General features: G+C 45.8%; 1 long non-coding RNA gene across 2 annotated transcripts; it reads left to right on the forward strand.

The window, feature by feature from the left end:
* The first annotated feature begins 28563 nt into the window (after positions 1-28563).
* LOC112443148 (uncharacterized) lies at positions 28564-55067 on the forward strand. Of its 2 annotated transcripts, none has more exons than XR_009492119.1 (3): positions 28564-30240; positions 30465-31689; positions 51681-55067. It is a non-coding gene; the product is annotated as an uncharacterized lncRNA (long non-coding RNA). The 2 variants fall into 2 exon arrangements; XR_009492118.1 differs by lacking the exon at positions 51681-55067 and adding an exon at positions 33561-41353.
* The last annotated feature ends 17022 nt before the right edge of the window (positions 55068-72089 follow it).

A 72089-nucleotide genomic window follows, 5' to 3' on the forward strand; every position in this document is an offset into this window, starting at 1 on the left:
CATGGACGGTAACCTACCAGGCTGTGCAGTCCATGGGATTTTCCAGGCAAGAATACTGGAGTGGGCTGCCATTTCCTTCTCCAGGGGATCTTCCCAGCCCAGGGATCAAACCTGGGTCTCCTGCATTGCAGACAGACGCTTTACCATCTGAGCCACTAGGCAAGTTTTCCATATTTTACAGAAAACTCCAAATGAACTTTTTGGCCAATCCAATATAAATGGATTTTTTGCTTTTATGTTCATGTTAGCTGCTCAGTCATGTCCAACTCTTTGCCACCCTATGGACTGTAGCCTGCCAGGTTCCTCTGTCTGTGGGATTCATCAGGCAAGAATATTGGAGTGGGTAAACCATTCCCTTCTCCACAGAATCTTCCTGGCCCCGGGATCAGACCCGGGTCTCCCTCATTGCAGGCAGATTCTTTACCGTCTGAGCCACCAGGGAAGTCCATATATAAATGTTTGCCTAATGACCATATCAGTTCAGTTCAGTCGCTCAGTTGCATCTGACTCTGTGACCCCATGGACTACAGCACGCCAGACTTCCCTGTCCATCACCAACTCCTGGAGTTTAGTCAAACTCATGTCCATTGAGTCAGTGATGCCATCCAACCATCTCATCCTCTGTCATCCCCTTCTCCTCCCGCCTTCAATCTTTCCCAGCATCAGAGTCTTTTCCAATGAGTCAGTTCTTCGCATCAGGTGGCCATAGCACATATATAATTTAACTTTTCCCACTTTATAGCATTTCCTAATTTCTTTTAACATAAAATAGCTTGAGTTCAAAATATGAGAAATAGTTGCTTGCCGTTAGCTGAAATGATCAACTTTTGTACAAGACAAGGCAGATGTAGCTGTGGTGACCCCAGTGTGACCTCACTTGCCCCCTCAGAAACTCAGCCTGGTTCTATCTCAGGTCTCAGAGAAGGGAAGAGAAAGAATCTTCCCCACTCATCTTTAGCTTCATTCTTTTTTTTTTCTCTTTTGAACATAATGAAATATTTTTTTCAGTAAATGTGAGTAGTAACTGGGGGCTTCCCAGGTGGCACTGGTGGTAAAGAAGCTGCCTGCCAATGCAGGAGACATAAGAGATGAGGGTTCAGTCCCTGGGTCAGAAAGATCCCCTGAAGGAGGGAACGGCAACCCACTCCAGTATTCTTGCCTGGAGAATCCCATGGACAGAGGAGCCTGGCAGGCTACAGTCCATAGGGTCCCAAAGAGTCGGACACGACAGAAGTGAGTTAGAACGCGCTCCTGGGTAGTAATTACTGTCCTTCTCATTGCATGAAGGTCAAAGTATGCACACTGGACAGGAAGTTGGCTCCTACCCTTGCCTTTCAGACTGCTCTGGGTCCCCAAGAGGGGACTCTGCTCTCCTCTTGCCGATTCTGAACCCAAAATGGGTGGCCCAGATTCATGCGGTGGGAGGTCAAGTCTTGGGGTTTTCACAGTCTGGTGCATGCCCTGGCAAGAAAAGGAGCTCACCTTGTCTTGGTCTCACAGGCTCCTCAGAAAAGTGTATAAAGGATAAGAATGGAAAGTGGTTCACCCTCAAGGAGTTTGAAGATGAAGGAGACCACAAAGCCTCCAAGAACTGGAAGCAGAGTGTGCGCTGTGGGGGATGGCCCCTGAAAATCTTGATTCAGGTATTTTAGCGTCAAAGCGCTGCATCAAGAGTTTTGTGCCATGGGTCACCGGTTTCAAGCTTTAGCAGGACACTTCCAGAAAATCACAATGCCTAGGTCACAATGCATATATTATCCCTAATAGTTCACGTGGGTGCTATCTTCTCTGGCTTTCATTACAACTCAATCCTCTAAGTGTGTAAACTTTTACACTTAAATTTTTAAATTATTTTTTCTTTTTTTATTTTATTTTTTAACTTTACAACATTGTCTTGGTTTTGCCATATATCAACATGAATCCGCCACAGGTATACACGTGTTCCCCATCCTGAATCCTCCTCCCTCCTCCCTCCCTGTACCATCCCTCTGGGTCGTTCCAGTGCACCAGCCCCAAGCATCCAGTATCGTGCATCGAACCTGGACTGGCGACTCGTTTAATATATGATATTATACATGTTTCAATGCCATTCTCCCAAATCATCCCACCCTCTCCCTCTCCCACAGAGTCCAAAAGACTGTTCTATACATCAGTGTCTCTTTTGCTGTCTCATATACAGGGTTATTGTTACCATCTTTCTAAATTCCATATATATGCGTTAGTATACTGTATTGGTGTTTTTCTTTCTGGCTTACTTCACAAGTTACTTTCCACTTACAATTATTACAAAATATTGGCTATATTCCCCATATTGTGCAATGCATCCTTGAGCCTGTCTTATACCCACTAGTTGTATCTCCCACTTCGCTACCTCTATGTCGTTCCCCTCCCCACTTCACTGTTAACCACTGTTTTGTTCTCTATATCTCTGAGTCTGCTTTTTTTATGTTATATTCACTAGTTTGTTATATATATATATTTTAGATTCCACATATAAGTGATACCATGCTTACATTTGTCTTTCTCTGTCTGACATTGGCTTACTTAGCATAATGCCCTTCAAGTTCATCTATGTTGCTGCAAATGGCAAAATTTTGTTCTTTTCTATGTAGTATTCAAACTCTTACAATTTTGGAGGTAAAACAGTAAAAATTGTGACCTTGGCGCTGCCACTAATAATTGCCATTGTGTAATTTGGTCACAAGAAAGTAAATTAAATTTAATGAATTTAATTTGGTAAGGGAAGATCTTAGACTTTGTAGGGGGAATGTTTAAAATAACATAATAGAACTGTGTATCTGAAAATAATGCATCAGAGTGTTTTCTAGATAGATTTATGAAGTTCATTCTTGAAAAAGGATATTTTAAAATAAAATATCTCTTTGATCCTCATATCAGCCCCTGATGTGAACAAAACAGGCCAGATCTCTGTCACAGATGAACTCGTGCCTCCTGGCTCTGTACCACATGCCCCAGATGGTCCTTCCTTGTGCCACTCTAATGATGAGAAGATAGTTATTGAATACGTCTAAAGCCACTGCAAAGTGTGGCCCCCAGCCCCTAACCAGGAAGACAACTACTCATTTATAAGCACAGGTCGGCACAGCTCAAGGGTAGGAGAATGAGATTCGCTGGCAGGAAGAGACACGGTAGCTCAGGGGAGGGAAGGTTGTTTCTGTCTTTGAAGTTGAGGCCAGTTTCACGGAACAGTTTGCACTGAGCTAGGTCTTAAAAGAAGACTAGTTCCAACAAGCATAAAGGTAGGACTGAGAAACTCTGCATAGAAAGGATGGTATGACTCGTCGAGAAGTTGTGGGTGATAAGTCTTCCTACATGAACAGGGCTGATTGTAGAGGCCTTGAGGCCCAAGACAAAAGAGTGAGCCCTTCATTTAATCATGGGGCAATCGTGGGAGGTTTGGGTTTGGGACTGACTGACTAAGTTGAAAGAGTGTTGTAGAGGTAAGAATCTGATCAGGGAATGCAAGATAGATTACAGAGTGGGGAACTTTAACCCATGGAGACGTCAAATGACCTCCATTACCTTCCCACCTGATCAACCCCACTCACCCTACAAGGCCCAGCTCAAACAGCACACTCCGCTGGAATCCTTGGAAATTCCCTGAGCTTGCTTCCTATTGCAGCTGTAACAATTCCCCACAAACTTAGTGCCTTAAGACAACGTATATCTATTATCACACAGTTATGCTGATCAGAAGCATGAAATCCGTTTCACAGGACTCAAGTCAAGGTTCAGCAGGGCTGATTCTTCCTGGAGCCTTCCAGGGAGAATCTGTCCCTTGCTTTTTTCAGCTTTTGGGAGCAGCCTTCATTCCTTGGCTTGTGGCCCCTTCCTCACATCACTCCAGCTCTTGTTCTGTCATCACATCTCCTACTACTGACTCTGGTCCTCCTGTCCCCTCTAATAGGGACCAAAGTCCCTTTTACTGTATAAGTTAGCACATTCATGGGTCTGGGGACTGGGATGTGAACATCTTGGTGGGGGTGGGGGAGTGTGGGGAACAACGGACATTATTTAGCCTACTACACTTACCCGTCTCTGGATCCTGAAATATTCTGAGAGCACGGTTTAAACTTTATCATTCTTACTGATTCTGTGCCAGCTTTTCCCACTTGTCTCCCCAAAGAGAGTGTGTGTTCAAGGCCACTGATAAGGCCTGTCACTTGTCAATCACTCACTAGATATGTACCAATGGAGTAGCTATAGTACTCGAGGTACAAATACACAAGTTAGAGGGATACTGGGGGATGGAAAGGAAGTGACAGATGCAGAAGTGGTTGTAAAGGAAATTCTGGCAGGACTTTATAAGGAGAGCAAGACTGAGGATGCAGTTTTTAAAGCCGACTTTAAATCTGAGGCTGGGTAAAAGAGAGCAGCGCGTTACGGACTTGGAGAGGGAGATTATTTCCCATGAAGATCCCTCGAACTTGTGTTGAGAGTGGAACATGAATGAAAGGCAGTTGGAATTACTGAGCTCACAAAGCAGAAACAAGGACCCATCACAGCATGAATCTCATTTTTCTTTCAGAAAGGATTCCTACCAAACCCATCAAGAAAAAGGAAAAAGGTAACTATTATCTTCTGTCTCACCTACCATATTGTTGATTTTCCATCTCTCTGGCTTTATTTCATAGTTTCTAAATTAACCATTTATAATGAAGCTTGACATTATAGTATGGTGTTTTTGCTACTTCCAAACCTTTATGTATGTGAAACTGGAACGTCTTTGAGTTTTAAAATATTTGAGATAGAGGGTGGAGATAATCCTTAAAAATAGATAACGAGGCAGAACTGACCTTGTACATTTGTTTTAGAAAGATAAATGAGTAAGTCCGCTGTATATGAACGTTAAAGTTGCAAGCTTTCAAAGATGCGAATATGCATTCGCATGGTCAGTCACATAAGTTAGTTCACGTGTCTGGCATGTGTTGTCATGTATGTGAATCCTCCACAGCTGATTCACAGTTGCTTCCAGACATCCTGGATTTGAAATAAAGATACTGTACTTTACTGTACAGTGCAGTATAGAGGAGAGTAGTACAGTATCTTTATTTCAAATCCAGGGTGTCTGGAAGCAACTGTAAAAGCGGCAGTGATGTAGCTGGTACGGCTAAGAAACTCCAGGAATTGGAGGCCCAGAGGAAGGATGAAGAGGGACAAGAGGAAGTAACTGCAGAACTGAAGAGATTCACGAGGCGGGAAATGGCAAGGGGATTTTATTTATCTGAAGAGGCAGCCTTGGTGTCTGAGGCACAGGACTCGGACGTGGAACGGTACATGAAGGTTGTAGCAGCTGTTCAGAATGCGGTCGGGTGCTACCGTGTCATCATGATGAGAAAAAAGAGTCACTACCCAGACATCACTGGACCATTTTTTAAAGAGAGTAGACAGAATTGAATCCAGCAAAGAACTGGAACCGGTGTCATCAATGTCAGGCGTGAGTGAAACTGCAGCTTGCCCTCTGTCTCCTGTTGCTGACAATCCTTCAGCTCTACCGTCGTCCACCTCCTGTCCCTCCGCCAGCCAGTAACCCTTCTTGCCTGTTCACTCGATGCCAGCTGTTGTACTGTACTCCTGCACTTCTCAAGGTACTCTAACTGTACATTAAAAATGTTTACTTTACTCTTTGTGTTTGTTTGCTTTTTCTGTATTATTTGTGTGAAGTGTTACAAGTTTATTACAGTACAGTACCATAGAGTTGATTGTGTTAGCTGGGTACCTAGCCTAACTTTGTTGGACTAACCAACAAATTGGACTTTCAACATGCTCTCGGAGTGGAGCTCATTAGGAGATAGGCGAGTTTCTGTACTGTCTTTCTTAAAAAAGTTTTTATTGGAGTACAGTCGACTTAAATGTTGTATTAGTTTCAGGTATACAGCAAAGTGAGTCAGTTATATATATACATATATACACTGTTTTATTTTTTTAGATTCTTTTCCCATATAGGCCACTGCAGTGGGCATACTGTCTTAAAATTAGACATAAAAGATGGAGCTAGAGGTGGAAAAGCATGATTTGGGAAGGCACAGAAAATGTGTTTAATGATGGTTGCTTTTGCAACATTGACTGTATTTTCATTGGCTTTTCTGGGTTCTGGCTTTAATGAAATAAGGATTGAGCAAAATAGAAACATCTCATTGTCACTCTAGCTGACCTAGTATAGACCTAATGTAAAAATCCCCTCTGGAATGAATATATAGCCATGTGTCACCTGGTAAAGCAAAAACAAAACAAAACCTCTTCTTCACATGCACACAGCCACTCACACTGAGTCCTGCCTCAGGGGGTTTGTTTTCAAGGTAAATGTTATTTCTTTCATGGAGATGACACTTTAAAGAATAGAGTGATTGGGACGCAGGGGTGCCCTTTAGAAGAGGCTGCTAACTTGGAAAATCTTTTCCTTTGTGGAGAGGCCCTTCAACCCCATCAGAGAGGGGCTTTGCAGATCTTAGTGCCGCCTATGAAGGCAAATTCTGTTCTTCAAAGTAACATGTGACATTCATCATATAAGAAACGAATTGCCAGTCCAGGTTCAATGCAGGATACAGGATGCTTGGGGCTGGTGCACTGGGATGACCCAGAGGGATGGTACGGGGAGGGAGGTGGGAGGGGGGTTCAGGATGGGGAGCACGTGTACACCCGTGGTGGATTCATGTTGATGTATGGCAAAACCAATATAATATTGTAAAGTAATTAGCCTCCAATTAAAATAAATAAATTTAAATTTAAAAAACAAAGTAACGTGACATTCACGGACCAGCACTGTCTGTGTTGTGTGGATTCTGGGGAAGGCATCAGATAGTTGATGTCTTCCTCTCCAAGACAGTGTGTGAGAGAGAAGCTAAGAGGTGAAAAAAATGAAATAGAAAAGCTTCCATTTTCCTAACTTCCAGCAGAGGTAACCTTGGCCATCTCTGCCAAACCAGGAAGTCATGATCTTCACAAAGCTGGTTTCTGGGGATACCTGCTCCACTGACTATACGCTAAAGATTCAGTAACTAGGATCTGCATCCACTGGGTTTTCTGGAGAAAGAGATGCTATTTGCACTGTTCATTAAGACCAAGTGTTTCCACCTAGTCCTAGGGAGTGAATGCTAGGCTATGCACGCATGCTCAGTTGTGTCCGACTTTTTGCAACCCCATGGATGACAGCCCACCTGGCTCCCCTGCCCGTGGGATTATCCCAGGCAAGAATACTGGGGTGGGTTGCTATTTCCTCCTCCAGGGGATCTTCCTGATCACGGGATCGAACCCATGTCTCCTTGGCTCCTGCATTGGCCAGCAGATTCTTTACCACTAAGCCACTGGGGAAGCCGTAGTCATAGGGGGTCAAGGATAATTCAGTCTGGGTTAATCAATTAGTTGATCTTCTCCCACCCTTCATCACGGATGCCCTCTCTTGGTTTCCTCTGGGCTTACAGCTCAGAGGGTGTCACCACCTCAATTCTTGAAGGGTCTCTCTAGAGCATCTCTTCCTTCTCTAGCCCCTTGGCTTCTGCTGCTTGTGTCTTCTTAGCACCAAACGGCATAAGAAAGCCTGACCCAGTAGCCTAAAAATAATGGTCAGCATCCATGAGGCTGAGAAGAAGGAAATGTGGTTACATGGCCCCAAGCCAGGACCTCTCAAACACAGGTAGGGATGTCCCCAAGGATGTCCTTAACAGGCCATTCCTCAAGCTCTCCTGTTGACAGGGAGCACATGGGCAAGACATGCCTTGCAGCCTTTCCAATGTGTGAATTTTGTGTCTCTTTTTCTTATATTGAAGTTATACATGCAAAGAATCTACCAGTCAACATGTGCTCCAATTCACCTCAGCTCATTGGGCTCAAGGATAATATTCTGACTGTTATGCTTTGGAAATATCAGGCCATTTTGCTTTGGCTCATAATACTATATTATAAGTAGAGGCTCTGCATTCTTGTAGCAACAGACCTCAAAGAAGCACTGAGAATGAGATGAAGTATTTAAAAATTCAGATTGGCAGGACTGGTAATGGGTTGAATGTCTGGGATGGGGTAAGGGAAGGAATCCATGTCCACTTCCAGTCTCCTGGGTTCTTAATGAGATGAGGGGGCACCAGAAGAGGAGCACATTCAAGACAGAAAGACAAGGACTGTGGTCTGGGGCACAGTGGGTTTTAGACATGATGAAAGACATGTAATTTTATGATTTAAAAAAAAGTAGCATTTGGATACTTGGGTACTCAAAAAAAGACCAGGAGACCAGAGACACAGGTCTTAAAGCCCAGGGATGAATGTGGTAGGTCATGGGAGTAGTTGTGATCATCTAGGAGAGGAATATGCAGATGACACCACCCTTATGGCAGAAAGTGAAGAGGAACTAAAAAGCCTCTTAATGAAAGTTAAAGAGGAGAGTGAAAAAGTTGACTTAAAGCTCAACATTCAGAAAACTAAGATCATGGCATCTGGTCCCATCACTTCATGGGAAATAGATGGGAAAACAGTGGAAACAGTGTCAGACTTTATTTTGGGGGGCTCAAAAATCACTGCAGATGGTGACTGCAGCCATGAAATTAAAAGATGCTTACTCCTTGGAAGGAAAGTTATGACCAACCTAGATAGCGTATTCAAAAGCAGAGACATTTCTTTGCCAACAAAGGTCCATCTAGTCAAGGCTATGGTTTTTCCAGTAGTCAATGTATGGATGTGAGAGTTGGACTGTGAAGAAAGCTGAGTGCCGAAGAATTGATGCTTTTGAACTGTTGTGTTGGAGAAGACTCTTCAGAGTCCCTTAGACTGCAAGGAGATCCAACCAGTCCATCCTAAAGGAGATCAGTCCTGGGTGTTCTTTGGAAGGAATGATGCTGAAGCTGAAACTCCAATACTTTGGCCACCTCATGCGAAGAGTTGACTCATTGGAAAAGACTCTGATGCTGGGAGGGATTGGGGGCAGGAGGAGAAGGGGATGACAGAGGATGAGATGGCTGGATGGCATCACCGACTCGATGGACGTGAGTTTGGGTGAACTCCGGGAGATGGTGATGGACAGGGAGGCCTGGTGTGCTGCGATTCATGGGGTCGCAAAGAGTCGGACACGACTGAGTGACTGAACTGAACCGAACTGAGGAGAGGAAAATGGGCAGGGGACAATAGGACAGAGCCCTGCAGAATTCCAACATTCCAGGTTTGGAAGCTGAAAAGAAAGAAGAAACATGTTAGAAAAATCAAAGAGAGTGGAGTGTCATAGAACAAATCATAAAGAGTGTTTCTAGAAGGAAGAGGTGAATGGCCCTCCCCACCACCTCCCCACTTCCTCAACACCCACCAGAGTCCCAGCTACCCATCACCAGGTGGGCCGGTCCCCAAATCTGTGATTGTTTTGTACCTAGACTGTCATGCAAGCACTGTCGTGTGAATTTCTTCTTCTAGCCCGTGGTGTAGAAAGGGTAGCTTCATCTAGATGAAGAGGTGCTATCCATTAGATGAATTGCTTCCCACCACTAGGGTGGCCCAGGAGAGGGACCAGGTGCCCATTCTCTGGGCATTTCTGCAGAACAGACACATGACCCTCATACATAGAAATCATAGTATATAGAGATTCACATGTTATTGCCACATAGATTATTACCGAAAATTAAAAGGAAGAAATTTAATTCTTCTTGCCCACCAATGGGCTCCTTCCTTGATCATTCTTATTTTGGTCTATAAATTCTATAGGTTTTTTTTTTTTTTAGATTTTTTTTTTTATGTGGACCACTTTTAAAGTCTTTATTGAGTTTGTTACAATATTGGTTCTGTTTTATGTTTTGGTTTTTTGACCGTGAGGCATATGGGATCTTAGTTCCTCAACCAGGGGTTGAACCTGCACCCCCTGCATTGGAAGGGGAAGTCTTAACCACTAGGATGCCAAGGAAGTCCTCATAAATTCTGTAGTTTTAACATGTGCTACTTGTTACTCCACAATACTTAGATGCAAACACTGTCAATTTTTTTCTTTTAAAAAATAAATTTTATTTATTTTTAATTGAAGGGTAATTGCTTTACAATATTGTGTTAGTTTCTGCCATACATCAGCATGAGTCAGTCATAGGTCTATATATGTCAGCCATAGCTATACACATGTCCCCTCCCTCTTGACTCTCCCTCTCACCTCCCACTCCATCCCACCCCTTTAGTATGTCACTGAATGAAATAAAATCTGGCTAAAGGCCCCACATACTGAGCCTGGTGAAAAATCCCACACCAGTTGACTGTGGGCCCTTCCATCTTCCTTACACAGGCAAAGCATCAGGTCTTCCATGGGCTCAAAAAATTAGGGTAAGACCTTGGCCTTCAACTCCAGTGGTTGCCATTACCACAGTTCCCAGCCATTGAGAGATGGCACCTCCACACCTAGATGCCAAGCTAAGGATGGCTTTCCCTAGGCTTCAGAACCAGAGAGGTCTGTCTGCCCTGGCATACACCTGATTACCTGTGCCCATTGTCTTTCCAACCAGAGGCACTGTTGCAGGCTCAGGGGCTCTCCAGCACAAAATCCATAGCCCAGGAATGTCCTTCAATTCACAGAGAACTTAGAGCAAGGAAAGTGGGATGCAGTGATCTCTCAGATGTTTATCCTATCATGTAAAGTCTCAGTTGGGACTTTCCTGGCTTACGACACTGCTACCAGAGCAGGTGGTGCCGGTGCGGCCCCTGGTCAGAGAACTAAGATTCCCAACACGACCAAAAGACAAAAAAAAAAAAAAAAAAAATCTCAGTAAATCACTCTTCAATGAGTCAATGTAAATGATGCAGTGTAGACAACTAGATGAGACACTGTATTCCTGAGACAGATTTTGCCTTCAGAATAATAAATTTCTCAGATTATCTTTAATTTATCCTTTTATGTGGTTGTTGAAAGACTTTTCAGAATATCTGTCTCTATAAAGAAAACTTTGAAAGTTTAACACAGAGCCACTTCCTCCTGAACTTCACTGCAGACCAGACTGTCTTCTCCCTGAACTCTTGTAAACCATTTTGAGAATGGTTTCCAAGTAGCGCCTGGGTACGAGTAAAGGCTGTGTGTCTACAGTGCCAACCACAGGGTTGACTTTCCAGAGTCTTGCTGATCCCAATGATGTCTACATCATTTCCTCTTCTAGCCAGAAGACTCAAATAAATGCGAGGTGTGCAGTAGAGAGAAAGCGCTGTTATCCTGTGATACGTGTCCAAGGTTCTTTCATGGGAACTGCCACATTCCACCTAAACTTGCTACCAAGTGAGTGAGACCTGGCTCCCTCCTGCCCTTCCTTCTTATGTTTCTCCCATCATGCACACTCAGACTGCAAAGTTGTCTCTTGTTGTATGTGTCTTGATTCAGAAGCAGAGTCCTTATGTATCCGGATTCAGAAATAAGATACATAGCTGTTTAACAGTGCTAGTAGCAGTAGATTAACGAGAAGAAAACTCTTCAAGTGGTGATTAGGTATAATAGAGAAAGGAATTACCCTCGCTTCCCTCACTTGATTCCTGGACCCATGCATTTTGATGGGGTGATGACACCCTATATTAGCTGCTGGTTTAAAACATGTACCACTGCTGTGGAAACATCAATCTGAGGCTGAATTTTGCAATAAAGAACTGATGATCTGAGCCACAGTCAGCTCCAGCTCTTGCTTTTGCTGATGATATAATAGGAGCTTCTCCATCTTTGGCTGCAAAGAACATAATCTGATTTCAGTATTGACCATCTGGTGATGTCTGGGTGCAGTCATCTCCTGGGTTGTTGGAAAAGGGTGTTTACTTTGACCAGCATGTTCTCTTGACAAAACTGTTAGGCTCTGCTGTTCTTCATTTTGTACTCCAAGACCAAACTTGCCTGTTATTCTGGGTATCTCTTGACTTCCTAATTTTGCATTCTAATCCAATATAATGAAAAGGATGCCCCTTTTTGGTGTTCATTCTAGATGTTGTAAGTCTTCATAGAACTAATCAGCTTCAGATTCTTTGGCATCAGTGGTTGGGGCATAGACTTGGATTACTATGATATTGAATGGCTTGCTTTGGAAACAAACCAAGAACATTCTGTTGTTTTTGAGATTGAGCCAAATATTGTATTCTGTACCCTTTGATTGACTATGAGTCCTACTCCATTCCTTCTAAGGGAATTTTGCTCACAGTGGTAGATATAATGGTCATCTGAATAAATTTGGGCTTAAATTGAAGAAAGAAGGGAAAACCACTAGACCATTCACGTATGACCTAAATCAAACCCCTTACAAATATACAGTGGAGGTGACAAATTGATTCAAGGGATTAGATCCAGTATGCAGAGTGCCTACTATGGACAAAGAACTATGGACAAAGGTTTGTAACACTGTACAGGAAGCAGTGACCAAAATCATCCCAAAGAAAAAGAAATGCAAAAAGGCAAAATGGTTGTCTGAGGAGGCCTTACAAACAGCTGGGGAAAGAAGAGAAGTGAAAGGCAAAGGAGAAAGGGAAAGATATACCCAACTGAAAGCAGAGTTTCAGAGAATAGCAATGAGGGCTAAGAAGGTCTTCTTCAATGAACAATGCAAAGAAATAGGGGAAAACAATAGAATCAGAAAGACTAGAGATTTCTTCAAATAAATTGGAGATATTAAGGGAACATTTTATGCAAGGATGGGCACAATAAAGGACAGAAATGGTAAGAACCTAACAGAAGAGGAGAAATTAAAAAGAGGTGGCAGGAATACACAGAAGAACTATACAAAAAAGATCTTATGGACCAAATAACTGCCATGGTCTGGTCACTCACCTAGAGCCAAACATCCTAGAGTGTGAAGTCAAGTGACCCTTAGGAAGCATTAATGTGAACAAAGCTAGTGGAGGTGATGGAATTCCAGTTGAGCTATTTCAAATTCTAAAAGACGATGCTGTGAAACTGCTGCACTCAACATGGCCACAAATTTGGAAAATCCAGCAGTGGCCACAGGACTGGAAAATGTCAGTTTTCATTCCAGTACCAAAGAACATTCAAACTACTGTACAATTGTGCTCATTTCATATGCTAGCAAGGTAACGCTCAAAATACTTCAAGCTAGGCTTCAGCAGTACATGAATCAAGAACTTCCACATGTACAAGCTGGATTTAGAAAAGGCAGAGGAAAAAGAAATCAAGTTGCCAACATTCATTGGATCATGGGAAAAGCAAGAGAGTTCCAGGAAAAAGCATTTACTTCTGCTTTATTGATGACACGAAAGCCTTTGACTGTGTGGATCACCAAAAAAAAAACCTGGAAAATTCTCAAAGAGATGGGAATACTGGACCACCTTACCTGTCTCCTGAGAAACCTGTATGCGGGTCAAGAAGCAACAGTTGTAACCGGACATGGAAAAACTGACTGGTCTAAAATTGGGAAAGGATTCCTACCAGGTTGTATATTGTCACTCTTTGTATTTAACTTGTATGCAGAGTACATACGGAAAATGCTGGACTGGCTAAACCACAAGCTGGAATCAAGATTGCTAGGAGAAGTGTCAACAACCTCAGATATGCACATGATACCACTCTAATGGCAGAAATCGAAGAGAAACTAAAGAGCCTCCTGATGAGGGGGGAAGAAGAGAGTGGAAAAGGTGACTTAAAACCCAACATTCCTAAAACTAAGATCATGGCATCTGGTCCCAGTGGAAACAGTGACAGATTTTATTTTCTTGGGCTCCAAAATCACTGCAGATGGTGACTGCAGCCATGAAATTAAAAGATGCTTGCTCCTTGGAAGAAAAGCTATGACAAACCTATACATCATATTAAAAAGCAGAGACATCACTTTGCTGACAAAGGTCCATATAGTCAAAATTATGATTTTGCCTGTAATCATGCACGGATGTGAGAGTTGAACCATAAAGAAAACTGAGCATCAAAGAATTGATCCTTTTGAATTGTGGTGCTGGAGAAGATTCCTGAGAGTTCCTTGGACTGAAAGGAGATCAAACCAGTCAATCCTAAAGGAAATCAGTCCTGAATATTCATTGCAAGGACTGAGGCTGAAGCTGAGGCTCCAATACTTTGGCCACCTGATGCAAAGAGCCAATTCACTGGAAAAGACCCTGATGCTGGGAAAGACTGAAGGCAGGAGGAGAAAGGGATGACAGAGGATGAGATGGTTGGATGGCATCACCAACTCAATGGACATGAGTTTGAGAAAACTCCGGGAGATAGTGATGGACATAGGAGCCTAGCATGCAACAGTCCATGGGGTCGCAAAGAGTTGGACTTGACTGAGCGACTGAACAACAACAAAATGGGAATATCACAAAGCTGACAAAGCTGGGACTGTTCTGAGCCTTCAGAAGATGATCATCGCAGTTTTATCAAGTCAGCTGATCTGGAATCTCAGGGTTCAGGATAAGATGCCTGACTTCTGTGGGTGTGAATCCACTGCTGCATTTCCTTTGTGATAAAGTGTATCTGTGGTCGGAGGTGATGACATGTGAGATAACACATAGAAGGCGAAGGCATTCTAGAAGTAGTAGAATTCCTGTGGCCAAGGAGGAGAATCTCTACCAGGATTATGTCCGTGCCTATGAGGACAGAGCACTTTCCCTCCAAAATGGGAGGAGTCTAATGTAGCTCATCTGCTCCCATGAAGCTTCCAGAGATTGTGCCACCTCAGGAATTCAGCAAAGAGAGGCAATGCCAAAGAATAGTCAAACTACTGCACATTTGCACTCATCTCACATGCTAGTAAAGTAATGCTCCAAATTCTCCAAGCCAGGCTTCAACAATACATGAACCGTGAACTTCCAGATGTACAAGTTGGTTTTAGAAAAGGCAGAGGAAGCAGAGATCAAATTTCCAACATCTGTTGGATCATTGAAAAAGCAAGAGACTTCCAGAAAAATGTCTATTTCTGTTGTATTGATTATGCCAAAGCCTTGACTGTATGGATCACAACAAACTGTGGAAAATTCTTCAAGAGATGGGAATACCAGACCACCTGACCTGCCTCTTGAGAAACCTGTATGCAGGTCAGGAAGCTACAGTTAAAACTGGACATGGAACAACAGACTGGTTCCAAATAGGAAAAGGAATACGTCAAAGCTGTACATTGTCACCCTGCTTATTTAATTTATATGCAGAGTACATCATGTGAAATGCCAGGCTGGATGAAGCACAAGCTGGAATCAAGATTGCCAGGAGAAATATCAATAGCCTCAGATATGCAGATGACACCACACTTATGGCAGAAAGTGAAGGACTAAAGAGCCTCTTGATGAAAGTGAAAGAGAAGAGTGAAAACGTTGGCTTAAAGGTCAACATTCAGAAAACTAAGATCATGGCATCCAGTCCCATCACTTCATAGCAAATAGATGGGGAAACAGTGGCAGACTTTATTTTCTTGGGCTCCAAAATCACTGCAGACAGTGATTGCAGCCATGAAATTAAAAGATGCTTACTCCTTGGAAGGAAAGTTATGACCAACCTAAACAGCATATTCAAAAGCAGGGACATTACTTTGCCAACAAAGGTCCGAGTCAAGGCTATGGTTTTTCCAGTGGTCATGTATGGATGTGAGAGTTGGACTATAAAGAAAGCTGAGCACTGAAGAATTGATGCTTTTGAGCTGTGGTGTTGGAGAAGACTCTTGAGAGTCCCTTGGACTGCAAGAAGACCCAACCAGTCCATCCTAAAGGAAATCAGTCCTGAATTTTCATTGGAAGGACTGATGCTGAAGCTGAAACTCCAATACTTCGGCCACCTGATGTGAGGAACTGACTCATTGGAAAAGACCCTGATGCTGGGAAAGATTGAGGCGGAAGGAGAAGCTCACGACAAAGGATGAGATGGTTGGATGGCATCACCGACTCGATGGACATGAGTTGGTGATGGACACGGAGGCCTGGCTGTGCTGCAGTCAGTCCATGGGGTTGCAAAGAGTCAGACACAATGAGCGACTGAAGTGAACTGAACTGACAGGAATTCAGCATAAATGTCTGCAGCTGGGCATTCTGCAGAGGTAGAAGAATTCACTTTTCTGTGGAGCTCTGTATCGTCAGGCCACCCTTGCACCATGGGCACTGTAACGGCCCCCTTGAGCAACCTCCAGGGTGGCCCAGGAGAGATGCTAAATGACATCTCTAGGTTGGATCACTCTCTCTTCCTCTCAGATTATCAAGAGTGCCCCGGGACAGAGAACCTTGTAGAGGAAAGTAGAGAACAAATCTAGGGGCGCGTGAAAAACATGTGGCCTTCTCTTGGTAGATTTCCCTTCCAAGAAGTTTCCGCAGTGTAGATTCTAGACACAAAGATAGCAATGACTGAAAAAAATGCCTATGGTTTATGCTCTGAGCTTATTCAGCAAAGCTGAGAAGAAGGGCTGATTTAATGATTTTTACTGTGAGTTGATGGATCATCAAGGCCCAAGACTCCAGTGCTTAACATACCAATTTCCAGTTCTTTACTTCTGAAAGGCAGAGTTCATGACCAAACTCACAGTAGCTCAGACAGGAACCCTAAGTTTTGAGGAGAATGAGAGTCCTGACCCACTGTGGTACTGCACTTAGACCATCAGTCTTCTACCACTGCTGATGGGAGAGCTGTTTTTGGCAGTTAAGCCCAAATGGGGCTTCAGCACAGAAGGATGTCAGAGAGAAGTTGTGTCCAAGTGGAAACTACCAATTACTCCTGAACAGAGGACTTTAGCAGCTATGGAGACAATGGTTGAGTCATAGAGAACCTGGCTTTGTTGACCTTATATTTGACTTCTCAGGAACCCATGGAGTTGCATCTTCTGCCAGATAAAGGATCTTAAAAAATGTTGCCCAGAAAGCCAGCCAATTTATCAGGAATCTGAGATCCTGCAGAAGCGGATGCTGCCTAGAGAGCAGTTGGTGAGTTGAAATGTAAACCTAAGCCCCCTCCTTTCTGTTTACACAAGAGAAGGAGCACCATCTTGCAGGGAGCAGGAGGAGGAGTGCCCAAGGCAAACTGCTGTGTCTTGATGTGTTCTGATCACATTACCTGACACCAAAATCCATAAGCCACAGAAAATTCCCATTCTGTGTTTGTTTGGGAGGTCTGCAGGTTTGGGGGTTGTGCATTGATCTGATCATTCTTTCCAAACTGCTCATCACTTAAAAACCTTGTCTATCTTTGGCAGAAATGTGAATTTCTCCTCTTGAAGGTCTATTGCTCTCCAAAAAGCTCCTTTTTTGTCTCAGAACCACATTATGTAAGTAACAGCAAGAAAAACTGCAAACTGGTATTTGTCAAATTTGTGATATGAATCAATGGGCACACATCGCCAATCTCTTTGCCTTGTTGATGGATGTCTTAGTCAGCTCAGTCAGCCCTTAGAAGCTTAGGCTGTTATAACAAACTACCATAGATTGGGTGGCTGGAGGCTGAAAGGTCAAGATCAGGGTGTCAGCATGGTCAGGCCATAGTGAGGGCTTGCTTTCAGGTTGCAGCCAGCCACTTCTCATCTTGTCCTCCTCATATGGTGGAAAGGGAGAGAGAAGTCCCTGGGATCCCTTGTGTAAAGGCACTAATCCTATTTGGAGGGCCCCATCCTCACAATTACCTAATTATCTCCCAGTGGTCCCACCTCCTAAGACCATCCTAAGTAGAGGGTGAGGATTTCAGCATATGAATTTGGGGATACAAGCACTCGGTCCTTAGCAGTGGGAATCGATAGAAGGGAAACTTGGAACCATGCCTACCATTTGGCACTTTTGTCAACAGACTAGAGACGCCTCTCAGGACCTTGAGGAGCCCATGTGGTTAAACAAAATCAAGGACAAGCTGATGATGACCTTGTACTACCAAGTGTGGGAGTTTGTGCGGGACATGCGTCTCATTTTCCAGAACCACAAAATGGTTTACAGGGTAAGTGGCTCTTCCTGCTTCTATTCTTCTTCAGTTAAGTCATTTTGCCTTTCAACTTCTTGTATCAAGTAAATGTTACAATTTCCCTCAAGCTCACCCAAGTAAAAAGTCTGGCAGTATTCTACAAGCCCTGTGGGCAATGGTAGGGAACATAATAACAGATCAGAAGGGATCACTGGAAGCATGACCCTTGGACCTCAGAGTTGACTTCTTCTCCATAGCTCCTTCTTCAGTTTGCCCATAAAGAACACTGGTGCTCTGCTCAATCATGTCTGACTCTTTGTGACCCCATGGACTGCAGTCTGCCAGGCTCCTCTGTCCATGGGATTTTCCAGGCAAGAATACTGGAGTGGGTTGCCATTTCCTACTCCAGGGCATCTTCCCGACCCAGGAATCAAACCCAAGACTCCTGTGTCTCCTGCATCAGCAGACGGATTCTTTACCAAGGTGCCACCTGGGAAGCCCAAGCAAAAGTTGACTGCAGACCCAGTACCTTCCACAGGAAATGGAAGTACTTTTTTTTTTTTTAATTGGACCTGGCAGTACTGTGTGCGCCTCAGAAGTCCCTGTCATCCTCATAGTCCCTTCTATCCTCACTCATCCCAGACTTGGAGACCATCCTGGGGAGTCTCGATGCTGAGGCATCCTAGGACCATGAGCAGTTTGCTGCTGTGCACTTGCCCTCTGGCATCTGGGCCCTCAGAAATGTGTGTATAGGGGCCTCCCCCCAACACCTGGGCATCTCCCTATTTCCAGCATTTCTGGATGGAAAACAGAACTCTCATGGCCTTGGTGCTCATACAGAAGTGGGGTCAGGTCTCTCATCAGCAAGAAGCAAATATTTTTTGATGTTTTTTTACACGGACCATTTTTAAAGTTTTTATTGAATTTCTTACAATATTGTTTCTGTTTTGTGTATTGATTTTTTGGCCTCAAGGCATCTAGGATCTTAGTTCCCCTACCAGGGATCAAACCCACACACCCTGCATTGGAAAGCAAAGTCTTAACCACTGGACCATCAGGAATGTCCCTAGAAGCACGTTTTAAAGGCAACTTGTGCCTCTCTCCTCTAAAGGAAGATAGCAGATCACTTTTCTCAAATTTAAAAATCTTGGATCTTTTTATATTCACATTTCCTACTGCTGTATCTAAAAGTTAATAGGAATTATCTCAAGGGGTGGGAATGAATAATAAAGGAAGACACCATAAACTGACCTTAGACCTTTCTGTACTTTCATACTGTCACGTGGAATATGGGCTATGTTCAAAATCAAATAGCTAGAATTTTTTTAATTAATCAACAAATTTCTGATGAAGAATTAGATTGCAATACAGTGCCGTTTTTGTTCCTACATCTTCCAGATAAAGAGAAACAATCCAGCTATCAGGGAACATAAACTACTCTCAGCGGGATCAATTCTTACTTGACATTTGGGAGTCTAAAATAAAGCTCTGGATTAACCGAAACATCAGGTGTCTAAGCTCATTAGCCGTCTATGACTATTATTATTTCTGTCTTTGCTTTTTCAGGACAGTAAGTTCATCGGTCTGGGACTTCAACTAGAGACCCAATTTGAGAATGATTTCAAAGACATTTTTGGCATCCAGGAAATAAGTACAAACAGCACTTAGTTTGAGCCGTTCTTTTATAATGGAGCCCAATTCTAGTCGTCCCTCCAGAGCCTCCAGCAGCTACACAAGACTGTACCTGTGGCCTCACTGACCATCTGCCTGTTTCCGTGCAAATAACACATTTCTTTTTCAAACTTGTTGTTGTTGACATTCCTGCTCATTTATTTTTCTAAATAAAATTAAAATTTTTCAGATTCTCTTACTGGGTAATAAGGGGTGAAATTCACAAAGGGAAATGTCAAGTCTTTCTATAAAGGATCATATTTTGTGCTTCCATTCACTTAAATCTTTATTAGGTTCTTAAGTAAACTTTTCTCTTCTTTTCTCCTCCCCACACAGGACTTGTTGGTATTGTTTAGTCATTGTGTCCGACTCTTTTGCAGCCCCATAGACTATAGCCCACCAGGCTCCTTCTGTCCATGGAATTTCCCAGCAAGAATACTGGAATGGGTTGCCATTTCCTCCTCCAAGGTTCTTCCTGACCCAGAGATCGGATCTGCATCTTGGGCATTGGCAGGCAGATTCTTTACCAGTGAGCCACCAGGAAAGACCACACAGGACCTAGTCATTTCTTATTTTCAGTTCAGTTCAGTTCAGTTGCTCAGTCGTGTCCAACTCTTCACGACCCCGTGGACTGCAGCACACCAGGCCTCCCTGTCCATCGCCAACTCCCAGAGTTTACTCAAACTCGTGTCCATTGAGTCGGTGGTGATGCCATCCAACCATCTCATCCTCTGCCATCCCCTTCTCCTGCCTTCAATTTTTCCCATAATAAGGGTCTTTTCCAATGAGTCAGTTCTTCACAGCAGGTGGCCAAAGTATTGGAGTTTCAGCTTCAACATCAGTCCTTCCAATGAATATTCAGGACTGATTTCCTTTAGGATGGACTGGTTGGATCTCCTTGCAATCCAAGGGACTCTCAAGAGTCTTCTCCAACACTACAGCTCAAAAGCATCAATTCTTCAGCATTCAGCTTTCTTTATAGTCCAACTCTCACATCCATACATGACTACTGGAAAAACCATAGCCTTGACTAGATGGACCTTTATTGGTAAAATAATGTCTCCGCTTTTTAATATGCTGTCTAGGTTGGTCATAACTTTTCTTCCAAGGAGCAAGTGTCTTTTAATTTCATGGCTGCAGTCACCATCTGCAGTGATTTTGGAACCCCCCAAAATAAAATCTGTCACTGTTTCCACTATTTCCCCATCTATTTGCCATGAAGTTATGGGACTGGATGCCATGATCTTAGTTTTCTGAATGTTGAGTTTTAGGCAACTTTTCCCTCTTCTCTTTCACTTTCATCAAGAGGCTCTTTAGTTCTTCTTCACTTTCTGCCATAAGGGTAGTGTCATCTGCATATCTGAGGTTGTTGATATTTCTCCTGGCAATCTTGATTCCAGTTTGTGCTTCATTGATCATTTAGGAAGGCTTTCTCATCTCTCCTTGTTATTCTTTGGAACTCTGCATTCAGATGGAAGTATCTTTCCTTGTCTCCTTTGCCTTTCACTTCTCTTCTTTTCTCAGCTATTTGTAAGGCCTTCTCAGACAACCATTTTGCCTTTTTGCCTTTTTTTTTTTTTTTAGGGATGGTTTTGATCACAACCTCCTGTACAATGTTGCAAACCTCCATCCATAGTCCTTCAGGCTATGAAGAACTTTTAATTGTCTATCAGATCTAATCCCTTGAATCTATGTGTCACTTTCACTGTATAATCATAAGGGATTTGATTTAGACCATACCTGAATGGCCTAGTGGATTTCTCTACTTTCTTCTATTTAAGTCTGAATTTTGCAATAAGGAGTTCATAATCTGAACCACAATCAGCTCCTGATCTTGTTTTTGCTGACTGTATAGAGCTTCTCCACCTTTGGCTGCAAAGAATGCAATCAGTCTGATTTCGGTGTTGACCATCTGGTGATGTCCGTGGGTAGAGTCATCTCTTGTGTTGTTGGAAGAGAGTGTTTGCTATGAACAGTGAGTTCTCTTGGCAAAACTCTGTAGCCTTTGCCCTGCTTCATTTTGTACTCCAAGGCCAAACGTGCCTTTTACTCCAGGTATCTCTTGACTTCCTTCTTTTGCATTCCAGTCCCCTATAATGAAAAGGACATCTTTTTTTTTTGGTGTTAGTTCTAGGTCTTGTAGGTCACCACAGAACGTTCAGCTTTAGCTTTTTCTTCATTATTGGTTGGGGCATGGACTTGGATTACTGTGATATTGAATGATTTGCCTTGGAAATGAACAGAAATCATTTTGTCATTTTTGAGATTGCACCTAAGTACTGCATTTCAAACTCTTTTGTTGACTATGAAGGCTACTCCATTTCTTTTAAGGGATTCTTGCTCACAGTAGTAGCTATAATGGTCATCTGAATTAAATTTGCCCATTCCAGTCCATTTTAGTTCACTGATTCCTAAAATGTTGATGTTAACTCTTGCCATCTCCTGCTTGACCACTTCCAATTTACCTTGATTCATGGACCTAACATTCCAGGTTCCTATGCAATACTGTTCTTTACAGCATCGGACTTTACCTCCATCACCAGTCACATCCACAACTGGGTGTTGTTTTCGCTTTGACTCTGTCTCTTCATTCTTTCTGGAGCTATTTCTCCACTCTTCTCCAGTAGCATATTGGACATCTACTGACCTGGGGAGTTCATCTTTCAGTGCCCTATCTTTTCGCCTTTTCATACTGTTCATGGGGTTCTCAAGGCAAGAATACTGAAGTGGTTTGTCATTCCCTTCTCCCATGGACCACATTTTGTCAGAACTCTCCACCATGACCTGTCTGTCTTGGGTGGCCCTACATGGCATGGATCATAGTTTCATTGAGTTAGACAAGGCTGTGGTCCATGTGATCAGTTTCATTAGTTTTCTGTGATTGTGGTTTTCCTTCTGTCTGCCCTCTGATGGATAAGAATAAGAGGCTTGTGGAAGCTTCCTGATGGGAGAGACTGATAATAGGGGAATCTGGATCTTGTTCTGATGGGCAGAGCCATGCTCAGTAAGTCTTTAATTCAATTTAACCCAAGCAAAAACTAGAAGAGTTCATCAATACTAAACCTACCCTAAAAGAAATTTTTAAAGGTCTTTTCTAAGTATAAAAAAAAAACAAAAAAAAAAAACTACAAACTTAAGTAAAAATCTAGATGAAAGAAAAAATCCTACTAGCAAAAGCTGTGGATCAACCACTTAAATGAGCTAAATAAAGATGAAAAATCCAAAAATTGTCAAATGAACTATAACTATAATAAACAGTTAAGGGATAAACATGAAAGTGCAATATATAACATGTAAAACATAGATGGGGATAGTAAAAAATATAGACCTTTTAGAATGTACTGCTGTTGTTCAGTTGCTAAATTATGCCTGACTCTTTGCAACCCCACGGACTGCAGCACACCAGGCTTCACTGTCCTTCACTATCTCCTAGAGTTTTCTCAATTTCATGTCCATTGAGTCAGTGATGCCATCCAACCATCTCATTCTCTGCTACCATCTTCTCCTCCTGCCCTCAATCTCTCCCAGCATGAGAGGCTTTTCCATTGAGTCAGCTCTTTGCATCAGGTGTCAAAGTATTGGAGCTTCAGTTTCAGCATCAGTCCTTCTGATGAATATTCAGGGTTGATTTCCTTTAGGATTAACTGGTTTGATCTCCTTGCTGTTCAAAGGACTCTCAAGAGTCTTCTCCAGCACCACAATTTGAAAGCATCAGCCCTCTTTACAGTCCAACTCTCACACCTGTACATGACTACTGGAAAAACCATAGCTTTGACTAGACCGACCTCTGTCAGCAAAGGGATGTCTCTGCTTTCTGATATGCTGTCTAGGTTTGTCATAGCTTTTCTTCCAAGGAGCAAATGTCTTCTAATTTCATGGCCGCTGTACCAGTCTGCAGTGATTTTTGGAGCCTAAGAAAATAAAATCTGTCACTGTTTCCATTGTTTCCCCATCTATTTGCCATGAAGTGATGGGACCGGATATGCCATGATCTTAGTTTTTTGAATGTTGAGTTTTAAGCCAGCTTTTTCACTTCCCTCTTTCACCCTCATCTCAAGGCTCTTTAGTTCCTCTTCACTTTCTGCCTTTAGAGTGGTATCATCAGCATATCTGAGGCTATTGATATTTCTCCTGGCAATCTTGATTCCAGCTTGTGGTTCATCCAGCCCTGCATTTCTCATGATGTAGCCTGCATATAAGTTAAAGAAGCAGGGTGATGATATACAGCCTTGATGTACTCCTTTCCAAATTTGGAACCAGTCCTTTGTTCCATGTTGGGTTCTAACTGTTGATTCTTGTCCTGCATACAGGTTTCTAAGGAGACAGCTAAGGTGGTCTGGTATTTCTGTCTCTTCAAGAATTTTCCACAATGTGTTATGATCCACACAGTCAAAGGATTTAGCATAGTCAATGAAGCAGAAGTAGATTTTTTTGGAATTCCCTTGCTTTTTCTATGATCCAACAGATGTTATGGATTTGACCTCTTTTTCATCTTCCTTTTCTAAATCCAGCTTCTACATCTGGAAGTTCTCAGTTCATGTACTGTTGAAGCCTAGTTTGAAAGACTTTGAGCATTATCTTGCTTTTAGAATGTGTTTGAACTTAAATTACTACCAATTTAAAGCAAATAGATGTAGTTACAGGTCAACATAGATGAACATCACAGTAACCACACAAAAAGCCAACAACAGATACACAAAAAAGAGAGAAATACAAATACACCACTAAACAAGATTATAAAACCCTAAAAGCAGAAACTAAAAGAGAAAAGAACAGAGGGAAACTACAAAAACAACCAGAAAACAACTAAGAAAATGGTAATAAGTACATATCTATTAATTAATTTATGTCAATGGATGTGCCAAATGCTCCAATCAAAAGACAAAGGATATAGATATTTCACCTCTTTGGTTAAGTTTATTCTTAGGCATTTTATTCTTTTTGATTAATTTTAATTAGATTCTTCAAAAAACTGAAAATAGAACTACCATGTGACCCAGAAACTTCACTCCTGGGTATATATCCAAAGAAAATGAAAACACTAATTCAAAAAGATACATGCACCCCCATGTTCAAAGCAGCATTGTTTAAAATAGCCACAATACTGAAGCAATCTAAGTGTCCACCAACAGACGGGTGAATAAAGAAGATGTGGTGTGTATATAATGGAATACTACTCAGCCATAGAAAAGAATTTAATTCTGCCATTTGCAACAACATGGATAGATCTGAAGGGTATTATGGTTAGTGAAATAAGTCAGACAGAGAAAGACGTTTGAGTGTATGTTATCACTTGCATGTTTCAATATAAAAAATAAAACAAATGAATGAGTATAACAAAACAGAAAGAGACTCACAAATAAAGAGAACAAACTAGTGTTCACCAGCGGGGAGAGGAAAGGGGGGAAGCACAAGATAGGAGTAGGGGATTAAGGGATACAAACTACTATGTATAAAATAAATAAGCTACAAGTATATATTATACAGCACAGGGAATACAGCCAATATTTTACAATAACTTAAAGTTGAATATAATCCATAAAAATATTAAATCATTATGCTACTGCTAAGTCACTTCAGTCGTGTCCAACTCTGTGTGACCCCATAGATGGCAGCCCACCACGCTCCCCCATCCCTGGGATTCTTCAGGCAAGAACACTGGAGTGGGTTGCCATTTCCTTCTCCAGTGCATGAGAGTGAAAAATGAAAGTGAAGTCACTCAGTCGTGTCCGACTCCTAGCGACCCCATGGACTGTGTAGCCCACCTGGCTCCTCCATCCATGGGATTTTCCAGGCAAAAGTACTGGAGTGGGGTGCCATTGCCTTCTCCGTTAAATCACTATATTGTAGTTAAAACTAATATAGTACTGTAAGTCAACTATACCTCAATAAAATATTTTATATATTAGATATGTGTGTTAGTCACTCAGTCATGTCCGACTCTTTGCGACCGCATGGACTGTAGCCTGCCAGGCTTCTCTGTCCATGGAATTCTCCAGGCAAGAATACTGGAGTGGATTGCCATTCCCTCCTCCAGAGAAATTTCCCAACCCAGGAATCGAACCCTGGTCTCCTTCTTCACAGGCATATTCTTAACCACTTGAGCTACAGGGAAGTCTATTTTATATATATATATATATATATATATATATATATATATATATTCTCATTTTTAGGCCAGTTTGAGTCAAAATTGTTGTTATTTAGTCAATAAATTGTGTCCAACTCTTTTGTGACCCCAGGAGACTGCCAGGCTCCTCTGTCCGTGGGATTACCCAGGTTAAAATACTGGAAGAGGTTGCCCTTTTCTTCTCCAGAGTATCTTCCTGACTCAGGGATTGAACCCACCTCTCCTGACGGCAGGCAGATTCTTTCCCACTGAGTCCCCTGGGAAGCCCACCTGGCTACAGCAGTTCCTTGATCATGGCTCCCATTATGAGGAACACTACTGTTCTTATATCTAAGCCATGTCCCCCAATCTAGTTTCTTGAGAGTTTTTTATGTCCCCCAATCCAGTTTCTTGAGGGTTGGTTTTTTGGGGGGTTTTTTTGGCCTCAACACATGGAATGTGGGATCTTAGTTCCTGGACCAGGGATGGAACCCCATGACCCCTGCCTTGGAAGCTCAGTCTTAACCACTGAACCATCTGGGAATTCTGCCAATCCAGTTTTGATTAGTACTAAAACTGAGGTTACAATCTCCAAATGCTTGACTCTATATCTCTCCCTTAAGTGGATCTGAACTCAAGCAAGTAAAATGTGTGTTATTGTGAAGCCTCCTCAAATCCCCACTGAAACCAAGAGAGACACATAGCTATAGCCTTTGCTTGGAGAGGTGCCTGTTATAGATGAAGCTACCTTCCTAGACAGGTCCAACACTGATTTATCAGTGGTGTGGCCAGAGCACAGGGCTCAAAGGGCCAGTGAAAATCAAGAGGTTTTAAATATCCGAGGTGGACACCATGGAGGAGAAGGAAACCACTGGAAGCCTTGGAACTGATGATGCTCTCCCTGAAAATTTACAAAGTGTACAAGACAGATGCCATTCGCTAGGGCACTCAGATAAGTAGATTTTCCCCAGCACATAGTGCCACATTTGACCTTCAGATGGAAACTAACCCAGGTTAAAATTAAGTTCCACAATGGACTCTAGACAGTGACCAACAATTTTTCTTTCCTCTGTGGTTTGATCTGTTTGTTGCTCACACCCCAGATAAGAGGAAGTTTTTACTAGTGTATAGCCATTGGTGTCCTGGGATCAGATTATACATTTCTAGGTTGGCTTCAAATTTTCTTGGTTTTTTTTTTTGTTTGTTTGTTTGTTTTGATTTCTTTGTTTAATTCTGTGGGGTGGAACCAGACTTGTGATATTCTTGTTAGTTCTGGTTACCCTCTTGCTCCAGGGACTCAAGAAACACAGGACACATAAGAGACCAAGGCATAGATGACACTGGGTTGGCAGAGCGAAAAGAACCACATCTTCCAAGAGGCATAGCTGCTGCAGCCCGGACACTGAGAATCCAGACTCTACCTGGTCCTCTGCAGCTAGGTCTAAGCGAGCAAGGACATCAGCCTGGGGCACTTTGGGCTACAACCCCTTTGGGAGCTTAACTTACAAAACAGTTCAGTTCAGTTCAGTCGCTCAGTTGTGTCCAACTCTTTGCGACCCCATGAACCACAGCACACCGGGCCTCCCTGTCCATCACCAACTCCCAGAGTCCACCCAAACCCATGTCCATTGAGTCGGTGATGCCATCCAACCATCTCATCCTCTGTCATCCCCTTCTCCTCCTGCCCTCAATCTTTCCCAGCATCAGGGTCTTTTCAAATGAGTCAACTCTTCACATCAGGTGGCCAAAGTATTGGAGTTTCAGCTTCAACATCAGTCCTTCCAATGAACACCCAGGACTGATCTCCTTTAGGATGGACTGGTTGGATCTCCTCACAGTCCAAAGGACTCTCAAGAGTCTTCACCAACACCACAGTTCAAAAGCATCAATTTTTCAGTGCTCAGCTTTCTTTATAGTCCAACTCTCACATCCATACATGACCACTGGAAAAACCATAGCCTTGACTAGATGGACCTTTATTGGCAAAGTAATGTCTCTGCTTTTTATTTTTTTTTATTTTTTTTTTCACTTGGATAATCACTGTTAATATTTATTTTATATCTACCATATTCTTTTCCTCTAGAAATCATAGCTATATTGTATCACATAATATTTGTATTTTATAATTATAAAAATACAATTTTGGAGTCTATTGATTTTTAATTTGCTGTTTCACTAAGAAAATATTTTGATTCTTTTTCCATTGTTAAATATTCTCCTACAAGAGCAAGTAGAACAGAATGTTGAACAGTATTAATTATTTGAATTTGCCATAATTTATTATAATCTTAGCCTTTTTGAGATCTTTCCCCAAAGAAGGTAAAACAATGAGGGCAGGGGCTTAAGTTAAAGCTGCCTGGACTTCAGACAGACATAAAGAAGAGGTTACATGCTAGGACTGCACTAGGGGATAGTCCTGGATGGTTGCAGTGTTCAATATTCTGACAGTAAGAGGCCTAATGAAATGATCTCTTGAGATTCATTTCTCTCCCTCATTTGTTATTTCTGTGATAATTTAATATATATAAAGGAAACTGACACTTGATTAATCATTAATCAATTAATTATTAATTAATTATCATTGCTGCTGATGCTGCTAAGTCGCTTCAGTTGTGTCCGACTCTGTGCGACCCCAGAGACGGCAGCCCAACAGGCTCCCCAGTCCCTGGGATTCTCCAGGCAAGAACACTGGAGTGGGTTGCCATTTCCTTTTCCAATGCGTGAAAGTGAGGTCGCTCAGTCGTGTCTGACTTAGTGACCCGGTGGACTGCAGCCTACCAGGCTCTTCTGTCCATGGGATTTTCCAGGCAAGTGTACTGGAGTGGAGTGCCATTGCCTTCTCCAATGTCTCTGCTTTTTAATATGCTGTCTAGGTTGGTCATAACTTTCCTTCCCAGGAGTAAGCGTCTTTTAATTTCATGGCTGCAATCACCATCTGCAGTGATTTTGGAGCCCAGAAAAATAAAGTCAGCCACTGTTTCCACTGTTTCCCCATCTATTTGCCATGAAGTGATGGGACTGGATGCCATGATCTTAGTTTCATGAATGTTGAGCCTTATGCCAACTTTTTCATTCTCCTCTTTCACTTTCCACAAGAGGCTCTTTAGTTCTTCACTTTCTGCCATAAGGGTGGTGTTATCTTACAAAACAGGGGAGATTTTCTTTGGGTCCTTGGTGACTGCAGGCATGAAATTAAAAGATGCTTGCTCCTTGGAAGAAAAGCTTTGACAAATCTGGACAGTGTATTAAAAAGCAGAGACATCACTTTGCGGACAAAGGTCCATATAGTCAGAGCTATGATTTTTCCAGTAGTGTACGGAGGTGAGAATTGGACCATAAAGAAGGCTGAGCACCAAAGAATTGATGCTTTCGAACTGTGATGCTGGAGAAGACTCTTGAGAGTCCCTTAGACTCCAAGGAGATCAAACCAGTCAATCCTAAAGGAAATCAACCCTGAATATTCATTGGGAGGACTAAGCTAAAGCTTCAATACTTTGACCACCTGATGTGAAAAGCTGACTCACTGGAAAACACCCTGATGCTGAGAAAGACTGAGGGCAGGAAGAGAAGGGGACGACTGAGGATGAGATGGTTGGATGGCATCATTGACTCAATGGACATGAGTTTGAGCAAACTCCAGGGGATAGTGAAGGACAGGGAAGCCTGGCATGCCACAGTCCATGCAGAGTTGGGCACGACTGAGTGACTGAACAACAGCAACAATTTTACTATGGGGCTTAATTATGCGAGGGGGAGTCAGGAAAGATGGCAAAATGTCAAGCTCCAAAGTCTGTCTCTCCACTTAGACAACAGCTGTACTAGCAGAAACTGGCCACAGGGTGGGAGGCACCCAGCAAGGTCTCAGAGAGAGTGAAGAGTGAGATCCTAACAGATCACTCAGGTCTTGACAAATATCAGCAACTTCTCAGAGCTACACCTGAGCTTCCTATTCTGCTGGTTTCAACAAACTCGAAACAAGCTCCGGCAGAAAGCACTGGTCTCCGCTTGAAGGGAGCCTTCCAGGGGGCCCTCCTCCTCTTTTCCCTAAATTTCATCCTGGGGTGAACTAGGTGTGGCCAAGATGGACTTAATGGCAAAGGTGAAGAAGAACTCCTGTCCGCAAAGGAAGTAATCATGATCGGATCCAGACAAGGGACGAGCAACTGAAGCCGCGCTTGGGTAACAGAAGATCAGACAGAAGATCAGGCAGGAGCGGTTTTCGACCAGCAAACACCGGATGTTGGGGACGGGTAGGGACTTCCCCGCCGGCACAAGGTCGCTTACTGGAAGTCAGCTGCTAACGCAAGCTCAACCCCCTGGTAGCCAGCCACGCACTTTCCCAAACCACCCTCCCCCTTGTAGGGCAAAAGTCAGCCAAGACGTTCCTCTAAAGCGATGCACGTTATCAAACGTGGTTTTGACCCAGTGTGTAAGTAGCCGCTGCCCTGAGCCCCTTTAAAGGGCCTCCCTCCACTCCCTGCTGCTCTTGCCACTCATCTTAAACCTAAACAGCCCCCCCCCCCACCCCACCCCAAGACCTCTCCAATTAGCAACCAATCAGTCCGGGATCCTCCAGGAACCTGCTGCAAACTGCGGCCAGCGTCAGTTTTCATCCGGAGCACACAGAGCAAGATGAAAGGAGAAGCATGCTACCGGGGTTACTATTTTAAAATTCTAATTTTAGCAGATGAAACTTCGCTTTAAATCTGCATTTTTCAGGGTGGGATGCGGGGACGTAGGAGGGATGTTCAAGTGGCAGGGGACATGGGTAGACCTATGGCTGATTCATGTTGATGTGTGGCAGAAACCAACACAATACTGTAAAGCAATTATCCTTCAATTAAAAATAAACAAATTTAATTTTTTTTTTCATTTTTTAAGGTTCTTCACCCCGTTCCCGGCTCCAGAACCTTCAGAACGTCTACACTGCCCCCTGGTGGCTGAATGTTGTTATTGGTCAGTTCCCTTTAGAAATGTCTTAAAACTTTTCCTCTCCTAATTCATCCTGTTGTCAGTCCTGAAAAAGTAGAACTCATTTTTTAATCCTCTAAACAAAGATCCCAAAATCAAGGTTAGAAGTGATAGAGTTTGTTTAGTTGCAAAGCCCGTCTGACTCTTTTGCCACCCCATGGGCTCCTCTGTCCATGGGGTTTCCCAGGCAAGAGTACTGGAGTGGGTTGCCATTTCTTTCTCCAGGGGATCTTCCCCACCCAGGGATGGAACCCAGGTCTCCCATGTCTCCTACTTGGCAGGCGGATTCTTTACCAGTGAGCTACCTGGGAAGCCCTAGAAGTGACATTATGAAAGTCGCTCAGTTGTGTCAGACTCTTTGCCACCCCATGGACTACAGTCCATGGAATTCTCCAGGTCAGAATACTGGAGTGGGTAGCCTTTCCCTTCTCCAGGGGATCTTTCCAATCCAGGGATTGAACCCAGGTCTCCCGCACTGCAGGTGGATTCTTTACCAGCTGAGCTACAAGGGAAGCCCAAGAATACTGGAGTGGGTAGCCTATCCCTTCTTCAGCAGATCTTCCTGACCCAGGGGTCTCTCTTCCCCATTCAGGGGTCTCCTGAATTGCAGGTGGATTCTTTACCAACTGAGCTATCAGGGAAGCCCAGAAGTGACATTATTTCCTTCTAAATAAAAGGGAGTGAAATAATATAAGAAATTGGTGCCTGAGATGGTTTTCCTGTTTGGCAGTTTATATGCCCATAATTGGATTCATGACCTAGACAGAGAGGTCTTAGTTCAAATTGTGAGGATCCTATGTCTTTGACTCTTTTCCACTCCCACTTCTGAGCTGTCCCTGAGAATGTCCTTGGGCCTAGAAGTCCTCGAGGACCAGACATTCCTGCCCTCCGGACTTCCCCCTTAGGCTGGGAATGCTATGAGGTGAGCTTCCCTCAGAGGACTCCAGCAGTGAACCAAGGGCTATCTGAAGCTACAGAGCAGCGACATGGTGTCTGCACATTCATCTGGACAGCCTCCACCTCAGCACGGAGCCTGTTGACTTCCACTGGCTTGCCTTACAGATTTTGAATCTGAGAATGCTTCTTAGGAGTCTCAATGGTGGCTTGCACAGAGAAGAAAGATCTGGGTATTAAGGTGAGCATAACTGCAGCTGACAGTTGTCTTTTAAGGGGAGATGAGAAGTGGGTTGCTGTGGGTGGACATTGTCCTGGGGAGGGCTCATCCGTGCACTGTCGTAACTGTTGTCCAGCGCGAGTTCATGTGCAGGATGTGACCTCTGGAGGTGATGTGTGTAGAGAAGTGGCTTCACACCAGAGGTCATGTTCCAGTGGGAACTCCCTCTGTGACGTGTGTGGTTGGCAGACGGAACCAAACTCTTCGTGCATTCATGAGGAGTCCCACACAGAGAACGGGGTGGGTTTTCTCAAACTGACAGTCATAACTAAGATGGCATCATGGCTCCAGCCCCAGGAAATTGTATCCACAAAAAGCATCAGGCAGATTCAAGCAAACACTGAAGCAGGAGCAACGTGCCCGGAGATGCGTGTTTCCCAGTCTCGTGACGAGGAAATCATAAGCAAAAGAACTTCACATCACAAGTCCTGAAAGTTGAAACCAAATAAAAATAAAGTCTGTTCAACAGGATGTGAACTGAGAACTTCCAGATGTACAAGCTGGATTTAGAAAAGGCAGAGGAACCAGAGATCAAATTGCCGACATTCGATGGATCATAGAAAAAGCAAGGGAATTCCAGAAAAACATCTACTTCTGCTTCATTGACTATGCTAAAGCATTTGACTGTGTGGATCACAACACACTGTGGAAAATTCTTCAAGAGATGGGAATACCAGACCACTATACCTGCCTCTGAGAAACCTGTATGCAGGGCAAGAAGCAACAATTAGAACCTTACTTGGAACAAAGTATGGGTTAAATTCAGAAAGGAGTGAGTCAATGCTGTATAGTCACCCTGCTTATTTAACTTATATGCAGAGTACATCATGAGAAATGCCAGGCGGGATGAATCATAAGCTGGAATCAAGATTGCCGGGAGCAATATCAATAACCTCAGATATGCAGATGACACCACCCTAGTAGTAGAAAGTGAAGAGAAACTAAAGAGCCTCATGATGAAGGTGAAAGAGGAGAGTGAAAAGGCTGGCTTAAAACTCAACTTTCAAAAAACTAAAATCATGGCATCCAGTCCCATCACTTCATGACAAATACATGGGGGGAAAATGGAAGCAGTGACAAACTTTATTTTCTTGGGCTCCAAAATCACTGCAGACAGTGGCTGTAGCCATGCAATTAGAAGACATTTGCTTCTTGGTAGAAAAGCTATGACAAACCTAGACAGCATATTATAAAGCAGAGACATTACTTTGCTGACAAAGGTCTGTATATTCAAAGCTATGGCTTTTCCAGTAGTCATGTGTGGATGTGAGAGTTGGACCATAAAGAAGGCTGAACACCGAAGAAGTGATGCTTTTGAATTGTGGTGCTAGAGAAGACTCTTGAGAGTCCCTTGAGCAGTAAGGAGATCAAACCGGTCAATCCTAAAGGAAATCAGTCCTGAATATTCATTGGAAGGACTGATGCTAAAGCTCCAATACTTTGAACACCTGATCCAAAGAGCCGACTTATTGGAAAACACCCTGATGCTGGGAAAGATGGAAGGCAGGAGGAGAAAGGGCAACAGAGAATGTGAAGGTTGGATGGCATCATTGATCCAATGGACATGAGTTTGAGCAAACTCTAGGAGATAGCGAAGGACAGGAAATCCTGGAGTGCTGCAGTCCACAGGGTTGCAAAGAATCAGACATTATTGAGTGACTGAACAACAATGTGTGTATGTCTGTATGTTTGTGTGTGTGTGTGTGTGTGTGCACCCGAGCTTAGTCATATCTGATACTTCGAAACCCCATAGACTGTATCCAACCAGGCTCCTCTGTCCAGGGAATTTTCCAAGCAAGAATACTGGATCTGGTTGCCATTTCCTTCTCCAGGGGATCTTCTGGATCCAGGGATTAAACCCAATCTCTTACATCTCCTGTACTGGCAAGCGGACTTTTTACCACTGCACCATCTGGGAAGCCAGTATGTATGTACATAACAGTTATATGTGTATATAACTGGATCATTTAGCTGTACATCTAATGCACAATATTGTAAATTATTATATTTGTAATTTTATCAGTTATAAAAATGATTATAAATACCTTCCATGATGCTGGCTAACTCTTATAAATAATTCTCCATGTAAATAATTTTTAAAGAAGCAGTCTCAGTGGTTGCTAATCAATGAAATAAGAGTTGTTACAGAGAACAAGGAATAAGACTATGAGGAAAATAGAACAGAATGATTTTATAGACTGGGAGCATAGGTGGCGCAGTGGAAAAGAATCTGCCTGCCAGTGCAGGAGACTCAGGAGACACGGGTTCCATCCCTGGGTCAGGAAGATCCCCTGGCGTAAGAAATGGCAACCCACTCCAGTATTCTTGCCTGGAAAAATCCCATGGACGAAAGATCCTGGCAGGCTAAAGTCCATGGGATCACAAAAGAGTCGGATACAACTAAATACACACAGCCCAGCACTGTAAGGAGGGAACACTTATCCTGTGACCCAAATTTTCATGTACAAAACCATCCAGACACAGTGGAGTCATCCGTGGAGGGAACGGTTCTGATAACCCCTTCAGTCCCTTATTGGCACTCTGTTATAATGTCTACCATGGGGCTGTCATATGTAATACTTTTTTATCTTGCCTACAAAGTTACCATGGATGATTCACTTGTGCCTCAACTAAGGCTACATCCCTCACTGGCACACTGGACCCTGTTTACCTCCTCAAGGGCATCTCTTCTGCAATCCTACCCTCCACCTACTGCATCATCAGGTTTTCCACTAGTTCTGGCTCTTTCCCAGCAGCATAGGAACACACTATTATCAGTTCAGTACAGTTCAGTTCAGTCACTCAGTCACAGGACAGTCACTCACTCTTCGAGACCCTGTGGACTGCAACACACCAGGCTTCCCTGTCTATCACCAACTCCCGGAGCTTGCTCAAACTCATGTCCATCCAGTCGGTGATGCTGTCCAACCATCTCATCCTCTGTCGTCACCTTCTCCTCCTGCCTTCAATCTTTCCCAGCATCAGGGTCTCTTCCAAGGAGTCAGTTCTTCCCATCAGGTGGCCAAAGTATTGGACCTTTAGCTTCAGCAATGAATATTCAGGACTGATTTCCTTTAGGATGGACTGGTTGGATCTCCTTGCAGTCCAAGGGACTCTCACTATTATCTCTTCCTAACATCACCGTTTCCTGTCCCGTTAGCCCCTCCACCCACTGCTGCATTTCTGTCTTTGCCTTTACAGCAAAATGCTCCAGAGAGGTCTCTGTACACTCTCTCCACTTCCCCTTCTCCCTTCTCTCTTGAACCAGTGTAGCAGGGCTCTTAGTCCCACCACTCACCAACATGGCTCATTGTTGGGGTCATGAGCCAACTTTTATGTTGCTGAATCCAATGGTCAACCTTCATCCTTAATCTAACTGAAACTTCTGGCACAACCTGCCACTCCCTCCTTATTACACTTGCTCTTGGCTTCAGAGACTTGACTCTCTCCTGGACTTCCTCCAGGACTGCTTTCTCCCTATCTCTTGCTGGTTTCTCCACATCTCCCTGGCCTCTAAGTGAGGACATGGCCCAGGGTTCGATTCTTGGATTTCATTCCTTTCCTAACTATTCCTCAGAGATCTCACCCAGCCTCACAGCTTTCGATACCATCTCTGAGAGGATGATTCTCAAACACATCACCTAGCCAAATGTCTCACCTGAGCTTATTTGAATATATGTGGGTATGTATGTATGCATGTGTGTGTGTAGTCACTCAGTCATGTCTGACTCTGTGAGACCCCATGGACTGTAGCCCACCAAGCTCCTCTGTCTGAGCTCCAGGAGGAGATGTTAAACAGGCAGAGGCTTCCCCGATGGCTCAAGTGGTAAAGAATCTGGCTGCCATGCAGAAAATGTGAGTTCAATCCCTGGGTCAGGAAGATCCCCTGCAGGAGGAAATGGCAACCCACTCCAGTATTCTGGCCTGGGAAATCCCATGGACAGAGGAGCCTGTCAGGGTACAGTTCATGGCATCTCAAAGAGTCAGACACTGCTGAGTGAGTGAGCATGCCTGGAGCTAGAATGATCCTTTAAAGGGTGAGTTGGATGCTGTCACTCCCTTGCTTAAAATTCTCCAGTCCTTGCTAGTTTGCTCAGGGTAAAAGCCAAGGTCATCAAACCAGTCTGTAGCGTCCTCTCCCTGAACTTCCATGACAGTCCTGGATTCATTCTAAGATCTGCTTGTGCTGTAAGAAATTTTGCAGAATTGGAAACCAATGATCAGATACTAGTTCAAGTTCCCACAGAGCAGGTGAAGGAAGTCCCCACAAAAATGCCTCTTTGTCATTAAAATTATTTTGAGCTGAAGGCAATTAAGAAAGAGCAAACACAGGAAAAGCTCTCTCTACCCTCTGCTTTTCTGCCTAAACGCATGCGTGCTAAGTTGTTCAGTCACATCCAACTCTGTTCGACCTTATGGACTGTAACCTGCCAGGCCCCTCTATCAGTGGACTTCTCCAGGCAAGGATACTGGAGTTGGTTGTCATTTCCTCCTCCAGGGGATCTTCCCGATCCAAGGTTCGAACCTGTGTCTCTTGGGTCTCTTGCATTGGCAGGCAGATTCTTTACCACTAGTGCCAGCTGGGAAATCCCTTTCTGCCTAAAGATAGAATATAAATTATCCCTGGGCTGGCCACAGACTGTTAGCAGCCCCAGTGGAATCTGCAAGCAAGCTTTACGCCGTCAGCTTCCTCCCATGTATTTATTTACCTTATTGCCGTTTGTCACCCTAGGAAACCTAAACCTGCTTTCCCCTGTCCTCTCATTTCTCTGCAGGTTTTTGATCTTTGTTGAAGATGCTAATAAGCCAGGGTTGTAAGCCTCCACTTTGAGTTACTTTTTCTGGCGGTTTCTCCCACATCCTACTCGAGTTAATAAACCAGTTTTCTCTTGTTAATCTGTCTTTTTATTAGATTCCCCCATTGCAAGCTTAAGATGAGTAGAGCTAAGATTTTGTGTCCCCTCTGAGGACCAGGAGCAGGTCATTTCTTTGAGAAGTGGACTAGGACACACACATGATGGAGGGACTGCAGAGGGGAGGGAAAGACAGAACAAACGGCCTGTTTTTGAAGTAGGGACATCAGTGGCTCTGTCTCTGACAGAACTCCCTGAGGAACTATGGCCCACGCCGCTGAACCAGCTCATGAAGGGAGGAGGTGGCAGCTCCACGGGCTGACTCCTGTTCTCCACTCACTGATTGCTCCCAGGGACAATAACAGCTCGGAATTTCCAAGGTTTGCTGCCTGCAGCCCAGCCAGCTCCCACAGTGTCGCAGAAATCCCTCAGCTAGACAAGGGAGAGGCCAGGCACTTGGGGAGGAAGCTGTGAGATGCTGGACCGTCTTCCTCAGCCTCCATCAGGGAGGAAGAGGGACTCACAGGTCGGCTGTGAGCCCACACCAGCCTCTGATGGTTGAAGACCATGACATCAAACATCTGAAAACTTGACTTAAATGCTATTCCTGGCCCTTTCCTTTCAAATATTCCTCTTGCCCCATATTTTCTTCTCTTTCTGTTTCTGTCCTCTAGGTCTTTTATTCTGGCCTTCGTCCCTGGGTCTGACACTTGCTTTGGCACTAAGGCCCCACGGTAGAGACCAATGTGACCAGCAGACCAGTGAAGGGGGAGCTGGTGAGGTGGTCTCAGAGAGGAGGCAGATAGACAGATGGCGGAGGGCCTGGGAGGCTGTTTTAGGACTTTGCTTGAATGTGAAATTGATGGACTGTGTTGGATGATTTTAAGTTGAAATTTTCATGTTCTGTATCATATTCACAGGAAGTAAATTTTCCTTTCACCTTCAGAATCTCTTCTGTCTCTCCCTCTTACATTTCTCATTTCTTCTTTCTCTCAATTTCTTTCCGTCTCTCCCTTCCCAGGGTAGTTCACTCCATCCCAGCTCCTCCCCGCCTCCCTTCAACCTCAGCCTCTCTGCTCATTGAACTTTCTTCTGCTAAGTGCCCTGTAAGCCCTCTGGCTTCTCCCTTGGTCTGGATCCCTCCCAGTCATCACTGCTCTTCTCTGCTAGTATTTACCATTCAGAGGCTTTGAGCCATGCTGCTTGCCAGCTTATGCAACAGTGAGCCTTCTGAAATATGACTCTGTCTCTGACATTTTGGATCAAAGCTATCCTACCAGAAAAAAAAAAAAAATCCAGATATAAATTCCTGATGTCAAATGCATTCAGCATCTTAGGCAGTTTGCGAGTTCGGGTCACGTTGTTGGTGTGACCCTGGGATCACAACACAGGGGAAAGGCATCAGCATCTGTGAGGAGTCCAGGGGGCCATGAGTTGTCTGATGACATCACACCCAGCCTATCCCAGGCCCTGCACCAAGAAGAAGCCTGCTTCTTGCAGAAATTGCTCTAGGCAGAGGAAGGACCAGAGACTACAGTCTTTGATCCCTCCAAGTTGGGAAAATTGCACACTGAAATTAAGAAGCATTTTTCCATCTCCCAGGAAGTAAGATCATGCTCAGTCACTACAGTCATGTCTGACTCTTTGCGACCTCATGGACTGTAGCCCACCAGCCTCCTCTGTCCATGGGATTCTCCGGGCAAGAATACTGGAGTGGGTTGCCATGCCCCTCTCCAGGGGATCTTCCAGACCCAGAGATTGAACACACGTCTCCTGTGTCTCCTACATTACAGGCAGATTCTTTACCCACTGAGCCACCTGGGAAGCCTGTAAGTAAGATCTGAACATACTTCCGGACCATGCTTGTCCTCTGGTCCGGGGAAACCTACTTTCAAGGTCACTGAGGTAGGCAGAATTTTGGCCCCTATAACTTTCACACTCTGGTGTCACAACCTCAATTATTTTGCCTTACATGACAAAAGGGAATTTGTAGATGTACTCAAGGCTATTAATCAACTGCTCTTAAAATAGTGAGATAAGCTGGATTGTCCAGGTGGACCCAATGTGACCACATTAGCCCTTGAAAACAAAAGAAGAAGTCAGAGATATTTAGAATTTAAGAAGGACTCAACACATCAACACCACTCAACATCAGCGTTGGCTTTGAGGACAGAAGAAGGGCCACAAGTCAAGGGATGCAGGCAGCTTCTGGAAGTTGAGAAGCTCCTCCAGCTGATGACCAATGAGGACATGGGGACCTCAGTCTTGCAACCACAAGGAAGTGCATTCTGTCCACAACCTGAATGAACCTGGAAGCAGATTCTTCCCAGAGCCTCCCAGTAGGAACACAGCTGGCCAATACCCTAATTTCAGTCTTAAGAGACCCTCAGAAGAGGTCCCTAGCTGAGATTTCTGACCAACAGAACTTTGAGATAAAAACATTCATTGTTTTAAGCCACTCGATGTGTGGCGGTTTGTTGCAGCAGCACTGGGAGACTAACAGGTCCCCTCTGATTAGACCACTGTAAGCTGGAGCTATCTGCCTGACCTCTGCAGTTGTGTTCCTTCTGGCCTGACCTCTGCAGTTGTGTTCCTTCTGGAGAGGTCTTTCTTTGCCAACTGTAGATTGGGTCAACACTGCCCCCGAGCTCAACAGGAAAATCCTCTCCCATTTACTCTTGGAGACTTGACCAAGATATTCTTCTACTTCGCCCTTCCTTATAGTAATATGTGTGAGGATAATATAAACTTCCCATCAGTTCTAGATGTTATTGAGACCAGAGACATGATGTCTTAATCAGGGTTCTCCAGAGAAATAGAACAGAGGCTGTGTGTGTGTGTGTGAGTGTGTGCGTGTGCAGAGAGAAAGAATTTATTTCAAGGAATTACTGATGTAATTATGGAGCTGGCAAGTCCAAAATCTGCAGGGTGAGCAGGAGGCTGGGAACCCAGGGAAAAGCCAATGCTGTGGTTCAAGTTCAGAGGTCATCTTCAGGCAGAACTTCTTCCTGCTTGAGAGAGGCCAGTCTTTTGTGTTATTCGGGCCTTCAGTTGATTGGATGAGGCCCACTCACACCATAGGTCACACTGTGCAGCCATGTTGGACAAATAGCTGAGGAAAGAAGAGAAGCAAAAGCAAAGGAGAAAGGGAAAGTTACACCCAACTAAACGCAGGGTTCCAGAGAATAGCAAGGAGAGAAAAGAAGGCCTCCTTCAATGAACAATGCTAAAAAATAGAGAAAAACAACCGAATAGACTAGAGATCTCTTCAAAGAAATTGTAGATATCAAAGGAGCATTTCATCCAAAGATGGGCATCACTGATTCAATGGGCATGAACTTGGGCAAACTCCAGGAGATGGTGAGGGACGGGGAGGCCTGATGTGCTGCGGTCCGTGGGGTCACACAGAGTCGGACACGACTTGGTGACTGAACAACAACAAAATGTAGCTGTATTACCTGTTCCTTAGAATGAGATGGATCCATATGTGTGGACATGGGAATTGTGCTAAGATACATCATTAAGCAACGAAGGCAGAGTGCACAGCAGGGCTATTGCATAATCCAATTTGTGGTGTTTAAAGAATTCACGTGTATTAAGTTCTACATAACCACTGTGGAAGAACTTTTTTTACTTTACACACTTCTGCAATTCTCATTTTTAACTGCATGAATGTAAAACTTTTGTTTTTTAAAGTTTATTTTTTAATGAGAAAAACGATGTGACAGATATTAAAATGGAGTGATATTATGTGGAAAAGGTTACACAACAGGATGTATATGATAATCGTATTTCTTCATGCATCTGTAATTATTTCCAAATGTATCTATGTGCATTAAAAAAAATCTGGAAGAATTTGGCCAAAATGTTAATTATAAAAATCCCCAGTAGATACTATTTTTACATTTGTTTCTTCGAAGTTCCTATTGTTCTACAAAGGATGTTTCAAACTTAGCAGTATTGACATTTGGGGCAAGACAATTCTTTATTGTGGGGGCTGTCTTGTATCTTATAGGATGTTTAGCAGCATTACTGGCCTCTACCCACTAGATGCCAATAGCACCCACCAGCTGTGACAAACAAAAGGTCTCCAGACATTGCTCAGTGTCCCCTGGGGAGAAAAATTATATCCCCACCAACCCACACCCCCACTGTAAATCACAGTAAACATGATTTATGTATGTAATTAAATGGTTAAATATGTATAGATTGGACAGAAACATAGATAATAGACAAATGGATAAAATGAGAGAGGAAGAGATGGATATATACAAGACATGCAGGGTAACCACAGGGAGGCAGAGAAGTTAAGAAGCTCTTGGAAGTGTGTTAGTCACTCAGTCGTGTCCAACTCTTTGTGGCTCCATGGACTGTAGCCCCCCTGGCTCCTCTGTCTATGGAATTCTCCAGACAGGAATACTGGAATGAGTTGCTGTTCCCTTCTCCAGGGGATCTTCCCAATCTAGGGATTGAACACAGGTCTCCTGTATTGCAGGCAGATTCTTTACCGTCTGAACCATCAGGCAAGCCCAAGAAGCTCTTAGTGAGCAGCTAATGAGATCACTCCACAGAGATTTTCTTCTGACCTTTCTCCAGGTTCCTTTCAGAGGGAAATAAAGATAGTGACTGTCCCCATATTCACCAGAAGGTACTTATCCAAATGAGTGAGTGGCCACAATATCATTCTTTGAAGGCTCTGCCTATATGCTAATGATATTGTCAATGTAAAAATATTTTTGATACTCCTCTTTGGAGTTTATCTTCAGAATAGATAGCATGAACTTTTGAATAACTTCTGAGGGGGTTAATATTTCTTCTTGCTTTCTTCTTTTAAGTGAAATTGCTTATGAGAAATAAGCAAATGTCATTTTCATTCAAGTGTGATGAGTAAATTACATAATCAGATTAAATGCTTCTGTGTGAAAATAAGCTGTGAGAATAGTTTTACATAGATGTCTGTTGTTATTATGAGTTGAATGGTGTCCCCAAAAAAGGTATGTTGAAGCCTTAATCCTCAGTATCTCAGATGGTGACTCTACTTGGAAATAGGGTCATTGTAAGTTAAAGTGAGGTCATACACTAGTAGAGTGGGTTTTTAATCCAGTCTTACTGGTGTCTTTGTAAGAGAAGAGAGCATCTTGTGAACACAAAAACACTCAGAAAACAACATGAAGATGCACAGGGAGAGGACAGCAATGTGACTACAGTGACATATCTATAAGCCAAGGAATGTCAAGGGTTACCAGCAAACACCAGAAGCTAGAAGGATCCTCTCCTACAGTTGTCAGAGACAGCAAGGCCCGGCCAACATTTTTTTGGTCACAGCACGCGGCTTGTGCGATCTTAGTTTCCCGATCAAGGACTGAACCCAAGCCTTCAGCGGTGAGAATGTGGAGTCTTAGCCACTGGACCCCCAGGGAGTTTCCCCTGCCAACCTCTTGATTCAGACTCCTAAAACTGTGAGACAGTGAATTTCTGTTGTCTTAAGCCATCCAGTTCAGAGTTCTTTGTAACAGCAGCCCTAGGAAACGAATACAGTTGACTATGCATCACCCTCTTTCTAACAACACCTAGTTTTCATTTGTGCATTCACCCCTTCTTCACACCAACCATGTACTGCAGAGGAACTGATATGCCTCCGGTCATATCAAGTCAGACCCTGGGAGGCTTAGCCAATCAGCATCTTCCCTCCCCTCACCCGTAAGTCCCTGGTCCATAAACAGGTATCTTAAACTGGGTCAATCAGAATGACTCCCAGGATCCTCCCTTAGAGTGGTGGGACAGAGAGATCTCTGGAGAAGGAGGGAAACTGCTCGATGTGAAGCAGAAGACAGGAAACCTAAATTGCATCTGCAACAGTCATCTTCAGACGCAGCTGAGAGGGTTAGCAACAGAGCAGAGAACGCAAAGCCCCTGGGTCTTGGGAGAGATCTTTAAACTACAAGATCAGTCTGCCCTGAAACACTCTTATCTTGCAATTTAGAAGCATCATAGTTTAAGCCACTGTGACTTGGATTTTGCATTACTCTCAACCCAAAGCTTCTAGCTGACAAGCTGGCGTCGCAAGGCAGTACAAACTACCTCAAGCCACCGAGGGGAGCTTTAAGAGAGACCTTTGGAAAGCTAGATACGAAAAGCACAGGACTTGCATCAACATCCACAGAATCTAAAGATTGGAGGTTGTCCCTGAACTCCCCGCTGTGAGTCGTAGGAAGCTGGCAGCTTGCAAGAAGAGGCATAACCTGAGTGGGAATGGGAATGGCTATAACTTGGAGAGCCTGATGGGACAACAATGGGTGTGCATCTCCCAGAGGCCAGAGCTAGACTTGAGGAAGGGAGCTGGACCAGGTCTTCTTGAGAGTCTGCCCAGAGAACCACAGTGAAGTTCAGCAGGAGACTGAAACAGAAAGAGGAGGTCGGGGGGGCACCTACTGATAATCAGTTGGCCAGCAGGGGGAGCCATTGCCCACTTCAAGGGAACTGCAGGTGCAAGACACCCAGCAAGGTTAGAATCCCTAAAAAGCAGCAACCACCCGAAAAGCAACCCCCCCACAAAAAAATGCTCCCTGAGAAAACTTGTCATAGCAAATGACATCTCCACCATGCAGAGACCGCCAGAGCCAAATTGCAAGGGAGCTAGTCAGGTCACGCCTTTCCTGCCCCTTTTGTCTCCTCCTCTACTGCAGCCCTGCAGAGACCAACCAGAGCAAGTAGTAGAGGAGGAAAAAGATGGAGACAGAAAGACAAACAGTTAGGTCATCTTCCTGCTGGTGTCCAGACCACGGAAGGCCTCAGCTAATGGCACGGGAAGGATTTAAGGACAATAAAGTATCAAATATGATGAGACTTTTTTGACCTTTAAGAGGAGTGAGTCTTCTCTTGTGACTAAAATGGCCTGGAAAATCTGTGGACCCTCCCTATATCTTAACCCGTTCTAGTGAACACTCATGACCATACCCCTTGGATTTCACCCTGTGCAGGAAGGCCGTGTTGCCAATACCTGCAACTCTGGCTGAGGGCTTTTATCCAAGCCTTGAGCAAGGCAAACCAGATGTGCCACAGAACTCACATATCTGGAAGCAGTCCTCAACCAGGGAGGAGCAGGGGGCTGTTGGTTAAGTACCAAGCCCCACAGCTGGCAGGGCTCTGTGATCCCTGGCCAGAAAAGTCACTCTTCACTGGCTCATTCCCTTTCCTGTCTCACCTCCTCACTCCTCCTACCTGTGTGTTCTGGGATGGTCTCCATATGAATAGCTTGCACTCAAATTCTGTCTCAGAGTCTGTTTCTAGGGAGAGGCAAACCAAGAGACCAGAAAAAAGATAAGATGATCTCAAAGAGCAGGTTTGAGTTGTCATGAGGGGACAAAGTGGCACCTTGCCGCTTATCCAGTCAACACATCAGTCACACTGGTGTTCTGGATGTACTCATCGCTGAGCTTCCTGTCTAGAACCCGGGGATGGGAGGCCTTGGGGTTTTTCCATTCCCTTCTGCATGCTCATCAGATCTTGAAACTGAATCTAAATAGAGGCAGATACTCATCACACCACTCTTCTGACTTCTTCCTGCCTACTGAACCCTCCACTTCCTCTTACGCTGCCCTCGGAATGGGATGAATTGTACATGGGGTGGGGCTCACATGATACACCGTTCATCAGGTTGGACTTGGTGACTGACCAGTGTCAGGGACACTAGCTCTGATCAGCCCTGACTTACTTTGCCTTTTTATTTTCCTATTAAAGTGTAATTTACTCACAGTAAAATGTAATCATTTTCGAGTTCTTTTACTTCTACCTTGCTTTCCAAATAAATTTTATTGTGGACTATAATTCAATGATTAGAAGAGCAAAAAACACACATATCTGGGTGGATGAACTGTCATGAAGTGGACAATCATATAACAAATTATCCCACCATATACCACCACACTTATTGTTTTCAGCTTTCACATTTAGGACTGTGATCCATCTTAAACTAATTAATATATTGTGTGAGGTAAGGGTCAGGATTATTTTTTCCCCATTCAATTGATCCACATCATTTATTGACAAAAGTCTTTCTTTACTGACTTGCCAAGGAGCTTTGGCCATAAATCAAGAACCATGTATGTGAGGACAGTATTTTTTAAGTCCAATTTTATTTTTTTAATATTTTTATTATTTATTTATTTGGTTGCAGCAGTTTTTAGTTGCAGCATGAGAGATCTTAGTTCCCTGACCAGGGATCAACCACCAGACCCCGGCACTGGGAAGACTGCATGAAGTCTTAGCCACTAGACCAGCAGGGAAGTCCAGGACAGTTTCTTGATTCTCTTTTCTATTCTGCCAATCTATTTGTCTATTCTTGCACCACCACCAAACTGTCTTAATTGTTGTAGCTTCATAGTAAGTCTTGAAATCAGGTAACATGTCTTCTTTGTTTTTATTCAGAATTTCCTTGCTTGTGTGCTAAGTCACTTCAGTCATATCCAACTCTGTGCAACCCTATGGACTTTAGCCAGCCAGGCTCCTCTGTCCATGGAATTCTCCAGGCAAGAATACTGGAATGGGTTGTCATTTCCTTTTCCAGGGGATCTTCCCAGCCTGGGATCAAACCCATGTCTCTTATGTCTCCTGCACTGGCAGGCAAGTTCTTTAGGACTAGCGCCACCTGGGAAGCCCAGAATTTCCTTGGCTATTCTAAATTATTTTAATTTCCACACAAATTTCAGAATCATCATCTCAATTACCACAAAGTAACCAGCTGGGATTGTTACTGGGATTGCCCTGAATCTATAGGCAGATTTAGAAAGAACTGTCATATTTAACTTTTTAAAATATTTAGTCTTCTAATCCATCACCAGGGTAGAGATCTTCACTTTTGTCCTTCTTTAAATTCTCTCAGTAATGTTCAGTATATTTACTATGCAAATCTTAAATAACTTTCATTGGATTTTTTTCCTGGCTCTTTGATATTTCTTTAAGGTCAAGACTAGAGTAAGGTGAGAGATGAGAAGGAAGGTGAATTCTTCCTTATGTTTTTATTTGTTTACTCTATGGAAGTATTGTACACAGTGTTGCGGGTATACAGCAAAGTGATTCAGTAATATATGCATCTTTTCTTTTTTAGATTCTTTTCCACTATAAGCGATTACAGATACTGAAGCCAGTTCCCTGTGCTATACAACAGAACCCTGTTGCTTGTTTTATATAATATAGGATGTCTGTGTTCATCCCGAACTCCTAATGTATCCCTCGCTTAAATTTTGCACCCTAGATACTGCTCTAACTTTAGCCAAAGTCCTAGCTGTGGATGTTCTCAGGTCATTTCACTTCAGTCCCTCAGTCATGTCTGTCTCTTTACGACCCAATGAACCACAGCACGCCAGGCATCCCTGTCGATCACCAACTCCCAGAGTTCACCCAAACTCATGTCCATTGAGTCGGTGATGCCATCCAACCATCTCATCCTCTGTTGTCCCCTTTTCCTCCTGCCTTCAATCTTTCCCAGCATCAGGGTCTTTTCCAATGAGTCAACTCTTCGCATCAGGTGGCCAAAGTATTGGAGTTTCAGCTTCAACATCAGTCCTTCCAATGAACACCCAGGACTGATCTCCTTTAGAATGGACTGGTTGGATCTCCCTACAGTCCAAATGACTCTTAAGAGTCTTCTCCAACACCACAGTTTAAGAGCATCAATTCTTTGGTGCTCAGCTTTCCTTATAGTCCAACTCTCACATCCATACATGACCACAGGAAAAACCATAGCCTTGACTAGATGGACCTTTGTTGACAAAGTAATGTCTCTGCTTTTTAATATACTGTCTAGGTTGGTCATAACTTTCCTTCCAAGAAGTAAGTGTCTTTTAATTTTATGGCTGCAGTCACCATCCGCAGTGATTTTGGAGCCCCAAAAAATAAAGTCTGCCACTGTTTCTACTGTTTCCCCATCTATTTGCCATGAAGTGACAGGACTGGATGCCATGATCTTAGTTTTCTGAATGTTGAGCTTTAAGCCAACTTTTTCACTCTCCTCTTTCACTTTCATCAAGAGGCTTTTTAGTTCTTCTTCACTTTCTGCCATAAGCGTGGTGTCATCTGCATATCTGAGGTTATTGATATTTCTCCCGGCAATCTTGATTCCAGCTTGTGCTTCCTCCAACCCAGCGTTTCTCATGATGTACTCTGCATATAAGTTAAATAAGCAGGGTGACAATATACAGCCTTGACGTACTCCTTTCCCTATTTGGAACCAGTCTGTTGTTCCATGTCCAGTTCTAACTGTTGCTTTCTGACCTGCATTCAGGTTTCTCAAGAGGCAGGTCAGGAGGTCTGGTATTCCCATCTCTTTCAGAATTTTCCACATTTTATTGTGATCCACACAGTCAAAGGCTTTGGCATAGTCAATAAAGCAGAAATAGATGTTTTTGTGGAATTCTCTTGCTTTTTCAGTGATCCAGCGGATGTTGACAATTTGATCTCTGGTTCCTCTGCCTTTTCTAAATCCAGCTTGAATATCTGAAAGTTCATGGTTCACATATTGCTGAAGCCTGGCTTGGAGAATTTTGAGCATTACTTTACCAGCATGTGAGATGGCAACCCACTCCAGTACTCTTGGCTGGCAAATCCCATGGACAGAGGAGCCTGGTACGCTGCAGTCCATAGGGTCGCAAAGAGTCGGACACGACTGAGCGACTTCCCTTTCCCTTTTCACTTTCATGCATTGGAGAAGGAAATGGCAACCCACTCCAGTGTTCTTGCCTGGAGAGTCCCAGGGACGGGGGAGCCTGGTGGGCTGCCGTCTCTGGGGTCACACAGAGTCGGACACGACCGAAGCGACTTAGCAGCAGCAGCAGAGATGAGTGCAATTGTGCAGTAGTTTGAGCATTCTTTGGCATTGCCTTTCTTTGGGATTGGAATGAACACTGACCTTTTCCAGTTCTGTGGCCACTGCTGAGTTTTCCAAATTTGCTGGCATATTGAGTGCAGCACTTTCACAGCATCATCTTCCAGGATTTCAAATAGGTCCACTGGAATTCCATCACCTCCACTAGCTTTGTTCATAGTGATGCTTTCTAAGGCCCACTTGACTTCACATTCCAGGATGTCTGACTCTAGGTGAGTGATCACACCATCGTGATTATCTGGGTCGTGGAGATCCTTTTTGTACAGTTGTTCTGTGTATTCTTGCCACCTCTTCTTAACATCTTCTGCTTCTGTTGGGTCCATACCATTTCTGTCCTTTATTAAGCCCATCTTTGCATGAAATGTTCCCTTGGTATCTCTGATTTTATTGAAGAGATCTCTAGTCTTTCCCATTCTATTGTTTTCCTCTATTTCTTTGCACTGATCACTGGGGAAGGCTTTCTTATCTCTCCTTGCTCTTCTTTGGAACTCTGCATTCAGATGCTTATATCTTTCCTTTTCTCCTTTGCTTTTCGCGTCCCTTCTTTTCACAGCTATTTGTAAGGCCTCCTCATTACAAAGGGGAAACAGGGGTGGTTCACAAAACTGCCTACAAAGTGGCCAGATGAAACTAACGTATAGGGAAACCGGAGGGAAGATGGGGAAATGGCCCTAAACTGAAACCAGGAAGGGTGAGCAAAACGGTAGCGAAAAACAGGTCAGCGCCAGGGAGAGTTGAAGGCCAGAACCAGACTGACTTTAGAGCAGACCCAAGGCTCTGCCTTACAACTTAGAAAGTCAGAACTTATTTTGACGACCATCATCTCTTATCCGGATGACTACACTAGCCTCCTATCTGTTCTCCCAGCTTCCAGTTCTGCCCTCTTCCCACAATATACTGTCAAAATAGTAACCACAGCGATCTTTTGAAAACACAAGTCAGCTCCATAATGGGGTAAAAATATCTCCAAGTCCCATATGTGATAAGGGTATTTGTTGTCTTAGTTGCTAAGTCATATCTGACTCTTTTGCAACCCCTTGGACTGTAGCCCACTAGGCCCCTCTGTTAATGCGATTATCCAGGCAATAATACTGGCATGGGTTGCCATTTCCTTCTCCAGGGGATCTTCCCGACTCAGGGTTAGAACTTGCGTCTCCTGCATTGCAGGCAGATTCTTTACTGGTGAGCTATCAGGAAAGACCTAAAATTCGGCATATTTAAAAAATAGTTGCAACACATCAATTAAAAAAAAATTGTTTTAATGGGCAAGGTTTTGAATAGAATTTTCTCCCCCAAAAAAGACAAGCAAATATCCAATAATTGCAAATCTTGCTCAACATCACTAGCCATCAGGGAAATGCAAAGCAAGACCACAGTGGAACACCAGTTCATACCCATTAGGAGGACAGTAATTAAAAAGACACAAAATAACCAGTACTGGTGTAGATGGAGAGAAATTGGAACTCTCACACTATGTTAGTGGGAACTTAAATGGTGTAATTGTCTTAGGAAACAGTTTAGTAGTTCCTCAAATGTTATCATAGAGCTATCACGTGGCCTAAAAATCCTATTCAGAGGTACATACTCAAGGTCACTGGAGGCAGTTAAAGTGAAAAAGCCACTGCTGCGTACAACATGGATGAATCTCACCAACCATTGCATCAAAGAGACAAGGACAAATGGGTACAAATTGTGTAATTCTATTCATACAAAGGTCAAAGACAGGCAAAACTAATTTTTTGGCCCATACCAAAAGTACTAGCCCTGGGGCCTTGGGGATGGCAAGAATCGGAGCCTCCATCACCACTTGGGCTCTAGAGCTTTCTTTGCCTCTTGTCTCAGCTTCTATGTAGGAGTCAGCTTCAGTCTCTTTGGGATTTCAAACCTAGCTGTGGCTCACTGGTAACTACTCTGCCTGCCAAGTAGGAGACACAGGAGATGTGGGTTCCATCCCTGGGTCAGGAAGATACCCTGGAGAAGGGAATGGTTACCCACTCCAGTATTCTTGCCTGGGGAATCCCATAGACAGAGGAGCCTGGTGAGCTACAGTCCACAGGGTCATAAAGAGTCAGACACAACTGAGCAACTAACACTTCAGTCTCTCCAAATCTCTTTCTCCACAGTGCAGAAACCATGACCCCTGGTTGACTCTAGACACGCATATTTCCAAACCCCTCACCTAAAACAAGACTTGTCTTCCCTTGAAGTGAAGCAAAAGTCACTCAGTGGTGTCCAACTCTTTTCAACCCATGGACTGTAGTCCATGGAATTCTCCAGGTCAGAATACTGGAGTGGGTAGCCTTTCCCTTCTCCAGGGGATCTTCCCAACCCAGGGATCGAAGCCAGGTCTCTCACATTGCAGGCGGTTTCTTTACCAACTGAGCTAACAGGAAAACCCTGTCTTCCCTTACTTCCCATTCAAAAGTGTTAGGGGACTTCCCTGGTGGCCCACTGGCTAAGACTCCATGCTCCCAACGCAAGGGGCATGAGTTCAACCCCTGGTCAGGGAACTAGATCCCATATGTTGCAACTAAGAATTCACATGCCCCAGCTAAGACCTGGCACAGGCAAATAAATAAATATGTATATTTTTAACGTTAGGGAAAGCTTCCAGTTAGCCAGGGATTATATTTGCTGACCCTTGGCTCAGCCAGCAAACAACAGCATGGGCAGCTCCTACAAGAACCTAGTGTTTGAAACTGGGGGAGGAGGAAGGGGTCTCTCTCAAAGGGACTATGTTAGACACACAATTTCAGAAATCTCCCTCTTTCAGGCTTCAACTTACCTGAGATTCACTCAAGTGATGACTGTCCTTTCCAGACCGACAGTTTATCCTCTCCTGGGTTAGTCCTCACACACAAAGTTGCCTCAACTCTTGCAGGCAGCTGAGGAAACACTTCCAAGTTACACCCAAGTTGGACCTCCACTCCTTCCCGTTGTGAGCACTGGGAAAGTATCCTGTGGCATTCCTACCTTCACGAAATCCACGAACTGAACCCTAGTCACGGTGCTTAGTCAGTTGGGCAATGCCTACTAAAATTTAAATGTTTATACCTTTGGTGCAGCTTTTCTGCTTCTAGAAATATACCCTGTACTCACAGAAACATTCTCACAAGTATATAAAAAAATATGTGCAAGGATATCCATCGCAGTATTGTTTACGTAAAGTAAAAATTGGATTGGAAAGGGTTGAATTCCAAATATCTATCAACAGGAAGCTCATTAAAAATGATTACTCGTGGACACAATGAAACACTGTACAATTGTTTTAAAAATGAGACCCTAATACAGAAAGAAGTTCTGCATTAAGTCAAAAAGCAAATAGCAAAATCACATCTATGGTACAATGATAAAAAAAGAAGGCAATGATACTAATATGTATGTCAGTAGGGGCAGAGAAGAAAAATCTGAGCAATATATGCCAAAATATTAACAATAGTTTTCTGACACTGGGGAGGGGGGAAGGGGGGAGGTGCACATTTCTGAGGGACTTTCATCTGCCAATGTCTATATTTTTATATTATCTGAATTTTCAAAGAACGGTAAATGTAAAACAATGACCTGCTTTTTAAGAAAGGGTCTTGGAAGTTGGGGAGAGTATGACAGATGTTTGATTGCCTTTGAGACAGATGTCTTGCGTTCACCAGTTTGTTTAAGAATTCAGACTTATCTCCTTGCTCACTGACCCATAACACAGCAGACTAAATGTTTGACATGGGAAAATTCTCTGTGACAAAAGAGCTTATTCAAGCAGACTTAACAGCCATGAGCTATCTCATAATCAGCAGAGAGACAGACGTCGCTGTGCCTGTGCTGGGGGTGGGGAGAAGCCCGGTGGGGACCGCCATGGGCTGGGAAGGCAACTAACCCTTTTCTCCCAATTTCGGCTCTGGGGCCTTGGCTTTGCTGAAACAGCTGGGGAGCTCCTGCTCTGGTCTTGACTGCTGGGGAGGCCGCAGGAGGAGGTCAGGAAGCTGCTGCAGGGAGGAAGGCAGCTATGCACTTCAGAGGCAGAGCAATCATAGCAAAAATTCAGAGTGGGGAGTTGCATGTTTGGATGGTGAGGACATGGCATGCCATTGAAAAGGCCTAGGAGAGGGACACCTGTGTAGAACCTGCATCCTACCTGAGCTTTTCTGATGTGGAGCAGGTCATCTCTGAATCAGACGATAGTAATAATAAATCCCCGATTCACAAACCACCTTCTATTTTTCCAGTTATATGGCCATCTCATTCTTATCTCCATCGATCATCACAATGTTGGAGAGAGAGGAGCAATGCAACCCTCATCTGTGCGGGCAAAGAAATCAAGGCTCCCCCTCACGGTGTCCAGTTCCCTCGTCCCTCAAGGTGCGGCATCCCCTCCCAGAACCCATCGGACTGTGCAGGTCACTGTAAGCCTGTTGCTGAGACCCGGCTGAGACGCAAGTAGATCTTCTGTTGCTGTTGTTCAGTCGCTCAGTCGTGCCCAGCTCTTTGCAAGCTCATGGACTGGCAGTGCCCCAGGTTTCCCTGTCATACACTGTCTCCCAGAGTTTGCTCAAACTCATGTCCATTGAGTCATTGGGGCCATCCAGCCATCTCATCCTCTGTCGTCCCCTTCTCCTCCTGCCATCCATCTTTCCCAGCATCTGGGTCTTTTCCAGTGAATCAGCTCTTTGAATCAGGTGGCCAAAGTATTGGAGCTTCAGCTTCAGCATCAGTCTTTCCAATGAATATTCAGGGTTGATTTCCTTTAGGATTGACTGGTTTGATCTCCTGGCAGTCCAAGAGACTCTCAAGAGGCTTCTCCAACACCACAGTTCAAAACCATCAATTATTCGGTGCTCAGCCTTTTTTATTGTCTAACTCTCACATCTGTACATGACTACTGGAAAAACCATATCTTTGACTTGACGGACTTTGTCTTTGTGTAATCGCCTCTCTTTGTGGGAACAACTGAGAAAGTAGAGTTTGCATGTCTCCTTAGATACACACAGGCATGGCCACTGTCCCTTCTTTCTGGGGAGGCAGCTAGGTGGGCTGGGCACTGGCTTTCCATCAGGTTTAATTCCATTAAAGTTTATCTGAAATTTGCTCCTGCCTTTTACCAGGAATGCCAATTTCTTACCAGAAGAAAATTGCTAATTCCATCATTCAAAAAAGTTTTGTTCATAATCAATTTGGGTACCCTTCTTTTACAGATAATTGGCATATAATCTGTATTAAAATCACCCCAGGTGCTGATGAAAGAGCCGAATGTGTTCACCAGGGAGGATGGGGAGCTGACTCCACCACATCCCAGGTTCATTCAAATGACCCCCATTCTCAATGGGGACCCCTTCCCAGAACTGTCTGTCCTCAGAGGACCACCAATCGTTTTACTACCTCTCCCAGAGTCTCCCTGAGGGCCAGAGGGCAGGAGTTTGAGCTTGAGATGGAAAGAGTCTCCCTTCAGTTTCCAGGGGGAGCCCTCCAATTTGGGTGCAATCTACTTTATTGAAAGTTTGGGGAGACAAACAGGGCCCACCACACCACAATGACAAAGTGGGCATCCTTATTCTTATACAGTCCTCTGGCCATCCTGCACGCAGTGGCTCTACCCTCCCCGCTCACCCCCTTGACCAATCCCTGAACGCCTATCCCCAAATCCAGCTCCAGAAATATTCCTCCCCTCGTTAAGCAGAGCCATTCCACTCCATGACCGGCTCCCACGGGGCTCTTTGCATATTTAGAGACTCATTACTGTGCTCTTTCAGATAGTGCAGAGACTTCTGCAAGGCTCAGGCTCACTTCCAGCCCCTACTCACGTTGAGGAAGGAGCTGGGAGGTGGGTGGATCATTACTCGAATCCATCCCTTCTGCTCTGAGGCCCCTTGAAAGGTAGGATCTTGAGGTTTGGGATTTGAAAGGGAACAGGTCCAATGAAGCTACTGACCCACACTCAGTGGTTGCCCCCTTTCTGTCCTCTGTGACACGTTGAGAGGCTATCTCAGCAAAGGCTGGGGGAAATCTGCCTACTATGAAACAAAGGACAGAGCAGATGCCAGCCAGGCTTCAGCGTGGTCTCCCAAGACCCAATTCTTCCCCTCCAGTGTCCAGACCCTTCCAAGAGGCACCCTAACTTGGATCCTGTTATGAATTTGAGCAGACTCCGGAAGATAGTGAAGGACAGAAGAGTGGTCCTTGGGGTCACAAAGAGTCGAACATGACTTAGCCACTGAACAGTAAAACAACAGCAACAGAAGTGAGGAAGAGAAAATGGAATAAAAAGCATAAATTGGACAGGGATGGGGGGCCATAGAAAGTGGATTTTCTGGAATTGGCTTAAGTATCCACCTTGAGGCAGAAAAGGGGCTCCAGCTAGAAAATGAGTTGTAGAACTCTTTAATATTTTAATTTAAAACATTCAGACACTTATACCCATAGCTTACACTTAGTCCTATAGCTTTGAAACAGAAGATATGTTAAAAATATTTTGATGAATATTATTATCAAACAACCAAAATAATTCAGGAACTGCTGGGTACTGAGGATAGAACATTGAGAAACTGACAGGCATGAACCATTATAGGTATAACTACCTATGTGCAGTTCAGAGTCACCAGGGAATCCAGATTGAAAGCGCCCAGATGGGAAGAGAGGAAGGCATTGCAATGCAGGGACCCTGAGCAGAGTTACCATGCATTACACCAGTAGCCAGCAAACACTGTGGACATTTCCACTTAAAGAAAAAAAAATCTACAAGTCATATAGTGACATAAACATTGAAAATAAAAGTCAAGATAAGTAGAAGTTAGGAGGGAGAAAAAGGTCTGGGGTGAATTAGGTATTCCAGGCAGAGGGATCAGCTACAAATGTGTGCGGGTTCCAAGAAAGTAAAGGTCCAGGGGTTTTAGGGGGGAGATTTCAGTGGACCTGGGCCCCCAGGTCCAAGAAATGGGTGGGCAAGAAGGAGAGGGATAAGCTGAACATGGGGAGGAGGGCTTGTTGCTAAGGAATTGGAGTTTTAGCTGGAAGGTAAGTGAAAGCCATTAAGGGGAACTCTGGCAGTGGGCTTTGCGCTTCTAAAAAGATTCTTGCTTAGCTGTTTGGAGCAGGGCCCTGAAGGAGAACATCTGGAGGGGGGCCAGACACTGAAAGGCTAGTGTAATAACAGACAGCAGGTAGGAGAAGACGAGGGCCTGGGGGAGGAGGGGAGGGTGAGATGAGCCCTAGTCCCTTGGATATGTGTGGGAATGGAGTCCCCAGGCAGGCTGGGAGATTAAGATCTGCGTAGGTGACAGGTCTCTGCATGGGGAGCAGGTTTTGGGGCAGGGTCCTCTGAATGAGGCCCTGGCTTCTCTGAGTTGAAGTCAGGGTGGAGTTTCCTCATCTGAGTTCTGAAACACTCTCCAAGGTGCCTTGGGGCAACCCTGGGCTAACCGAAAGGATACCTGGACCCCACTTCACTCTGGGCAGTAAAGGCATCGCTCCAGAGGCTGAAGCAGCCCCAAGTTTCACAGGAGCTGGCCCCCAGCCCTGTCCCGTATCACCCCCAGAGGACAGGCCCAGGCAAGGTGAAAGGACGCCTTCATCCACTGGAGTGGGGTTCACGTGTTCGTGTCTGGGCCGGGGGCCAGGGCAGTGGGGCTGCCATGCCACCACGCTGGGTCTCAGCTCAGAGGAGCTGAGCTATGGAGGGCTGGGTCCACCTGGGGTCCAGCCCTGACCCTGGGGGCAGGAAATGGGTTAAAGGGCAGAAAGGGTGCAAAAGGGCATCCAAAATAGTTGTTGTTCAGTTGCTAAGTCATGTCCGACTCTTTGTGCCCCAAGGACTGCAGCACGCCAGGCTTCCCTGTCCATCACCAACTCCTGGAGCTTGCTCAAACTCATGTCCATTGAGTTGGTGCCAATGGATGCCATCCAACCATCTCATACTCTGTTATCCCCTTCTCTTCCGGCCTTCAATCTTTCCCACCATCAGGGGCTTTTCCAGAGAGTCAGCCCTTCGCATCAGGTGGCCAAAGTATTGGAGCTTGAGCTTCAGCATCAGGCCTTCCAATGAATATTCAGGACTGATTTCCTTTAGGATGGACTGGTTGGATATCCTTGCTGTCCAAGGGACTCTCAAGAGTCTTCTCCAGCACCGCAGTTCGAAAGCACCAATACTTCAGCGCTCAGCCTCCTTTATGGTCCAACTCTCACATCCATACATGACTACTGGAAAAACCATAGCTTTGACTATGCAGACCTTGGCCAGCAAAGTGATGTCTCTGCTTTTTAATACAAAATAGGCTGATGCTCAAAACCCAGGGCACCGGCTCATTTCACAGTTTGCAGGGGGGGTTGCAGTGGGGGGCAGGGGTCCGGCTCCTGGTCATAATAACAACTGCCATTTGCCAACTGCTCACCCTGCGCCAAGCCTGGGGCCAGTGCTCCAGAGCCTCTTTCACACCCTTATTGACTTGACAAGCCCTACCCTCATTACTCTAGCTGTTGTCATTTTAATTGTGATTGCTCAGGCCAGTTCTCACACCACCCCTTCCCTCGTGATCCTCGCCCCCTGGTATCTCAATCTGAGGCCCACACTACCCTCAAGGCCTAGTCCAAGGCCACCTGCTCCATGGCCACGGACCACCCCACGACCCCACAGTGGAACCCACATTCTGTGTCTGCTTCTTTGGGTGCCTGGGCCTTTCTGCCTCTTGTTGGACTTGTCACCTTCTTCCCCAGTGTCCTGCACACATCAGAGTCTTTGTGGCATCTGGAAGGAACTACTTCATGAAGGGAAATGTCCCCCAAAAGGGAGTGATGGGTGAGTGGTAGCCAGTGCCCCTGGGCTGGGGCCGCTGACCCCTCAGTGGCCGTGTCCTAGCCACAGTTCTCGGCCCCAGTCCTGCGCTGACTGACCACACAGCAGATGCCCCACAATGACTCTTTCCTGGACGTGAGGACCATCCCTGCCCTGCCACCAACCCCGCTCTGGGGGTAGCACCCTTCATGGAGTCAAGGGCCCTGCACCCGTCACATCCTCTACAGACTCTTCCGAAGGAAAATTCTTCATCCGGCAGACAGAGGCTCAGGCTACCTGCTTCCTCCCAGGCCTCCAGTGACTCCTCCACAATCTTGACGGGGAACCAACAGCAGCTGCCCTGAGCAGGCCATACAGCGATGTCCCTGGGACGCTCAGCTACGGGTCTGGGTGACCAGAACCCCTGGGACAGTCTCTGCTCCACGCCCGCGCTCCCATTGAGAATGGCACTGCCCAGACTGGCATGCCCTCAGCCTCTGTTGAGGCTGAAGCAGCCAGGCCTCTGCTGCCCTCTGGGGCTTCCCAGATCCCTCCCACACCCTCCGGCGTTGCCTGCCTGCCCAGCTCTCCCCAAGCACCCCAGTGATCTCAGGAACCCCGACCTGCCTAGTGAGCCTAGTCCTGCTCTTCTCTTCCTGCCCTTTGAGCCGCAAGTTGCCAGAGGTGTCCTGTGGAATCATGAGGTCTGTGTTGCCCATTTCCCTGGGTGGGGGTTGGGGAAGAGAGAAAGCACCTTTTTAGAATGCAGCGGGTTTTAATTTCTAGAACTTGCAGAATCATCCCGAAAATGAGAAACAGGGTGTTGGGTGTCTGCTAAGTGAAGATAGGGCTTCAGTGGCTGACAGGTTCCAAAGGAAAAGGCAAGTTATGCTATTTTTTCTAAAGAAGAGCCCGAAGCCAGCCTGTAAAGTGGGATACGTGTGGTTAGGAGGGCCCCGCCCGGACCCACGGGGACCCCCCCCTCCTCGTAGTGACCCTCCACCAGCCTGCGCCGGGCCCCGCCCCCTCAGAGGTGTGGCCGATGGCACTTGCCCAGCGGAGGCGGCCCTGTGGGCACCTGAAGCTGGGGCCCTGCTACTTCCTCAGGCTCGGTCGGGCGGGCGGGGCCCAGGGCAGCCTCGTCATGTCCTCTGGCTTCTCCCCAAGGCCGTCCAGTCCACCTGCCCTCTGCATCCAGCCGGGTGACACCACTGCCCTCTTCCTGTGCCAGGCACCTTCCTGGGGGTGGGGGGGCAGGGAATGTGCAGGGCAGGCTGGTCAACAGGCAAGGGCCATGCTCCTGGGCTCCATCCCTGAGGACCCCCTCCCCTAACATACACACACAGATGGCCCAGTCCTCACGGGGGTGGGAGGCATGCCAGCCCCATCAGTCTGCCACACTCACGCGTGGCTCACAGGCAGCTGTCCTCCAGGGAGGGGTTAAAGGAGAGCCTCCTTGGTCCACCTTTATCCAGATTCTGACCCGCAGAGTGTCCAGGGCTGGGAGGCCAGCAGAGAGGACTGAAGTTCCCAGCAAGACTGCAGAAACCAAGCTCACACAGCAGATCGTCGGGAGATCTCAGGAGGCTCCCCTACTTAGCAGTCTCAGCACAAAAGGAGCCCCTCACACTGTCACTGAAGGGGAGGAGTCCTGAGGGAAGAGCACAGGAGGGTCTCTGCCCAGGACCCACAGGCCTGGCTTCAGACCCTCTCCAGGTTGCCCTGGTCGCCCTGGGAAGGCCCGAACAATCCCCCATCGACTGGTGACTGACTAGGCTGTTCCAAAGCCGGCTGCCGACCACGGAGAGCTGGTGGTAGGGGCACCTCCACCTCCCAGTGACCCTGGCCAAGATGAGCACAGGGTGGCCTTGGAGGGGAAGACAGGCCAGACGGGGCAGACAGCCTCAGCTCCCAGGTGGAGGCGATCTTCGAGGGGTGGTGGAGGGTAGGCATGGGAGATTGCCAACTACTAGTTCAGACCTTTGTCACACTAGTCGTCAGAGTTTCCATCCTTTTTTCCACGAATTTCTTTCCTAACTCTCTAGAGCAAGGAGTTTGGGGAAAAGGCCAGACCATCTACAACCCAAGGCAGCACTTGGCAAGGAGTACAATCAGCGTCAGTTCATGGTGCAGGGACCCAGGGCTGAAGTCAGAAGGGATCGCAGCCCGACCACATGTGAGTCACTGGAGCTCGTTGAACCTCCGCTTCCTCACCTGTAAAGTGGCGATAATATCAGTGACCCTCTCACAGGGCTGCTCAGAGGATGAAAGGAGAAAGTCTCCATCATATCTTGAGGACAAAGCTGGGCACCTGGTGGGACCTCAATGAATGCCAACCACTGCTGTTATCCTGACTAGAGGTGCTGTCTGAAGAACTTCTCACACCCTTGTCTTGGGGGGTTCTGCCTCTCGGGACAGGCCTGTGGTCAGTACATCAGGACTAACTGCTTCCAGTTAGTCTGCAGAAAAATGCTTCTCCCCAAAGCTGTCTTCCTTCTTCTCCTCCCACTGGCCTCAGTGTCAGAACCATAGACACTTGTTTCTTTGGGTGGCTCTCAGATTACAGGTCTGTACAAAGCTGCTGGGAGAGCAGGTTAGCTGGTGAGGGGTCTAGCATAGACCGGTTCAGGGGTGGGATTGGGAGTGGGGCAGATGGAGGTCAGGCCTGACTGTCCACAGAACTCCAGATGAGAAGGAGGCCCTGGTGGGTCAGCAGCTGGGGCTCCCTCCCCGCAGCTCCAGGAGGCCTAGCACCCCAAGCTGTACCCCCAGCAGGCACCCCCATCATCACTTCCTGGGCTTCAGTTTCTGCATTTGAAAAGTAAGTACTTATCTCTCAAGGTTGCGGTTAAGATCAGATGAGACAACCCGTACAGGCCTTTCACACACAGCTGGGTGCTACTTGGGCTGCATAACAAAGGAGCACAGACTGGGTGGTTTAAACTAGAAAAATTTATCTTCTTACAATGCTGGAGGCCAGAAGACTGCATTCAGAGTGTCAGCAAGGTTAGTTTCTTCTGAGGTCTCTCTCCATGGCTTGTAGGTGGACTTCATCTCTCTGTTGTCTTCACGTGGGCTTCCTTCTCTGTGTCCTAGTCTCTTCTTATATGGATGCTGGTCATACTGGATTAGGGCTCACCCTAAGGGCCTCATTTTAACTTTATTACCTCTTCAAAGACCCTGTCTCCACATACAATCACATTCTGACATACTAGGTGTGAGGACTTCAGCATACGAATTTTGGAGGGAATACAATTTAGCCCCTAATGGTTGGTGCCCAGGAAACATCCCAATTTAATTCAGTTCAAATACCTTCTTTATGCCAGCATTATTCTAGGCTCTTAGAATGTATTCGTGAGCAAAGCAGACCAAGACCTTTATTTCTGTGGGGCTTACATCTGGGGTGGAGAGAGAGGTGACCGACGTGGTATAGCCAACACAATAAAAGTAAGTTAAATACTCTGCTAGAAAGTGACTTAAAAAAAAATAGAGTAGGGTAATAACATCAAGAAATAGGGGTTTGAAATTTTTTAAGAGTGGTCAGGGTAGGCCTCCTTGAGGAAACATTTGCAAAGCCTTCAGAGAGGTTTTGATCTACTATTTTTATTATTATTTTCCTAAGGAATCACATCAGATTCACTGACCTGTGAACACCCACATCTCTGCCCACTCTCACCCACCCTAGTACTGGAGAAGAAATGGTGCTGAGACTGAAGATCTTACTTTGACACTTACTCTGTTCTTATTAGCTGTGTGATGCAAGACAAGTCACTTAACCTCTCTGAGCTTGTGCCCCTACACTCTGCACTCTTCTGAGCCAAACTGCCTCAGGGGGCTGGGCTCAGGGTAGAGGCACAGCTATCCTTGGGTGGGGCTGCTCTAGGGTTGGCTGGGGTACATGCTGAGATTTCAAAAGAAGCCACCAGAGTTTGTATAGGAAGGGCTGTGTGTCAGTTAGTGCTATGCGTTCCTGCAAGTACCTGAAACCTAGAGTAAAAGGAGTTTAAACAAACAGGTTTTCTTTTCAGTCTCTTGAAAAAATAAGTTCAGAGTTGGCAGTAAAAGGGTCAGTGTTGACACAGAAACATCAGCCAGATTCCTTCTATATTTCTCCTCTCCCACACTCAGCACCCGGTTTTTGTCCTCATGGGTGAAAGGTGGTTGCTGCACCTCCAGGCATCCAAATTGTCTTCCAGGAAGGTTGAAAGGGGAAAGAGTGAATCAGAGGTAAAGAGCTGACAAATGTGTCAGCTCTTGAGTCAGATCCTTTTTCAGTATCTACTTGCTGACTTCTCCTCTTATTCTATTGGACAGAAGTAGGTCAACATGGTCACCACTAGCTACAGAGAATCCTAGGGAGTATTTTAACTGGGTAGAAAGAAGGGGAAACTAGACACTGGGTAGGTGCCTAGAGCACCGCTCTTAGCAGAGCTCAGAACAGGCAGGGAGGGTGACACATCGGACCCCTGGTGATGTCAGGGCTGTCGCCAAGAGCCTGGCCCAAGACCACGCCCACCAGCAGCACCACCAGGGCTGGCAGGAGAGTCCAGAACTGGTAGAGGTGGGGCCTAGGGCTATGGATCTAGAGCGGGTGAATTTTGCTTCTTTAACAATGTACCCTCCTGTCTCATTCACACACGTGGGGCCCCTGTGCACCAGCATCCTGCAACTTCCATTTTTACCCCTCACCCTGGGGTCTCCCATGGTGAGCATGATACCCATGGCAGCCGGGCAGGGGGCAGTTGGAGGTGAGGGGAAGGGGTGGCCACCACTTCATATCGCTGCTTCTTAGAGGTTTTGTCCCCTTCCAGTCTGCCAAAGAAGGGATGTGAAGCTGGGAAGTGGGACTTGTGTACCAGTTATAATATTATTTCTAGGGGATCACGGCTGATTTGCCATCTGCTGAAGTCTTTGGTGGACAGGCCATTCTAAGTGCCATCACTTCCCGAGGCCAGGACATACAAACATGGTGTGCTGGGAAGGGGGTGCAGGCAGGCAGGTGGAGGGAGGAACCTCAAGATAATATTTCAGTAAATTCTGCTGCCAGGCATGTGGGATGCTTAGCAGGTCCAGGGGACACGGCAGAGCTCCGACGACTCTGCATAGAATGGCTCTTGTTATCATTAGCTTAGAGTGAGCAGTTTGCGACGGGGCTTGCGATCATCACACCTTCTCTGGAAGCCTTCCTGGGCCCTCCAGCCTGTGCTCGGTTCTCCAGAAGTTTCCAGCACAGCTGCAGACAAGGAGACCTCACGTCCACAGATGGCATTTGCAAATTAGAGCCGTGTGAAAGTTGGGGTGGGTGACGCAGGAGAAAAGATGGCAAGAAAATGAATGAACAGAAGGCACCAGACAGGGCATTCTGGGGAGAGAGACTGCTGGTCCACCTGGGCCGCCATGATAAGCACCACAGACAAGGGGGCTTCCGCAACCAACATTTATCTTCTCATAGTCCTGAAGGTAGATGTTCAAGATAGAGTTGGCAGGGCTGGTTCCTTCCAAGGCCTCTCTCCTGGGCTTGCAGGTGGTGTCTTCTCCACATGTCCTCCTGTGGTTGTCTCTGTATGTGTGTGTCTGTGTCCTGACTGCCTCTTCTTATAAGGACACTGGTCACATTGGATGGGGCTTCCCTGGTGGCTCGGTGGTAGGGAACCCACCTGCCAATGCAAGAGATGTGAGTTCGATCCCTGGGTCAGGAAGATCCCCTGGAGTAGCAAATGGCAACCCACTCCAGTACTCTTGCCTGGTGAATTCCATGGACAGAGGAGCCTGGCTGGCTACAGTCCATGGGGTCCCAAAGCCTTGGACATGACTGAGCGACAAAGCAAACAGCACACACATTGGATTCGGGCACACCTTCATTTTAACTGAATTACCTCTCTAAAGATCTTATCTCCCAACATCACATTCAGAGGTGCTGGCGGGGCTGAGGGTTTCCACAGATGAACTGGGGTGGGGGTGGAGATGTAATATAAGAGGAAGCACATGGTGATGTCTGATGTCGGGGATGGCCCTGCACGGGGCAAGGGGTAGAGGGCACCATAGAGGCTGCCCAGCTCCCCAGCCCCGACTCTGCCGGCATCCCCAGTCTGAGCCGTCTCCTTCTCACCTCCCTACCCGCCCTCCTTGCTACTCCTCACTCGCTCACACCGGCTCCAGGGCCTTCTAAGGCAAGATTAGCTTCTCAGACAACTTCTAAGGCTTGATGACAGCACCCTGCTCTTTGCCCGACGGTGAGTAATGGAGGGAATTTCAGGCAAGGTCGGAGAGGAGACTGGCACAGGGGAGCTGTGGCGGGGGGGGGGCGGGGGGGGCGGGGGGGGGTGGGGGGCGGGGGAGGGAGAGGGAGGCTTCTGATCCCTCCTCCCCCATCGTCCCCGGAAGTTGCCTGCCCCAGGCCTCTGCCTCCGCCCCCCCGCCCCCCCCCCCCCCCGCCCCGCTCCCACAGTGAGGCTGGCCCCGCCCCCGCTGGGGCCGGCCCCACCCCTGGCTCTGGTTTGCAGGGGGGCGTGCTGACCAGTAGCTGGCCCCACTCAGGCCCGCAGATCGGGTCGGACGGAGCACGAGGACGCCAAAGAGGAAGTGGTGTCAAGACAGAGAGGGGAAGGTGGGGGGCAGGGGCTCCCCCTTCTCTTTCATCAGGCTCTGCAGGGCTTGGGGTTCTCCCATGGGGGCGACCACATCTCTGCCGGGAGCTGCCCACCCCCCACCCCTGCACCCCGCCACTGCCCAGCCTGGCCCCGGCTACCCTGTTCTGCTTGCTGTGACCTGGGCAAAGCACGAGTGGTCCGGGCACACGTTCCTGCTCTCTGAAACCTGAGGAGGAGGCCAGGGCGGTAAGGGGGGAGTCCTACACCATCCGGACCCAGCTGGTCAGGCTAATTTTAGGTTTTTCCCAGCTTGACCAAGGCCCCCTCGTCTCCATTAGCCCAGAGAATGCGCACTGATCAGATGGTGCCTTCACTCACGGGGCCCCCCAGCCACCAAGAACGCACCTCCCTTTGTCTCCCTTCAAGCCCTGGTTTACCTCCTCTGGTCCCCACCCTTCCGAACAAATCTGCCCTGACCCGCTACCTCCTCTCCCATCCCCTGGGGCAACTGCAGTGTGAAGGCACAGTTGGGGCCCTGTGTCCCCAGCACTGGCGCAGTGCGGGGGGTTGGGGGGGTAGAGGGGGGAAGGGGGCGAGGGGGCCAAAATAAGCACTCGGTCAGTATGGGTGGAAGGAATGAATGAACACTATTCCCCAGGGTATTACGTGCTATGTAGAGGTTAGGTCTAAAGTTAGCAAATAAGGTCAAAAGAGCTCAGATTCTAAATCACCCTTGAAGCGCCATCAGGAAGACATTAATCTCTCGATAAGCTCAGTGCAGTGTATTTCCTCCATAAGAGCTGCCTGGCCCCCCAACCCCAACCAAAGGAGAGGTTCTCGGTCCACTCCCCCTACCCCAACCCCAGCCCTTTGCGCAAGACTTGAAGCTGACAGGTGCTTGCTCAGGGATTCCTGAGGTTCATACAACCTGTCCCTAAAAGAAGCCACATTTAGAAGTCTTAAAAGTAAGAGGCTCTCCGTCCTTTCTCAGCCTCCTCCAGGGTCTGCTCTGTTACCATGGCAGCCAGGGCAGGGTCTGGCAAATCCTCAGAAAGACCAGCAGGCTGAAGATGGAGACACTGAGAGGCAGAGAGCAGAAATCAGAGGCCTGTGGGAACTGCCCAAGCTTTAAAGAACCCTGAAGTGTGAGGGAAACACTGCCCAACTCCAGGCATGAAAAGGGAAGTGCCCTAGGCTAGATCCTAAAACTACCAGCCAGGAAAGCACAGCCATTCCTCTCATTTCATTTTCCCCCTATAATTCAATGAGTTTTCTCTACTTTTTCATTTGATGATTTCCAAACATAGAGAAAAATGGAAAAATAGGACAAAGAACACTCACAAACCCTCCCATCTAGGTTCAACAATTGCTACTATTTCCCCCTGTTTTCTATCAATCTATCTGTCTTTGAAACATTTGGGAGTGAGTTTACACATAGTGATACATCAGCCCTAAATGTTTTAGCTGCATCTCCTAAGACTGGCCCATTCTCCTACATAACCACAAAACCAAGTGCACTGGGTATTTGGATTAAAAAAAAAAAAAAGCAACCTGTAACTAATATTTTTTTCTAAATAAGGAAGATTTGCATGACTAGAAAAATAAAGGAAGGGCAGGAATTACAGAGTAAAATCATACCTAACCAAGCCTAGGTTTGTTCTGAAAGACTTCTAAATTGGGTTCTCATCACAAAAAAACAAGTGAGCTTTTCAGTTCTGCCAAACATCTACCCAGGAAGCATCTAGGTTATATATTTAACAGCAAGTCTCCAAATCATATATTTCCCAAAATAATGTTTTGTGAAACCAAAGCTGTTCCGTAAATGTATGCTTACCACATTTTTGTTGTGGCTATTGTTTAGTAGCTAAGTTGTGTCTGCCTCTTTTGCGACCCCATGGACTATAGCCATGGGATTCCCAGGCAAGAATATTGGAATGAGTTGTCATTTCCTTCTCCAGGGGATCTTCCCAACCCAGGGATTGAACCCACATCTCCTACACTGGCAGGCAGATTCTATACCACTGAGCCACCAGGAAGCTTATCACATATTAGGTGCTTAATAAACCCGAGGGCAAACTGCTCTGGGGCAGTAGAAGTTCTTCAGAGCCTACCAGGTGGGCTTCACAGAGCTGGATCAGCCTGAATCTGCCCTAACTTGGCCTTGCAAGAATGATCTTCACTGAACCAAAGATTCTTGTAGTCCCCAAAGTGGTTCATATCTATAATGGAATATTACTCAGCCATGAAAAAGAATGAAATAGTACCATTTGCAACAATATGGATGGACCTAGAGATTGTCATACTGAGTGAAATAAGTCAGACAGAGGAGAAATATCATATGACATCTCTTATATGTGAAATCTACAAAGAAATGATACAAATGAAATTATTTGCAAAACAGAAATGGACTCACAAACTTTGAGAATGAGTTTATGGTTGCCAGGAGGAAGGATGCGGGAAGGGATAGTTAGGGAATCTGAGATGGACAAGTACACACCACTGTATTTAAAATAGAGTACCAACAAGGACCTACTGTATAGCACAGGGAACTCTTCTCAGTGTTATATGGCAGCCTGAATGGGAAGGGAGTTCGGGGGAGAATGGATACATTCTCCTTTGCTGTCCACCTGAAACTATCACAGCATTAATAATCAGCTATGTGTGCTAAGTTGCTTTAGTCATGTCCAACTCTTTGTGACACAATGGACTGTAACCCGCCAGGCTCCTCTGTCCATGAGATTCTTCAGGCAGAAATACTGGAGTGGGTTGCCATGCCCTTCTCCAAGGGATCTTCCCAACCCAGGGATCAAACCCGTGTCTCTTATGTCTCTTGCACTGGCAGGAAGGATCTTCACCACTAGTGCCACATGGGAAGCCCCATTAATCAGCTACATCCCAATACAAAATTAAAAGTTTTTTTTTTTTTTTTTTTAAAAAGATTCCTCTGGTCCCATCAGTCAGCAGCTCTGCACGCTCTGAGACCTCCTTAACCATCCAAATCATCTGTTATCTCATATAAACCCTAAACTGTCTGTGGCCTGCATCACAATTTAGCTTTTAATTTGCTCTCTATTTTCTCTCATGGACTGGTCTTATTTCCCCAACTAGAAGCACAACCCCTCCTCTTTCTGCAGCAGCTCAGAGCTCCCAGGCAGAATTTGCTACAGGCTCCAGGCAGGTGGTGAATCACAGTATCCCTGACTCCTGAAACGCCAATTCCCAACACGATCTCATTTAATCTTCACAAAACCCTGTGATGGCAGTCCTAGTTTGATCCCTAATTTACAGATGGGGAATTGAGGCTCAGAGAGATCAGCAGAAGTCACACGACTAGTAAGTAGCAGGGACAGGCCCTGAACTGGTTGCTCAGAAACCAAGACCTGGATTTTTTTTTTTTTAATTTATTTTTTTAATTTTATTTTATTTTTAAACTTTACAATATTGTATTGGTTTTGCCAAATATCGAAATGAATCCGCCACAGGTATACATGTGTTCCCCATCCTGAACCCTCCTCCCTCCTCCCTCCCCATACCATCCCTCTGGGTCGTCCCAGTGCACCAGCCCCGAGCATCCAGTATCGTGCATCGAACCTGGACTGGCAACTCGTTTCATACATGATAGTATATATGTTTCAATGCCATTCTCCCAAATCTTCCCACCCTCTCCCTCTCCCACAGAGTCCATAAGACTGATCTATACATCAGTGTCTCTTTTGCTGTCTCGTACACAGGGTTATTGTTACCATCTTTCTAAATTCCGTATATATGTGTTAGTATACTGTATTGGTGTTTTTCTTTCTGGCTTACTTCACTCTGTATAATAGGCTCCAGTTTCATCCATCTCATTAGAACAGATTCAAATGAATTCTTTTTAATGGCTGAGTAATACTCCATTGTGTATATGTACCACAGCTTTCTTATCCATTCATCTGCTGATGGACATCTAGGTTGCTTCCATGTCCTGGCTATTATAAACAGTGCTGCGATGAACATTGGGGTACACGTGTCTCTTTCCCTTCTGGTTTCCTCAGTGTGTATGCCCAGCAGTGGGATTGCTGGGTCATAAGGCAGTTCTATTTCCAGTTTTTTAAGGAATCTCCACACTGTTCTCCATAGTGGCTGTACTAGTTTGCATTCCCACCAACAGTGTAAGAGGGTTCCCTTTTCTCCACACCCTCTTCAGCATTTATTGCTTGTAGACTTTTGGATTGCAGCCATTCTGACTGGCGTGAAATGGTACCTCATAGTGGTTTTGATTTGCAGAAACCAAGACCTGGATTTTTAACCGCTGGGTACCAGAGATGGGATGTAGGGCAAAGGGGCCATCAGGGTTCCCATGCAGAGTGAGGTGGAGAGGGTGAGGGAGAGGATGATTAAGGCTGCAGGGATGGGGCCACTGAGCTGGCACTACTGTGGTTCTATTTCCAGGGCGAGCTTTGCATCCTTCTACAGAAAGAGGCCCATGGAGCCAGGGACACAATTGTGTCTTCCTGCCTGACCCTGGGATGTCACACAACAGGTGCTCCCTAAATACTCTGTAATCCCAGGCAGGTATGAAGAAATGTGACTTATTTCTCCTTTATCACCACCCTCCTCCCGCCCCCACCACCACTTCCTGAGCAAATGTCCAGAGTGCAAGGGGAGCCGTGACCTCCATTGGTGTCCCCTTGACAACTGCAGGTCACCCCCTCCGCTGGTCCCGTTGTGTCCTGCCATCCTGCCATCGTCTCCTGGGGAACGGTTTCTCCACAACCAGAGACAGGGAGAGACCCCACATTCTTCTGAAATATGTAGGGCAGCTGTGCGGGTGACAAGGGAGGCCAGAAATGGAGCCAGGATGGTGGGACTGGAGACACAAGAATAAAGGGCTGCCCCCAGCCCTTTATTCATCGTTTGACTCATTCATTATCCAGAAAATATGAAACAGAAAACAAAGGGCGGATCTCAGTTCTTTTCCTCAAGCAGCCAAACAAAACTTTTCAATTAATTTATTTGAGGGGGAGCAAGAACTTTGTATGTGATGAATGGATGAGTAGAAAAGTGTGCAATGGGTTTGAAAAATATTGGTGAGACTTTGAACCTCCACCTTCATCTGTGCTTTGTCTGCCTGGGGAAATATTAAGATTTGTTACCAAAGTTAAATTAAAAAAAAAAAATCTAGGTGCTATTCAACTTCCATAGAGAAAAGTAAATAGCCTTGCAAGTTAGACTATTGCCTTGATAAAGAATTCTAAATTACTTAATCCAGCCCCACACTCCACCCTCCGAGCCTCTAAGTGAGCTTGTGTGGAAGCAAGGGAGGAGCCAGCTCAGGAAACAGAGAAGAGCTTAGCAGAGGGCAGAGAGCAGGGGAGCAAAGCAATCCAGTGTGTACACCAGTCTGTGGGAGGCAGATAGGATATAAAATAGAGCCAGTTGGAGGGTAGAGGGGATCCTTCCTCTCCTGTCACCCTCCCCCACTCCTACTCCCTGTTCAGTCTCTGGGAAGAGGCTGCTGATACCTACCTGGGATGCAGCCGTCTTGGGGCCAACCTGAGGGGGCATCTCGATTAGCCCAGGCCCTCTCCACATTTGAGCTTGGCCAGAGCCACTTTCCAACTGTGGTGGTGGAGAAGCCTCTTGAAAGTCCCTTGGAGAGCAAGGAGATCAAACCAGTCAATGCCAAAGGAAATAAACCTTGAATATTCATTGGAAGGACTGATGCTGAAGCTGAAGCTCCAACACTTAGGCCAGCTGATGCAAAGAGTCAACTCATTGGAAAAGACCCTGATGCTGGGAAAGATTGAAGGCAGGAGGAGAAGGGGACGACAGAGGATGAGATGGATGGATGGCATCACCGACTCAATGGACATGAGTTTGAACAAGCTCCAGGAAGATGGTGAAGGACAGGGAAGCCTGGTGTGCTGCAGTCCATGGGGTCCCAAAGAGTTGGACACGACTTAGCGACTGAACAAGAGCCACCCTTGAATCCTGAGGTCATGGGCTGGACTTTGAAGGAGCTGTGGGTCTAGATGGGGCACTTTCTAGAGGGGCCATCACAGTAGGGGAGTTACAGTGTAAGCAGACTGCTAACTCGGAACCGAGTGCAGGCGGCAGGCTGACCTCAAAGGAGCCTCTTGCCCCAACTGTGTGGTGGGCCAGCTGTGTGGTGTGACACTCCTGGGAGGGCCGCAGGCCACAGAATGGTTTCTGAGAATGTAACAGAGACACCGTTCAGCGTCACTACCCTGTGCCCTTGTTCTGCAGAGCTGGCCTGGGGACAGCAGGCACATCTGCACAGGGCCAAGGAGCCTCCCTGAACCAGAGTAATCCTGACCCTGGCCACAGGGTCTATTGACCTTCAGTGTTGTATAGAGCGTCTCTGAGGAAGGGTGTGTGTGTTCAGTCGTGTCTGACTCTTTGCGACCCTTTGGACTATAGCCTGCTGGGATCCCCTCTGTCCATGATGCCCTGAGGTTGTCTCCAATGAGTGACTGGTGACAGCAAGGGCCTGAGAGGGGGAACTCACCATCAAGAGAGGGGGTGACCAATTCAGAACCCAGTTTCAACTGGAAGGCTTAGCATGTGGGGCTCAGCCTGTGGAATGGGATTAACCTCCAGAGATGGAGGCTGAGCGCGAGGCTATAAAGTGAAAATCTGTACCTCTGAAGCTGAGGGTGGGGTGCCTCTGCCGTCTGGGCTAAAAGCGGAGCAAGGGCACCGTCCCAAGCGAGAACAAGGAGGCCTTCTTCTGCAGGGAACGCTTCCCCAGCAGCATCTCCATGTGGCAGGAGCAGAGCAGCCCAGCCAAAATGAGGAGTCAGGTTGAAGTCGTCATCATTCATTCACTATCTCCCTGACATTCCTGGGGATGTGAAAGTGAATTCCAAGTCCCAGGAGTGCCCTGCTTAGAGGCTGGCCCAGGGATGCTGTAGCTGGGAGGTGACATACTAGATTGGAGTCAGTGCCCCATGCAAAGACGAAGCCTCCCCAGCTGGCTAGGGGAGAGTCGCACAAGTGTGCAGAGGGGTGGGGGCTGCAGGAGAGAGAGACAGAGACAAAGAGACAGAGAGATGGAGAGGTAGAGACAGGCTGGGTCTGACGGGCTGTGCTGCATGCAGTGGTGGAGGGCATGCCCACAAGACCAGCACGTGTCTCTGCCTGAAGATGCCAGACAGCAAAGCTTCCTGGCAGAGAGGTGATACCTAAGGTGAGCACTGAGGATGAGTTAAGAATGAGGCAGAGAAGAAAGGAGCGGAAGGGATTTTGAAGCTACATGTGTAAAAACTCAAAAGATGTGAGCCATCATGATGTGTACCGGCATTCCAGGGAGTCTGCCATGACTAAACAGAAAGTCAGACTTGAAGAAGGAGCGGGAGCTGAGACCTCAGGGTACACACCCCCAGGAGCTTGGACTGGGTGGTCTGCCGTCTTCATGGAGGAGCAATCCATAGAGGACTGAAAAAAATGTTTCAGCCTTAGAGGCAGTATCAGGACTAACGATATGTATCAGAGAATCAGCAGCATAGAAGTGATAGGAATTCTAAGATGAATGAGAAATGACACAGAGGAGAGGAAAGAGCCCCACACTGAACATAGAACTCCAAGGGGCAAGACTAGGGTCTTAACACCCTCAATCAAAGAGTCTTGGAGGAAGTGATTGACTGAGCAGAAAGAACGCCAGGTGAGAAACTGTCTTGGAAGCCAAAGAATTGAGAAGTCTGAAAAATGAGAGTATGGTCACCGTGTCACATCAAAGCAGCCCGGGAAGATAAGGACTGAATTGTCTCCAGTGGGCTGGATAATCTGGAAGTCCCTGGAGACTTCTGTAAATAGTTACAGTAGACTGGTCGGGACAGGACCAGAGTCAGGAATGGAAAGCGATTGAGTGGCGAAGGATAGAATTACCCAACGATGATGGATCTTTTACCAAGCTCGGGGCCAAAGGAAAGGAAAGAGGAAGTGCAGGGGGAGAGTACTAGGTCAAAGGGAGGGGTGAGCATGTGGGCGGGGGGTGAGTATTGAGGGAAGCTTGAGCATATTTCCAGGTGAAAGGCAAGGAGGGAGATGTTAAAACAGCAGAGGGAGATAGGAGGAGAAGGCAATGGCACCCCAGTCCAGTACTCTTGCCTGGAAAATCTTTCAGTTCTTAAAGTCTTTCCCTGGAGGGGACACACATCATATCCACTCATGATCCTTGGCCAGAATTCATCTCTTGGCCCCAACTGAAACTGCAAAGCAGGTTGGGGGCCAGGGGGAGGCAGTTGTTGGGAGATGCAGAGGAGCACACAGAATACTCCGGGAGCGCTATCTCAGCTACCGGCCTTCCTGAGAACCTTTTATCACAGTTGTCATTTTACAGTAATTTATAAGCTTCTTTGATGACAAGTGTCTCTCTCATTAGACTGTGAACCCTAAGCGGGCAGGAACTGTGTGTGCACTGGCTTATCACTCATCTTCAGAGTACTATGAAGTTGATCCTCACTAAGTATTTATTAGATCACCCAACAAACGGGCAGTGGGCTCAGCAGTTGGGGAGTTCATCTCCGGAGACACAGGACATCACTTGAGAAGGAAAAAAAATTTTGAAGTCTAAGGGGTGATGCTGAGTTCAGGATCAGCAGGGGGGTAGTGGATTTTGCTGGGGAAGAGTGAGAAGATCTGATCAGGAGAGGTGTGGGTGGATTTGCCCTGCAGCTTCTAGCTTCCTAAATCAGCTTTTATTCATCCACTTGCAAAGGCTTCGGTACCCGCTTCCCTGCTGCCTCAGGGCAAGTAGAGAAGGGGGAGGGTGAGCATAACCATCACCAACACCCACTCCTTCCCCTCCCTCCATCCTCCTGCCAAAAATAATATAGCAACAGCACAATGGGCAGTCTCTATAATTAGGCAGGGCCAAGAGGGGTTGCTGTCTCCGAAGAGTACTTGCTTTCTCTCTGTTAGTAAGTAGTTAAGTAGTAACCCGAAAGGGGAAGCTCTTTTTTCCAGGACAGATGGCTTAGGAACTGGTTCTTGAAAACAGGTGAGGAAAAGGAAACCACGGGGGAGAAAAAGCCTTCAAACCTTTGGAGAAGCAGGGACTCTGGCACAGTCTAAACCCAGCTCTGCCTTTGATGAGCTCTGTGGTTCTGGCCACATCACACAGCCTCTCTGAGCTTCAGCTTCCCCTGCAAAATTCACCATCGAGTCTAAGATGCACTTTTTTTTTCTTCCCATTTTAACATCTCTGAAATTAGGCTACACTTTGCAATCAATGTCAGGTTATAATACAGTTGATAGGGTTTTTCTCTTGTTTTCTCCTTCAT

The sequence above is a fragment of the Bos taurus genome, chromosome 2, assembly GCF_002263795.3.
Source record: "Bos taurus isolate L1 Dominette 01449 registration number 42190680 breed Hereford chromosome 2, ARS-UCD2.0, whole genome shotgun sequence".
Taxonomy (NCBI): Eukaryota; Metazoa; Chordata; class Mammalia; order Artiodactyla; family Bovidae; genus Bos; species Bos taurus.